Source organism: Heterodontus francisci, chromosome 36, assembly GCF_036365525.1.
Source record: "Heterodontus francisci isolate sHetFra1 chromosome 36, sHetFra1.hap1, whole genome shotgun sequence".
Classification (NCBI taxonomy): domain Eukaryota; kingdom Metazoa; phylum Chordata; class Chondrichthyes; order Heterodontiformes; family Heterodontidae; genus Heterodontus; species Heterodontus francisci.
In genome coordinates, this window is record NC_090406.1 from 38,606,633 (window position 1) to 38,678,721 (window position 72,089).

Sequence of the window (72,089 nt, forward strand, 5' to 3'; positions counted from 1 at the left end):
CTCAGGTCAGTATGGTGGAGATAAGAGCACCAAACAGAAGGGATTATAATGCAAATAAGCTAATGTGAGGTGACAGAGTGGGCACACCACCGCAGTGACACCTATCTTGGAGACGGAAGCTGAAAGATTCAAGCAAAGGTAAAGAAAATAAATAGGATAGCTCTGGTGGGACAGAAAATCATGATAGAAATAACATAGCAGGAAAATGTGACAAAAATAGTTATAACATACACTAGAAGTGTAACTCTTATAGGAAATGCACGCTCTGGACAGAGACTGCTTGAGTTGTGTACCTATCATAACCTCTGCATCACCAACTCGTTCTTTCACACTAAACCCTGTCACCAGGTTTCTTGGAGGCACCCAAGATCACGTCATTGGCACCAGCTGGACCTCATCGTCACAAGGCGAGCCTCTTTAAACAGCGTTCAAACCACACGCAGCTTCCACAGTGCGGACTGCGACACCGACCACTCCCTGGTGTGCAGCAAGGTTAGACTCAAACCAAAGAAGCTGCATCACTCCAAGCAGAAGGGCCACCCGCGCATCAACACGAGCAGAATTTCTTATCCACAGCTGTTATAAAAATTTCTAAATTCACTTGAAAAAGCCCGTCAAAACACTCCCACAGGGGATGCAGAGACCAAGTGGGCCCACATCAGAGACGCCATCTATGAGTCAGCTATGACCACCTATGGCAAATGCATGAAGCGGAATGCAGACTGGTTTCAATCTCACTTTGAAGAGCTGGAACCAGTCATAGCCGCTAAGCGCATTGCACTGCAGAACTACAAGAAAGTCCCCAGCGAGTTAACATCTGTAGCACTTAAAACAGCCAGAAGCGCTGCACAAATGACTACTGGCAACACCTATGCAGTCATATTCAGCTGGCCTCAGACACCGGAAACATCAGAGGAATGTATGATGGCATTAAGAGAGCTTTTGGGCCAACCATCAAGAAGATCGCCCCCCTCAAATCTAATTCAGGGGACACAATCACTGACCAATGCAAGCAAATGGACTGCTGGGTTGAGCACTACCTAGAACTGTACTCCAGGGAGAATGTTGTCACTGAGACCGCCCTCAATGCAGCCCAGCCTCTGCCAGTCATGGAGGAGCTGGACGTACAGCCAACAAAATGGGAACTCAGTGATGCCATTGATTCTCTAGCCAGCGGAAAAGCTCCTGGGAAGGACGGCATTACCCCTGAAATAATTAAGAGTGCTAAGCTTGCTATACTGTCAGCACTCTACGAACTGTTTGGCCTGTGCTGGGATGAGGGAGCAGTACCACAGGACATGCGCGATGCCAATATCATCACCCTCTATAAAAACAGGTGACCGCGGTGACTGCAACAACTACTGTGGAATCTCCCTGCTCAGCATAGTGGGGAAAGTCTTCACTCGAGTCGCTTTAAACAGGCTCCAGAAGCTGGCCGAGCATGTCTACCCTGAGGCACAGTGTGGCTTTTGAGCAGAGAGATCGACCATTGACATGCTGTTCTCCCTTCGTCAGCTACAGGAGAAATGCCGCGAACAACAGATGCCCCTCTACGTTGCTTTTATTGATCTCACCAAAGCCTTTGACCTCGTCAGCAGACGTGGTCTCTTCCACGCTCTGGAAGTGGTTCAAGAGTTCACCTACCTAGTCTCAACTATCACCAGTAACCTGACTCTTGATGCAGAAATCCACAAGCGCATGGGAAAGGCTTCCACTGCTATGTCCAGACTGGCCAAGAGAGTGTGGGAAAATGGTGCACTGACATGGAACACAAAAGTCCGCGTGTATCAAGCCTGTGTCCTCAGTACCTTGCTCTACGGCAGCGAGGCCTGGACAACGTACGTCAGCCAAGAGCGACTTCTCAATTCATTCCATCTTCGCTGTCTCCGGAGAATCCTTGGCATCAGGTGGCAGGACCGTATCTCCAACACAGAAGTCCTTGAGGCGGCCAACATCCCCAGCTAATACACCCTACTGAGTCAGCGGCGATTGAGATGGCTTGGCCATGTGAACGCATGGGAGATGGCAGGATCCCCAAGGACACATTGTACAGCGAGCTCGCCACTGATATCAGACCCACCGGCCGTCCATGTCTCCGCTTTAAAGACGTCTGCAAACGCGACATGAAGTCCTATGGCATTGATCACAAGTCATGGGAGTCAGTTGCCAGCGATCGCCAGAGCTGGCGGGCAGCCATAAAGGCGGGGCTAAAGTGTGGCGAGTCGAAGAGACTTAGCAGTTGGCAGGAAAAAAGACAGAAGCGCAAGGAGAGAGCCAACTGTGAAACAGCCCTGACAACCAATTTTATCTGCAGCACCTGTGCAAGAGTCTGTCACTCTCGTATTGGCCTTTATAGCCACTCCAGGCGCTGCTTCACAAACCACTGACCACCTCCAGGCGCTTACCCATTGTCTCCCAAGACAAGGAGGCCAAAGAAGAAAGAAGAAGACGCTATACACAAGTATTTTTATATATTATACAGATATATAGGTGAAAAACATTTTTAATCAAGTATATGATATTCATTTGCTGCATGGAGTCATGTAAAATATCCCAAAATTATGGCCAAAAGCGCCTGTAAGCATGGACACAAGTAACATTCCTAATATCAGGAGGATAAAGTGGGGCAGTTCAGATAACAAGTAGCCAGAAGAAATACAAAACTATCTGAGTAATCAGAGGTAGACATCGTAGAAGGATCAAAAGTGCTGGCTTCAAATTACAAAGATATGTAACCTGCCTCAGGCACTTTGAATGGACCACTGAGTTTAATCTTCAATGACAAAGATGCTACAAACTCCCGATCTTTCACAAGCTAAGTGCAACTACATCAGTCGTTCACCAAATGTTTGTTATTGTTTTTTTCTGGTCTGTGCCTCAACTAATTTAGGGTGAGGGATGAAACTGGACCTCAATTAAATGCAGGGTAAACGCACCCCCCCACCCCGCCCCTACTCTGTGTGCACTGTGCTTCAGCCCCATTTTTACATCTCCCACATTAGCCATCCTCTTACATCTCTAAGCAAGGTTGTCAATTTGATGCGGAGTTACAGGCGGTTTGTTGCTCCGAGTACCCAAGAACAGGTTTGAGTTTGACCAATTTTAGCTGATTGCGTGTCATTTCTTTTCATCACTCCACCATCGTATGGGCAGCTGCCTGGACCCTAAGCTCTGGAATTCCCTCCCTAAACCTCTCTGCATCTCTCTACTACTTTACGATGCTCCTTAAAACCTACCTCTTTGACTAAGCTTTTGGTCATGTGTCCTAAGATCTCCTTAGATGGTTCGGTGTCGAACCTTGTTAGATAATGCTCCTGTGAAGCACCTTGTGATATTTTATTATGTTTAAGGCACTATATAAATGCAAGTTGTTGTTTGCTGTTGTTGTTAAGGCAGGATCAAACCCATTTCACATCAGATTCTTACAAACAACCAATGGAAGAGACTTTCATTCCATTTGCCTGTCTTAGTTTTGAAGCCGAGTAGAGGGAAGAATCCACTGTAGATAGAAATGCATCAACACGTGGCCCTCCATTGAAGTCAGCACCATTCTCAGCAGTATCAAATGGGTGGAATCTTACCACTCGCATGGAGGTGGCTTTGTTGGTGGTGCCCACTCCGATCAAATGAGATTCCGCACAAGGTGCGTTTCGGCCTCCAGGCAATCTTGTCAGAAGCGGGTGAGCAATGGAAGTGGCTAACTGCCGATAGCAGTGGGTAGCCAATTAGTGCTAATTAACTGGCCACTTGGAGCCAAATTGGGGATGCTTCTGGGATCTTACTGATGGTGAACAGGCCCCATGCTGTGGGTGAAGCCTGGCAGGTCCCTGGAGGCAGCCTCCCGGCAGCAAGCCAGGGTGGGGATTGAGGGCAGGTAGGCCTCCTTTATTCATCCCCCTCTCCCCAACCCCTAGAACTCCTTCTGCGACAGGGCCACAGCTGCGGCTGCAGGCTATCCTGCAGAGGGGGTTCCCCTCCATAATGGTGGGCTGGCAGCTGTGGCCAGAAATAATTTATAAAATGTTCCTACATCTTCAGGGAGCACCTTCTGCCTGGAGCAGCAGGACCCACCTCAGCCACTGAGGTTGCTGGCAGGACAACTCTGCAGGCCCTCCCATTGGCCCAGCCAGGTCCATGTGCCTTAATTGGATGGCGCTCCTAGAGACAGCCTCTTAATTGGCCGTCTCAGGCAAAATCACGCAGGCAGGAGGGCAGGCATCACCAACAGGATCGGGACCCGCTTCGTTAGATGTGGTTCAGTTGGTAGATCTCTTGCCTTTGAATCAGAAAGTTCTAGGTTTAATTGTTACTCCAAGCCTTGAAGACAAAAATCAAGGCTGTCACTCCGGTGCAGTATTGAGGGAGTTCTGCACTGTTGGAGGTCCCTTCTTTTGAATGAGACGTTGAACGAAGGCCCTGTCTGCCCTCTCGGGTGGAAGTAAAAGAAGGCATGGAACTATTTCAAAGAAGAGTAGGGGAGTTATCCCCAGTGTTCTGGCCGGTATTAGCATTACAAATAAAACATTATCTGGTCATTATCACATTGCTGTTTGTGAGAGTTTGCTATGCATAAATTGGCTGCCATGTTTCCTACATTACAACAGTGACAACACTTCAAAAGTACTTAACTGGCTGCAAAGTGCTTTGGAATAAAAACAAGAAATGCTGGAAATAATCAGCAGGTCTGGCAGCATCTGTGGAGAGAGAAGCAGAGTTAACGTTTCAGGTCAGTGACCCTTCTTCAGAACTGGCAAATATTAGAAATGTGAAAGGTTATAAGCAAGTAAAGCAGGGGTGGGGCAAGAGATAATAAAGGAGAAGGTGTAGATAGGACAAGGTCACAGAATAGCTGACCAGAAGGTCATGGAGCAAAGGCAAACAATATGTTAATGGTGTGTTGAAAGACAAAGCGTTAGTACAGATAGGGTGTTAACTGACTGAAAATTGAACAGCCACAAGTACAAACATGAAAAAAACAGTGGGTCAGCAAACTGAACAAACTAAGATGAAATAAAATAAAATAAACACAAAAAATTTTTTTTAAAAGAAAAAACTAACTAAAAATAAAAGTAAAATTGGGGGGCCCGTCATGCTCTGAAATGATTGAACTCAGTGTTCAGTCCGGCTGGCTGTAGTGTGCCTAATCGGTAAATGAGATGCTGTTCCTCGAGCTTGCGTTGATGTTCACTGGAACACTGCAGCAATCCCAGGACAGAGATGTGAGCATGAGAGCAAGGGGAAGTGTTGAAATGGCAAGCAACCGGAAGCACGGGGTCCTGCTTGCAGACTGAGTGGAGGTTTTCCGCAAAGTGGTCACCCAGTCTGCGTTTGGTCTTCCCAATGTAGAGGAGACCACATTGTGAGCAGCGAATACAGTATACTACATTGAAAGAAGTACAAGTAGATCGCTGCTTCACCTGAAAGGAGTGTTTGGGGCCTGGGATAGTGAGGAGAGAGGAGGTAAATGGGCAGGTATTACACTTCCTGCGATTGCAGGGGAAGGTGCGATGGGAAGGATATGAGGTGGTGGGGGTAATGGAGGACTGGACCAGGGTGTTGCAGAGGGAACGATCCCTTCGGAATGCTGACAGGGGAAGGGAGGGGAAGATGCATTTGGTAGTGGCATCACGCTGGAGGTGGCGGAAATGGCGGAGGATGATTCTTTGGATATGGAGGCTGATGGGGTGGAAAGTGAGGACAAAGGGAACCCTGTTGCGGTTCTGGGAGGGAGAGGAAGGGATGAGGGTAGAAGTGTGGGAAATGGACTGGACACAGTTGACGGCCCTTTCAACTACAGTGAGGGGGAGTCCTCGGTTGAGGAAAAAGGAAGACATATCAGAAGCGCTGTAATGGAAGGTAGCATCATCAGAGCAGATGCGTCGGAGATGGAGAAACTCGGAGAATGGAATGGAGTCCTTACAGGAGGCAGGGTGTGAAGAAGTGTAGTCGAGGTAGCTGTTGGGGTCAGTGGGCTTATAATGGATATTAGTAGACAGTCTATCCCCAGAGATGGAGATAGAGAAGTTAAAGGAGGGAATGGAAGTGTCGGAGATGGACCATATAAAGGTGAGAGAAGGGTAGAAATTAGAAGCAAAGTTGATAAAGTTTTTGAGTTCGGGGCGGGAGCAGGAAACCGCACCGATAAAGTCATCAATGTACCGGAAAAAGAGTTGGGGGAGTGGGCCTGAGTAGGACTGGAACAAGGAATGTTCAACATATCCCACAAAGAGACAGGCAAAACTAGGACCCATGCAGGTCCCCATAGCAACACCTTTTAGTTGAAGGAAGTGAGTGAAGTTGAAGGAGAAGTTGTTCAATGTGAGAACAAGTTCAGCCAGGCGGAGGAGGGTGGTGGTGGATGGGGACTGGTTGGGCCTCTGTTCAAGGAAGAAGCGGAGAGCCCTCAAACCGTCCTGGTGGGGATGGAGGTGTAGAGAGATTGGACGTCCATAGTGAAGAGGAGGCGGTTGGGGCCAGGAAACTGGAAATTGTCAAAATGACGTAGGGCGTCAGAAGAGTCACAGATGTAGGTGGGAAGAGACTGGACCAGCGGAGAAAAGATAGAGTCAAGATAGGAAGAGATTAGTTCAGTGGGGCAGGAGCAGGCTGACACAATGGGTCTGCCGGGACAGTCCTGTTTGTGGATTTTGGGAAGGAGGTAGGAGCGGGCTGTCCGGGATTGTGGGACTATGAGGTTGGAAGCTGTGGAGGGAAGATCTCCAGAGGAGATGAGGAGTGCTTTGGGATGACTGGTGATCATGAAAGACACTATATAAGTCCCTCTTTTCCTTTTTTCCTTTGGTTACTGCTTGTGGAGAAACTAAGACTGAAGATTGGCGACTCAGGCACGGAGATCAACACACCCAATTTGCAACACTCCCAACTTTCCCGACACTTATTTTAATGATCTGAAAATCAGGAGTGCCACAAATCAGGCCTACTGCCCTTCATCTCCTTTGATGCCTGCTCCGATCAAATGAGATTCCACACAAGGTGCATTACCTCATGACATTTAGCATTTCTGCCTAATTTGTAGCCATTGATTCTGTTTAATCATTGACCGACTAAGATGCCTCCTTGGTCCATGAAGGAAAATCAAGTCCTCATCAAGTTTGTCCTTTGTTGCCTACAGGGCCAATTCAGGTATGGCGTGTTTTCTCTCGATGAATCTGACTGTTGGTCAAGTCTTGAAATTTGGTCTTATACAAGTCTAACATTCTCCTATTGGAATTGCCAAAAGAAGGCAGTAGTTTGGTGATGTTTGCATTCTTCAGGATACAGCATGATACACTGAAATGTAGAATACGTTTCTATATAAGAACATAAGAAATAAGAGCAGGGATAGACCATACGACCCTTCGAGCCTGCTCTGCCAATCAATATGATCACAACTGATCTTCTGCCTCAACTCCACCTTCCTGCCTGCTCCCCTATCCCTTGACTCTCCAAGGGACCAAAACTCTAACTTGCTATCCCAGCCTTGAGTATACTCAGTGATGCAACATCCACAAACCCTCTGGAGTACAGAATTTCAAAGATTCATAATTTTCTGAGTGAAGTAATTTCTCCTCATCTCAGTCCTAAAAAATCAACTCCTTATTCTGAGACTGTGCCCCCATGTTCTAGATTTCCCAGCCAGGGAAAATAACCTCTCAGTGTCTACTCTGTCAAGTCCCTTCAGAATCTTGTAAATTTCAATGAGATCACCTTTCATTCTTCGAAATTGCAGAGAATATAGGCCCAATTTACTCAGCCTCTCATCATAGGATAACACTCTCATCCCAGGAACCGATCTAGTGAACTTACAATGTATCGCCTCCGAGGCAAATATATCCTTACATAGATATGGAGATCAAAATTGCGCACAGTACTCCAGGTGTGATCTCACCAAAGCCCTATACAATTGTAGCAAGACTTCTTTATTCTTGTGCTCCAGTTCCCTTACAATAAAGGCCAACATGCCATTAGCCTTTCTAATTGATTGCTGTACTTGCATGCTTTCTATGTTTCTCGTATGAGCACAACCAAGTCTCTCTGAACATCAACATTCACGCCTTTTAAAAAATATTATGCTTATCTATTCTTAATACCAAAGTGAATAACCTCACACTCCCCACATTATACACCATCTGCCACCTTGTTGCCCATTCACTTAACCTGTCTATATCTCTTTGCAGCCTTTTTGTCCTCCTCACAGCTTACATTCCCGCCTAGCTTTGTATCTTCAACAAACTTGGATACTTGACTCTCAGTCTCTTTGACTAAGTCATTAATATAAGTTGTAAATAGCGGAGGCTTCAGCACAGATCCTTGTGGCGCTCTACTCGTTACAGCCTGCCAACTTGAAAATGCCTGGTTTATCCCGAGTTTTTGCTTCCTGTCCATGAACCAATCCTCTATCCATGCTGTTACCCCTAACTCCATGAGTCCTTATCTTTCATGTTAACCTTTTGTGTGACATCTTATTGATTGCCTTTTGGAAATCTAAGTATATTACATCTACTGGCTCCCCTTTATTTACCCTACTAGTTATGTCCTCAAAAAACTGTAATAAATTTGCCTTTCCCCTTTGTAAAACCGTGTTGACTCTGTATGATGCCAGTTCCAATTACTGACATCAATTGCTCCAAAATTAGGTTTAGCACAGCTTAGATGCCATTTGACTTTTAGATCCTCATTCTTGCCTTCAACAGCCTCTATCGCCTTCCTCCATCTGCCTTCAGTGATCTTCTCCGGCCATATGTCTGGGTGTGCACCCTGCTTTCCTCAGACCACCTTGTTCCCCATGCTCTCCACTCCATTATTAGCAGTTGTTTCTTCACTCACGATGAACCTCCACTCCCAAAGCTCTCTCCATCAACACCTCCACTTTGTCAGTTTCCTCCCTATTTTATAAAAGCGTCCAGAAGACCCTACTTTTTGCACTTGCTTAAAAACTGTTAATCTCTGATCTTCCTGATGAAAGGTCATCAATCTGAATTGTTGACCGTTATTTTATATGGCCTGTTGAGGTGGAATCGAAGGAGGGGGGGGCACAGAGTATCACGATGGGCGGCGGGTGGGTTGGTGGATGGGGCAGAGGCCCCTTCACGTCCCCGTCGCCAAGTGATCTTCCAGGCGCGAGATAGGCCGACGTCGGCCTTCCCACCCTGACGCCAATTGAGGCCCTTAAGTGGCCAATTAAGGCATCTTTCTGCTGCCGCTGGGATCTTACCCCCTTTACTCCCCCGGAAGCTCCCTTCCTGTGGACTGTATGACCAACACCCCAACCCACCTTCGCCAGGGCCTTCTGGACTGGCCCCAGCAACCCCATCCTCACTTACCCATGGCCCAGGGTTTCAGCGCTGGGCCTCAGTCTGAGGCCTCTACGTTACCGGCTGTGGCCACCGCTCCCGGTGGTGCTGCTGATACTGCTGAGCTGCTGGCTCTCTAATTGGTTGGCAGCTCTTGGAGGCGGAATCCCTGACTTTAAAGGGACAAGGATCCCGGCTCGTGAAACCTAGAGGTAAAAAGACCGGAAGATCACTCTGAGGGGATGTGAAAAGATCGAGGCAGGGATCTCCCCACCTTTTTGGCCTGGAGCTGAGAGCCCTGCCGCCAATGCAAAATCCAGCCCCCTAAACTCTGTTTCTATCTCCACAGATGACAAATTGCTTGATGAATATTTCCATCATTTTCCATTTTTATTTTCTACTCTTCAGTGTCGGCTCTTTAGTTCACTGTCCTGTTAAATACTCTGAAACATCCTTTCTGCATGCCATGAGTTCTATAGAAATTAATAGCTGTTTGCAGCTCCTTGTACACTGCACCAATACAGTACCTTATACCATGAAATGTTATCCCCTGCAGCATATTCAACCCCTGCATCATCCTTTGCAGCACTACAGCAGCATTTCACAGTTTATACCACAGTGAATGAGACTTACTAATGCCATTTAATGCAGACTTTGATGCGTGTTTTTGTTTTTCTGTGTGCAGATTGGCATACAGGTATGTCCTGCACACAAAAAGCAGGACAAGTCCAACCCAGCCAATTACTGCCCCATCAGTCTACTCTCAATCATCAGTAAAGTGATGGAAGGTGTCATCAACAGTGCCATCAAACAGCACTTGCTTAGCAATAACCTGCTCAGTGATACCCAGTTTGGGTTCCGCCAGGGCCACTCAGCTCCTGACCTCATTACAGCCTTGGCACAAACATGGACAAAAGAGCTGAACTCAAGAGGTGAGGTGAGAGTGACTGCCCTTGACATCAAGGCAGCATTTGACTGAGTATGGCATCAAGGATCCCTAGCAAAACTGAAGTCAATGGGAATCAGGGGCAAAACTCTCTGCTGGTTTGACTCATACTTAGCGCAAAGAAAGATGGTTGTGGTTATTGGAGGTCAATCATCTGAGCTCCAGGACATCACTGCAGGAGTTCCTCAGGGTAGTGTCCTCGGCCCAACCATCTTCAGCTGTTTCATCAATGACCTTCCTTCAATCATAAGGTCAGAAGTGAGGATGTTTGCTGATGATTGCACAATGTTCAGCACCATTCGCGACTCCTCAGACACTGAAGCAGTCCGTGTAGAAATGCAGCAAAACCTGGACAATATCCAGGCTTGGGCTGATAAGTGGCAAGTAACATTCAGGCCACACAAGTGCCAGGCAATAACCATCTCCAACAAGAGAGAATCTAACCATTTCCCCTTGACATTCAATGGTAGTACGATCACTGAATCCCCCACTATCTACATCCCAGGGGTTACCATTGACCAGAAACTGAACTGGAGTAGCCATATAAACACCATGGCTACAAGAGCAGGTCAGAGGCTAGGAATCCTGTGGCGAGTAACTCACCTCCTGACTCCCCAAAGCCTGTCCACCATCGACAAGGCACAAGTCAGGAGTGTGATGGAATACTCTCCACTTGCCTGGATGGGTGCAGCTCCAACAACACTCAAGAAGCTCGACACCATCCAGGACAAAGCAGCCCGCTTGATGGGCACCCCATCCACAAACATTCACTCCCTCCACCACCGACGCACAGTGGCAGCAGTGTGTACCAACTACAAGATTCACTGCCAGCAACTCACCAACTCACCAAGGCTCCTTAGACAGCACCTTCCAAACCCACGACCACTACCAACTAGAAGGACAAGGACAGCAAATGCATGGGAACACGACCACTCCAAGCTTCCCTTCAAGTCACACCTGACTTGGAACTATATCGCCGTTCCTTCACATCACTGGGTCAAAATCCTGGAACTCCCTTCCTAACAGCACTGTGGGTGTACCTACCCCAAATGGACTGCAGTGGTTCAAGAAGGCAGCTCACCACCACCTTCTCAAAGGCAGTTAGGGATGGGCAATAAATGCCGGTCTAGCCAGCGATGCCCACATCCCATGAATGAATTTTTAAAAAAGACTGCAAGAGGTTATAGGCCACCAAAGCCCATTTTATCAAGGTAAAGGAATACTTAGCCCTTCACTCTAATCTGGACTGAAAACTTGCTCCCATAGGACAAAAGATGATACTTGAACCCATTGCACTATAACTTAAAAGCGAAGAGTTGAAGAGTGGAATACTTTACAGGTTTGTGACAAATCACAGCTTTTGGCTTTCGTACAATAGACTAATATCTTGGGCTGATTTTTGAGCCCCCATTGGGACTGGAAATGGAAACGGGAAGGGTACAATCCCCGGGACATTTTTATGGAGGCGGGATGGCGGGGGTGGGTGGCAGCAGGGCTACCCGCTGGCATGCGGCGGGTAACCGTCCCGGCTCATTAAGAGCCAATTGAGGCCAATTAAAGGAGGCTGACTGGGATTTTCCAGTCAGCCTCCAGGTTCTCGCAGGTGGTGAGAGCCAGTTTAGATACCCGGAGGTGGCCTCCTGGCAGCATGCTGGCGGGGAGGGCCAGCACTCCAGGCAGGCCTAGAGGCCGACCCTGAATGCCTGGGTGCAGGAGCATCCACAGTCTGCCCTGTAGAGGGGCTCCCCTCCCACAATGGTGGTCTGGCTGCAAGACCCATTTTTTAATTGAAGTTTTAAAAAGTTAGAGAGGGGGTGTCTCCATTTTGAAGCGCCCTCTCCCTTACTTACCCACTGTTGCAGCTTGCTGCTCCTTTCATGCTGGAAAGCCTCTTATTGGCCCTCCAGCTTTGAGAGTCCCCCCGCCACCCATCCTTAATTTGATGGCAAGCCTGTTTCCATGCCAATTAAGGGTGCACACCAAGAAAATCACAATGAATGACTGCTCCCTCCACTCCCCCCCCCCCCCCCCCCCACCACTACCCAGAGTGTGTTCAGCACCTAGAAATTGCTCTGACCCCTGTTTCCCACTCCCGGATGGAAAATCCTGCCCCTTATATCTTTACTGTGCTAATACATTGGCTTTTACATTTAGTAGAAGAAAGGACAGTATTCTAACACATTTTGATATCCACCCCAGGACTGGGTATGAACCTGAATCATAGAACACTGGCCTCTTAATTCTAACAATGAACTCAATCCCTGGGCTGGATTTCGACACAGGTTCCAACATAGGCAGCATGCTTTCTCATCTTAATAGCCAATCCTGTGGGCTGGATTTGGAGACAGGCCTCATATGGACAGTGACCTAATAAATAGTGATGCCCAGTTTCTTCATGAAGTTATTTCATAAAGCTAAAGTGGCTCCATTTTTTCATGGAACTGATTTGGGTTAAGGTGTCTCAGGCGAAGGTAAGATCTCTATCAGTGTAAATATACAGTTATATCCTTTGAATTATCCTTTGAAAATGCTGCTGCTGGTTGGAGGGATGAATCCACTGGGAAGACCACAGTTAAAGATTATCATCGAAATTCATTCTCAGTACAGATTATGGATGGTAATAGGGGAAATATTTAGAATCTGGCAGAAATCTTTGAGCTTCATTGGGTGTGGGCACTAAAGACCATTACCCAAAATAATCTGAATAAAGCATAACTTGCTCCAGACCAGTGCTTCCAATGTCTTCCTTTTTCCTCAGCCGAGGATTTACCTCCACCGTGGTTCCAAGGCCCTCAACGGTATCTGCTTCATTTCCTGCACTCCTGCTCTCACCCCTTCCCCTCCCTCCCAGAACTGTTTATAGGGTTCCTCTTCTCCTCACCTTCCATCCCACCAGCCTCTGTGATCAACAGATCATCCTCTGCCATTTCCTCCACCTCCAGCATGATGCCACCACCAAATGCATCTTCCCCTTCCCTCTCCTTTCAGCATTCTAAAGGGACCATTTCCTCCACGATATCCTCAATCACCTCAACACCCCTCCACTTCCCATGGCACCTGCTCGTGCAAGAGCAAGAGATGCAACACTTGTCCTTTTCCTTCCTCCCTTCCAGGTCCCCGAACACTTGTTTCAGGTGAAACAGTGATTTACTTGTACTTCTTTCAATTTAATAAACTGTATTTGCTGTTCATTATATGATCTCCTCAATATCGGGGAGACCAAATGCAGATTCAGTGACTGCTTTGCAAACACTTTGTTCAGCCTGCAGCTTCCAGTCACCTGCCATTTTAATTCTCTGCCCCACTCCCACTCTGACCTCTCTGCCCTCAGACTCCTACAGTATTTTAATGAAGCTCAACATAAGCTTAAGAAACAGCATCTCATCTTTCAATTAGGCACTTTACAGCCTTCCAGACTCAACACTGAGTTGAACAATTTCAGATCATAACCACTGCCCCCATTTTCCGGATGGTAGCTGTTGGTGATGATTCTGCTATCCTCATTTACACCTTCTCTACATTTAAAATAAAAGCAAAATACTGTGGATGCTGGAAATCTGAAACAAAAACAAGAAATGCTGGAACCACTCAGCAGGTCTGGCAGCATCTGTGGAAAGAGAATCAGAGTTAACGTTTCAGGTCAGTGACCCTTCTTCGGAACTAGCAAATATTAGAAATGTGAAAGGTTATAAGCAAGTGAGGCAGGGGTGGGGCAAGTGATAATAAAGGAGAAGGTGTAGATTGGACAAGGCCACATAGCTGACCAAAAAGTCATGGAGCAAAGGCAAACAATATGTTAATGGTGTGTTGAAAGACAAAGCATTAGTACAGATAGGGTGTTAACGGACTGAAGATTGAACAGCAGCAAGTACAAACATGAAAAAAAACAGTGGGTAAGCAAACTGAACAAACTAAGATGAAATGAAATAAACACAAAAAAAAATTGTAAAAAATGTAAAAAAGAAAAAAAAAGAGAAAAAATAACTAAAAATAAAAGTAAAATGGGGGGCCCGTCATGCTCTGAAATGATTGAACTCAATGTTCAGTCCGTCAGGCTGTAGTGTGCCTAATCATTAAATGAGATGCTGTTCCTCGAGCTTGCGTTGATGTTCATTGGAACACTGCAGCAATCCCAGGACAGAGATGTGAGCATGAGAGCAGGGGGCAGTGTTGAAATGGCAAGCAACCGGAAGCTCAGGGTCCTGCTTGCGGACTGAGCGGAGGTGTTCTGCAAAACGGTCACCCAGTCTGCGTTTGGTCTCCCCAATGTAGAGGAGACCACATTGAGAGCAGCGAATACAGTATACTACATTGAAAGAAGTACAAGTAAATCGCTGCTTCACCTGAAAGGAGTGTTTGGGGCCTGGGATAGTGAGGAGAGAGGAGGTAAATGGGCAGGTATTACACCGCCTGCGATTGCAGGGAAAGGTGCGATGGGACGGGGACGAGGTGGTGGGGGTAATGGTGGAGTGGAGCAGGGTGTCACGGAGGTAACGATCCCTTCGGAATGCTGACAGGGGAAGGGAGGGGAAGATGCGTTTGGTAGTGGCATCACGCTGGAGGTGGCGGAAATGGCGGAGGATGATCCTTTGGCTATGGAAGCTGATGGGGTGGAAAGTGAAAACAAGGGGAACCCTGTCACGGTTCTTTTGTTTCTTTACTTCTCAGTTACCATCTCCTTTGTCCTTGCACCAATCTCCCTTTGTTATTCAATCTCTCCTGCCTTTTACCCTGTCACAGGCCTTTCCTTTTGTTCTTTCTACTCCATGCCCTCTTTCCTTGTCTCTGTACTTGCTAAAAAACATGTTACATTTCTAACTTTTCCCAGTTCTGATGATGTCATTGACCTGAAATATTAACTTTTATTTCTCTCTCCACAGTTGCTGCCTGACTTGCTGAATATTTGCATCATTTTCTGATGAATAAATGCAAGTTCTTGTGTTTGCAATAAACAGGTTTAATACCCGTTTTAAAACTAGTGGAAAGAGTGATATTGTACAGATATATTGGGATCAAAATTCCTTCATTTTGAAGGCATGAAAACAACAGATGGGGCAGGACACCGCTGTGCTGACAGATTTTGGGAAGGGTGCAGGCCGTGTCCACTCCTTTTGAGCAGTACTAGTAAAATTATATGTAAGTGGTTGAGTGACATTATCGGGCTGAAATTCTGTGAATTTCACAAGAGCTGGCCAAGTTACATTGAGCAATCACATACATGAGGTGCCTTTCATTGACGTACGATATAGAGGGCCATAGATTTTTTTTTGTCTAGACTCCATTTTCCACAATTCTTTTTGTCATTCCTTCCACTTGCCTCATGTTTCTTCTTCTACCCATAACATTTGCCAGGTGTTTAATTTTGTTCCGAAGAAGGGTCACTGACCCGAAACGTTAACTCTGCTTCTCTTTCCACAGATGCTGCCAGACCTGCTGAGTGAATCCAGCATTTCTTGTTTTTGTTTTAATTTTACATGATTGGTTCCTGTCTATGTGATGATGGGATTCCCAATGGGGGATTCCCTGAACAGCATATTAATGGAGGAAGAGGTTGGGGACAGTGATGAATTTCACAGGATGGGCTTGAGAAGCAGGCAGAATAACTGAGGGAGGCAAAGCAGATCTGATCTCAGAGGAGGAAGGAAATGTCCATTTCGCAATCACCCTGCTGATAAGAATGTGCAGACCTTCCTTCTCCTTTCATGATCTGTCTCAGAGCCTTTGCTTAAGAAGATTGCGCTTCATCAAGAAGGCACCACTGGAGCTGAGAGCCCTGCTGCAATTAGACCTTCAACAAAGCTACATTATTTGCATCACTCTAACCCTCCCTGTTCACCACCGTTCTCATTTTCTTTGCTACTAGGTCTGTCAGGGATGGTACTGTGGACTCGGTGAGCGTTGATCAGTTTTCTATTCATACAGATGTTGACCAGATGACAAAGGTGTTGTTCAGCTAAGCTGTTTCCATTGATATAAAACAGCCCCTTTCATCACCTGGAAACTCACCCCCAAAGAATGCTTACATGTTTACTTCAAAACTGATACACCCTGTCATGAAGGTACTTCCACTATTAATATTTTTGAGGACTTGTATTTGAAAGAGTGGAAAATACCTGAGAAGATGCCTGGACTTTTTTTTTAAGGATAACTTGGGAATTTGTTTTTAAAAAAAAAGATATTGGAAGTCACATGTCTTAAGCTAAGTAAACAGCCAGAGCCTTATTGTCTATGGAACTGCTTGGACTTAGAGAAGTAACATGTCTGGATTTATGGCTGTCAGGAGTTTTGGTTTCATTTTTGGATATTTGTTGGATCCCATCAGTTACAAAGAGAGACGAAGTCCAACCGTAACTTTTAGAAACTTTATTGCAGTACGTGATTGTTACATTACAAGGATACAAAAAGAACAAAAAGCAAAACAAAAGCACATGCAAAAGAACAAAACAAAAGAACATGTGCTCACTACAGCAAGCCTTTCTTATAGTTATTCAAACTAAACTAGTAACCCCTCCCCCCTTGTTTCTGAGTGGTTTGCAGACTTCTGTTATCAATGCATGATTGGTTCATTCATCCCAGCATTTTATTTTTGCATTTTATTTCAGTAGTTTCACATCCCCCCTCCTTGAACTGTTGGGCTGATTATTAAACAATAGGCTACTATTAAGCTATCTGCAGCTGTCCTGTTAGCTTCTGCTTGTTATTTTTTATAAATTGGCTCCACAGCTAGTTTGTTAGTTGATTAGTTTACTTTTGATCTGTCCCCACAATATTGTTTGGAGTTCAGTTGGGGTTGCAGCCTGCAGACAGAGTGAGAAGTAACAAAGCCATCCTGTTCCACCTCTTTGATAAACCTTGAGAATCCATTGTGAGAGCTGGAAAAACTGATGCAGCATTTCTCCTGAGAAGCTTCTGGAAGACATCTGCTGGAATGAACTGCTTCTGAAAAGATCCCAGTGACAACCGCACGTGTTTAGTGACACCCGTCTACGTGTATCAGGATGCCAGACCAAAAGTCATCTGGAACATTCCATATCTTTTATCCTTTTTCTTCAAGAATTGACAATAACTTGGCCAAAGTTTTTTTTAAGTTGATCGCTGCAGAGCCACTTATTTCATTTTTCTTTATTTTTTCTTTAACCAGTGTGTGTGTGTGCATGTGTGTTAGGATATTTTAGACGGGTAGATATTTATACTTTTATATTTCAAACTGTGTTAATAAGCTTTGCATTTTTATTGAATAAGTCTTGTTTTATAATAAATCAACAATTTTTTGTTCTTTATTTAAGAAATTTATTTGGCAAATTTTTATTCTGAAGCTAATATAAAGTATATAATTGGCTGTAATGGTAACTGGGTAAAACATTTAAATATATGTTGTGACCAATGAAGTAGTGGAACTAGAGAAAGACAGTGCATACCTCCAATCTCGGTCATAGCAACCCACAGTATAAGAACAATAGGTTGGAAAAATTTTGAAGGATATTTTAAAAATATAATTAAAACTCCTGGATGTCTCTTTCGTTTCAGAGCAGTCACCCAAATATTGAAGGGTACAATCCAAAATCTGGTGACCTTATGCCATAGATCTTCACTACATCCAGGGAGAAGACTCGGAGGGCGGAATTCTGGACCGGTAAGTATAAAAAACTTACCTCGGCGATTCGCGGCCTACATCCAGGGAGAAGACTTGGAGGGCGGAGTTCTGGACCGGTAAGTATAAAAAACTTACCTCGGCGATTCGCGGCCTACATCCAGGGAGAAGACTTGGAGGGCGGAGTTCTGGACCGGTAAGTATAAAAAACTTACCTCTGGTAAAAAAAAACTGAAAGAAAAATTTTAAAAAACTGAAAAAGTGACATCACAGGAAAGCTGTGACCTGATTGGCTGGTAGGAAATCTGTACTGAATTTGAAAATAAAACATTGATAAAAATTGATTAGAACCCTAATTAACTAATTAATTAATAAGTAGAGTAACTAAACCGGAGGGAGGAGATTACTATATTTAGTTAGTATTTAATATTTATAGTAGAAATCTAGCACTAGGGACCATATAGTTAATTGTAACATAATTTAGTAAGGATTTAATAAGTATTAATTTTAAATTAATTTATTGATTAGTGCTAGAAATGTTAGTTAGAGGGGTAAAGTGCTTCACCTGTGAGATGTAGGAGGACCGTGACGCTTCCAGCGTTCCGGACATCTACATCTGCAGGAAGTGTACCCAACTGCAGCTCCTCACAGACCGCATGGATCGGTTGGAGCGGCAACTGGATACACTTAGGAGCATGTAGGTGGCAGAGAGCGTCATAGACAGGTGTTTTAGAGAAGTGGTTACACCCAAGGTGCAGGCAGATAGATGGGTGACCACTAGAAGGGGCAGGCAGTCAGTGCAGGAATCCCCTGTGGCTATCCCCCTCTCTAACAAGTATACCGTTTTGGATACTGTTGGGGGGGATGGCCTATCAGGGGAAAACAACAGCAGCAGGCAGAGCAGTGGCACCACTGTTGTTCAGCAGGGAGGGACAAAGCGCAGAAGAGCAATAGTTATAGGGGACTCTGTAGTCAGGGGCACAGATAGGCGCTTCTGTGAACGAGAAAGAGACTCGAGGATGGTATGTTGCCTCCCTGGTGCCAGGGTCAAGGATGTCTCTGAATGGACAGGGGGCATTCTGAAGGGGGAGGGTGAACAGCCAGAGGTTGTGGTACACATCGGTACCAACGACACAGGCAGGAAGAGTGACGAGGTCCTGCAGGGGGAGTTTAGGGAGTTAGGTAGAAAGTTAAAAGACAGGACCTCTAGGGTTGCAATCTCGGGATTACTCCCTGTGCCACGTGCCAGTGAGGTTAGAAATAGGAAGATAGTGCAGCTAAACACGTGGCTGAACAGCTGGTGTAGGAGGGAGGGTTTCAGATATCTGGATCATTGGGATCTCTTCAGGGACAGGTGGGACCTGTACAAGAAGGACGGGTTGCATCTAAACTGGAGGGGCACAAATATCCTGGCTGCGAGGTTTGCTAGTGTCACTCGGGAGGGTTTAAACTAGTGTGGCAGGGGGTGGGAACCAGAGCAGTAGGACAGCAGGCGAAATAACTGAGGGGGAACTAGTAAATAAGGCCAGTAAGACTAAGAGGAAGAGCAGGCAGGGAGATGTTGCTGAGCACAGCGGGACTGGTGGTCTGAAGTGCATTTGTTTCAATGCGAGAAGTATAACAGGTAAGGCAGATGAACTGAGAGCTTGGATTAGTACTTGGAACTATGATGTTGTTGCTATTACAGAGACTTGGTTGAGGGAAGGACAGGATTGGCATTAAATGTTCTGGGATTTAGAAGCTTCAGGCGGGATAGAGGGGGATATAAAAGGGGTGGGGGAGTTGCATTACTGGTTAAGGAGAATATCACAGCTGCACTGTGGGAGGACACCTCAGAGGGGACATGCAGCAAAGCAATATGGGTGGAGCTCAGGAATAGGAAGGGTGCAGTCACGATGTTGGGGGTTTACTACAGGCCTCCCAATAGCCAGCGGGAGGTAGAGGAGCAGATATGTAGACAGATTTTGGAAAGATGTAAAGGTAACAGGGTTGTAGTGGTGGGTGATTTTAACTTCCCCTATATTGACTGGGACACACTTAGTGCTCGGGGCTTGGATGGGGCAGAATTTGTAAGGAGCATCCAGGAGGCTTCTTGAAACAATACGTAGATAGTCCAACTAGGGATGGGGCCGTACTGGACCTGGTATTGGGGAGTGAGCCCGGCCAAGTGGTCGAAGTCTCAGTCGGGGCGCATTTCGGGAACAGTGACCATAATTCTGTAAATTTTAAGGTATTTGTGGATAAGGATAAGAGTAGTCCTCTGGTGAAGGTGCTAAATTGGGGGAAGGCTAATTATAACAATATTAGACAGGAACTGAAGAAGTTAGATTGGGGGAGGCTGTTTGAGGGTAAATCAACATCTGACATGTGGGAGCCTTTCAAACGTCAGTTGATTAGAATCCAGGACCGGCATGTTCCTGTGAGGAAGAAGGATAACTTTGGTAAGTTTTGGGAACCTTGGATAATGAGGGATATTGTGAGCCTGGTCAAAAAGAAAAAGGGCTGGAAGGCTGGGAACAGACGAAGCCCTTGAGGAATATAAAGAAAGTAGGAAGGAACTTAAGCAAGGAGTAAGGAGGGCTAAAAGGGGTCATGAAAAGTCCTTGGCAAACAGGATTAAGGGGAATCCCAAGGATTTTTTATGTACACAAAGAGCAAGAGGGTAACTAGGAAAAGGGTTGGCCCACTCAAGGATAGAAGAGGGAATCTATGTATGGAGCCAGAGGAAATGGGCGAGGTACTAAATGAGTACTTTGCATCAGTAATCACCAAAGAGAAGGACTTGGTGGATGATGCGTCTGGGGAACGGAGTGTAGATAGTCTGGGTCATGTTGTTAACAAAAAGGAGGAGGTGTTGGGCGTTTTGCAAAGCATTAAGGTAGATAAGTCCCCAGGGCCTGATGGGATCTACCCCGTAATACTGAGGGAGGCAAGGGAAGAAATAGCTGGGGCCTTGACAGAAATCTTTGTAGCCTCATTGGCTACAAGTAAGGTCCCAGAGGACTGGAGAATAGCCAATGTTGTTCCTTTTGTTTAAGAAGGGGAGCAAGGATAATCCAGGAAATTATAGGCCATTGAGCCTTCCGTCAGTGGTAGGGAAACTATTAGAGAGGATTATTCAGGACAGGATTTATTCCTATTTGGAAACAAATGAACTTATTAGCGAGAGGCAGCATTTTTTTGTGAAGGGGAGGTCGTGTCTCACTAATTTGATTGAGTTTTTTGAGGAAGTGACGAAGATGATTGATGAAGGAAGGGCAGTGGATGTTATCTATATGACTTCAGTAAAGCCTTTGACAAGGTCCCTCATGGAAGACTGGTACAAAAGGTGAAGTCACACTGGATCAGAGGTGAGCTGGCAAGATGGATACAGAACTGGCTCGGTCATAGAAGACAGAGGGTAGCAGTGGAAGGGTGCTTTTCTGAATGGAGGGCTGTGACTAGTGGTGTTCCGCAGGGATCAGTGCTGGGACCTTTGCTGTTTGTATTATATATAAATGATTCGGAGGAAAATATAGCTGATCTGATTAGTAAGTTTGCGGATGACACTAAGGTTGGTGGAGTTGCGGATAGTGATGAGGATTGTCAGAGGATACAGCAGGATATAGATCGGTTGGAGACTTGGGCGGAAAAATGGCAGATGGAGTTTAATCCGGACAAATGTGAGGTAATGCATTTTGGAAGGTCTAATGCAGGTGGGAGGTATACAGTAAATGGCAGAACCCTTAGGAGTATTGACAGGCAGAGAGATCTGGGCATACAGGTCCACAGGTCACTGAAAGTGGCATCGCAGGTGGATAAGGTAGTCAAGAAGGCATACGGCATGCTTGCCTTCATCAGTCAGGGCATAGAATATAAAAATTGGCAAGTCATGCTGCAGCTGTACAGAACCTTAGTTAGGTCACACTTAGAATATTGTGTGCAATTCTGGTCGCCACACTACCAGAAGGACGTGGTGGCTTTGGAGAGGGTACAGAAGAGGTTTACCAGGATGTTGCCTGGTCTGGAGGGCATTAGCTATGAGGAGAGGTTGGAGAAACTCGGATTGTTTTCACTGGAACGACGGAGGTGGAGGGGCGACATGATAGAGGTTTACAAAGTTATGAGCGGCATGGACAGAGTGGATAGTCAGAAGCTTTTTCCCAGGGTGGAAGAGTCAGTTACTCGGGGACATAGGTTTAAGGTGCGAGGGGCAAAGTTTAGAGGGGATGTGCGAGGCAAGTTCTTTACACAGAGGGTGGTGAGTGCCTGGAACTTGCTGCCTGGGGTTGTGGTGGTAGCAGATACGATAGCAACGTTTAAGAGGATTTCTTGACAAATACATGAATAGGATGGGAATAGAGGGATACGGTCCCCGGAAGTGCAGAAGGTTTTAGTTCAGACAGACATCAAGATCGGTGCAGGCTTGGAGGGCCGAATGGTTCTTGTGCTGTACTGTTCTGTTCTTTGTTCTTTGTTCAAACGGAGGTTCCAGGATTTCCTTGAATGTATAGGCATATAAATAAGGAAATTGTTTTCTTTTCAATAATGAACTGCATAGACAGGTTAAGACATGGGGTTCCAAGAGTATGTTAATATTTGCAGTTACTGAGGGTGTGCCAGTATGAGAGCATGTCAAATATTTGTGGGGAGTCCTCATGAATCTATCAGTTTTTGTAGCGAGGTCTTTAGAAATGTGTCAGTACTTGCAGGCATCACTCGGAACATGACAATATTTTGAGGGGATCTACTACAATGGGTCAATATGTGTATGCAAAAGTTCCACATGGAAAAGAATAAGCTACAGTCCTGTGGGTGGAATAAATCAATTACATCAGACTTTTCAACCCCTTGTTGTGTCCTGTGGCCAATTGCCTGAGTCATTTTAGTTTGTAGTTGGTCAGAAACAATACTGTTTCTAAAGGCAATGACCTTTCAGCATATACATAGCGTAAAGGGTCAAGTAATGTTTAAATAACTTGCTACAAGGGCTTATTTCTCGCAGTACAGCGGACTAGTGACATTTCCATTCCCTGTCATGGTGCAGAATCCTGGGCTCAGCAAGTTGAATGAAAGTCAGGCTTGGTCCATGAGACAATGCCTCAGTGGGACTAGCCAGAATACCAGGCGTCCATCAGCAGAATGCACACATAAATCGAGCAGCCAAATGTGAGCAATGACCTTTTATGGCTGTAACTATAGTTGATGTGATCTTAGATCGCCTGAGATTGTTCACAGCAAGTAGAACATTGGGCCAGCCATCCCAGCTCACAGTACTTGTTCTAACACGCACTGGAAACTGTTACTGGGAGACGAGTTTACCTCAGGGTCAGTAACTACAAGCTGCCTCTTGTTTTATTGCAATCTGTCTGTCAAGAAAACTCTCCAGTTGTAGAAAATGAAACAATAAAAGTTTTAAGAGAATAATTTTCTAAATCATGATTAGGACAGTTCTCCCTTTTAAATATTCTTTTTCAGGGCTATAATTTTAAAACCTGCTCCTCATTTATTTTTAATTTCTACTAATAAATTATCGCCAAGGGAAATTGATTCCAGGGTCTGGATTTGGCTTTTCATTTCTGGAAGGGTGAAACTCCTTATTTTTGAAGCAGTTCATTTCTGTTCACGCATGGGGTCTATCACAGATGCTGAACTCCCCCATTTGATATAGACATTCCAAGCTTTTCAGCAAAATCCAGATGTCCAAATTTTCTTTAAGTTTCTCTGTGCTTCCAAATGTTTCGGAACTTTTAGGAAATTCAGGGATCTCCACTTTCAAAACGGCAGGTCCGACATCTCGCAAAGAGCCAACCCAGACCAAGAATGCGAACAAAAATGAAAAACGATGGAAACACTCAGCAATTCAGGTACAGCATCCGTGGACAGGAAGGGAGTTAACATTTCAGGCATGGTGTCTCTCATGACACCATGAACCAGCAGTCCGAGCTCTGATGAAAAGCAATATACCTGGAACATTAACTTTGCTCGTCCAAATATCATGCCTGACCTGCTGAGTGTTTCCATCATCTTCTGTTTTTATTTCAGATTTCCAGCATCTGCAGTATTTTGTGAGGTTCTTATCTAGCCAAGAATGTGCACAGGGAATCTACTGCTATGACTACATCAGTTCTGTGCTAAAACTGGCATTGGGAGGTCTATATGACCCCCAAGGTCATAAAAATAATATTGAGACACTGGAGAAGCTGCAAAAGTGATGTACAAGTATACCAGAACTGAGAGGTTGTAGCTTTCAGGAATGACTGAAGAGTGTCGGGCTCTATTTTCGAGAAAGTAGAAGGCTGACGGATGACCTAATAGAGGTCTTTAAAATTATGAAGGGGTTTGTTTGGGTAGATGTAGAGAGGATGCTTGTTGGGAAGTCCAAAACTAGGGGTCATAAATATAAGATATAAGTGGGGTGAAGGATGAGTGGACTTGAAGTGTGTAAATGTGCTACAGTTGCAAAAAGAATCATAATAGCAGCATACAAAACCCATATTTTGTATCCCGATATTCTCCTGGTGCTGACTTGTTTTGGGATATGATTGCACAGGCCTTCTGATGGCTTACTTCATGACCTTCCTCATGGGTGAATTAGACTGTGATTGTCGGCAGACTATGTGACATTCAGCCAAATCCAATCCTGTCTTCAACTACCATGCACACACACAAACCTTCCAGTGAGGGAAAGTGAGCAATGATCAAGAGCAAGAACAGTGGAAATTACTTCTAGCTCCCTGGCCCAGGAGCAGCGAGATCTCTTGCACTGCCTTTAACGCCTTCCAGGATAGATGAGTCAACCTCACAGAGACCACAGCTCAAACTGAGGATCATCCTGCTCTATTTCAACCAAGTTTAACATGGCCTTTACCAACTAAATTATCTGGATTCCTGAGAGGAGACTTTCCATGGGAGTGGCTTGAAAAAGTGAGTTCTAAACAATATCTCCTAACAACTTTTTCCCTCACTCCTCCACTAGTGAGGCACTGGGTGGTGTTGGGGGTGATAGTCAAGTGAACACCCACACTTGAACCTGGTGTATCATAGAGTACTAAAACTTTTGTAAGTGAGCTAGGCATGGTGTCAACTGGCTTTAGTTTAGTGGATCTTTCAACATTCAGGTCTGTCAGACATAAGGGCTTGAACATCCCAAAAATTTGAACAGCGAAAAGGTGACAAGTGAAGAACTGAGTCCTATTTTTTGAATAATGGACTATTCAAAGCAAGAACATAAGAACATAAGAAATAGGAGCAGGAGTAGGCCATTCAGCCCCTCAAGCCTGCCCCACTATTCAATAAGATCATGGCTGATCTGTCCCAGGCCTCAACTCCTCTTTTGGGCCTTCTCCGCATACCCCTCGACTCCCCGAGATTTCAAAAATCTATCTACCTCCTCCTTAAATACATCTAGTGACCTAGCCGCCACAACTCTGAGGTAGAGAATTCCAGAGATCCACCACCCTCTGAGAGAAGAAATTCCTTCGCATCTCAGTTTTAAATGTGTGCCCCCTTATTCTGTAACTATGTCCCCTAGTTCGAGATTCCCCCACCCTGTCAAGCCCCCTTAAAATCTTATGTTTCAATCAGATCACCTCTCATTTTTCTAAACCCCAATGAATAAAGGCCTAACCTGTTTAGTTGTTCTTGATAAGACAACCCCTTCATCCCAGGAATCAGCCTAGTGAACCTTTTCTGAACTGTCTCCAATGTTAGTATATCCTTCCTTAAATACGGGGACCAAAAGTGTACGCAGTACTCCAGGTGTGGTCTCACCAACACTTCTCTATTTTTAAACTCTAACCCCCGAGCAATAAAGGCCAAAATTCCATTTGCCTTCCTAATTACTTGCTGCACCTGCATGCTAACTTTTTTTTAGTTTTTAGTGATACAGCACTGAAACAGGCCCTTTGGCCAACCGAGTCTGTGCCGACCATCAACCACCCATCTATACTAACCCGACACTAATTCCATATTCCTACCACATCCCCACCGGTCCTTATATTTCACTACCACCTACCTATACTAGGGGCAATTTATAATGGCCAATTAACCTATCAACCTGCAAGTCTTTGGCATGTGGGAGGAAACCGGAACACCCGGAGGAAACCCACGCAGACACAGGGGGAACTTGCAAACTCCACACAGGCAGTACCCAGAATTGAACCCGGGTCGCTGGAGCTGTGAGGCTGCGGTGCTAACCACTGCGCCACTGTTCCATGTTTAAGAACAACCAGATCCCTCTGTACTGCAGTATTTTGTAGTCTTTCTCCATCTAAATAATAATCTGCCTTTTTAATCTTCCTACCAAAGTGGATGACCTCACACTTTCCCACATTGAACTCCATCTGCCAAGTTTATGCCCACTCACTTAACCTATCTATATCCCTTTGCAGATTCTTTGTGTCCTCATCACAACATGCCTTCCCACCTATTTTTGTATCGTCAGCAAATTTGGATGCACTACACTCTGTCCCTTCCTCCAAGTCATTAATATAGTTAGTATATAGTTGAGGCCCTAGGACTGATCCTTGTGGTACCCCACTAGAAGTGTATGAGTGATGGACAGTGAACAGGGGGAGTCGTTATCACCTGTTGAGAGAAAAGTGCTGATGAAATGCAAGTGACATCTGTCAGGCTAGAGTTCGAAATAAAGTGGCCTTTGTGCATTCTGATTTCATTCAAAGTGACGCTGGAAGCAACCCACACAAAGAAGAATTGTTTCTATTTAATAACTCCATTCAGTCCTGTTTTTTTCCATATTGATGGCACACCCTGCCATAACCTCCTTACGTCAAATGTTGCATTGCGTTTACTCCAAGCTTCAGGTCTTCTAGGCTCTGCCTACCTTCTGTTAAGCTGAAAACGTAAAGGTACTCCAAACAATATATCTTCGTCACTTACTTTTCAATTTTTCCCCTTTTTGTCCCAGAGATCCCAAATCTTGCTAGGGTGCTGTTCCACAAGGGGCAGCAGTTGTCAGTCACCTTCCCTGAATGGCTTTTCCTTATACATGAGCTAGACAGTGTCTGTAGGCTACATAGCTACTGGGAAACACCTTAACCAAGCTTGGACATGTCCTCATCGAACACTAACACCCACACACCTTCACCAGCATTGGGTCTTAATGAGCTGGTTCTTCTCTTTCCTGGATCACTCTTTCGTTCCCTGGGCCATTGTAACCCCATCACTTAGCTCTAAGGTCCAATATGTTTTTACACAGTACTTCATATCACCTTTTGTATTTGGGTAGCATTATGTATGAGAATGTCAGTGAGTCATTAGCTGAGGTTCTGTGGAAAGTCCACTCAGTACATCTTGAATCATGCTTCCATATGCTTCTGTATCTTCCTTCCTTTGCAGCATCCAGCTGTTACTTAAAAGACTCCAATGTTTTTTGCCTACAAACACTTACTCAGAGATCCATTGATAGATAAACTATTCCTTGTGTGAGGAAGAACTTCCTGATCAACCATCCAGTGGGAAGCTGTTCCCCCTTGCCCCACTGTCACAGTTTAGCTTGAAGCAATTTTCCAGATTACCATTTTCTATTTTGAAGTCTCATGGCATCAGGTCAAACATGGGCAAGGTAACCTCCTACTGATTACCACCTACCGCCCTCCCTCTGCTGATGAGTCAGTACTCCTCCATGTTGAGCACTTGGAGGAAGCACTGAGGGTGGCAAGGGCCGAAAATGTACTCTAGGTGGGGGACTTCAATATCCATCACCAAGAGTGGCTCGGTATCACCACTACTGACCGAGCTGGCCGAGTACGAAAGGACATATCTGCTAGACTGGGTCTGTGGCAGGTGGTGGGGGAACCAACACGAGGGAAAAACATATTTGACCTCGTCCTCACCAATCTGCCTGCCACAGATGCTTCTGTCCATGACAGTATTGGTAGGAGTGACCACCGCAAAGTCCTTGCGGAGACGAAGTCCCGCCTTCACATTGAGGATACCGTCCGTCGTGTTGTGTGGCACCATCACCGTGCTAAATGGGATAGATTTCGAACAGATCTAGCAATGCAAAACTGGTCATCCATAAGGCACTGTGGGCCATCAGCAGCAGCAGCAGAATTGTACTCAACCATAATCTGTAACCTCATGGCCCGGCATATCCCCCAACCTACCATTACCATCAAGCCAGGAGACCAACCCTGGTTCAATGAAGAGTGCAGGAGGGCATGCCAGGAGCAGCACCAGGCATATCTCAAAATGAGGTGTCAACCTGGTGAAGCCACAACCTAGGACTACTTGCATGCCAAACTGCATAAGCAGCATGTGATAGACAGAGCTAAGCGATCCCATAACCAACAGATCAAATCTAAGCTCTGCAGTCCTGCCACATCCAGCTGTGAATGGTGGTGGACAATTAAACAACTAATCGGAGGAGGTGTCTCCACAAATATCCCCATCCTTAATAATGGGGGAGCCCGGCACATCTGTGCGAAAGATAAGGCAGAAGCATTTGCAACAATCTTCAGCCAGAAGTGCCGAGTTGATGATCCATCTCGGCCTCTTCCTGAAGTCCCCAGCATTACAGATGCCAGACTTCAGCCAATTCGATTCACTTCGTGTGATATCAAGAAACGACTGAAGGCACTGGATACTGCAAAGGCTATGGGTCCTGACAATATTCCGGCAATAGTATTGAAGACCTGTACTCCAGATCTTGCTGCACCCCTAGCCAAGCTGTTCCAGTACAGCTACAACACTGGCATCTACCCTGCAATGTGGAAAATTGCCCAGGTATGTCCTGTACACAAAAAGCAGGACAAGTCCAACCCGGCAATTACTGCCCCATCAGTCTGCTCTCAATCATCAGCAAAGTGATGGAAGGTATCATCAACTGTGCCATCAAGCAGCACTTGCTTAGCAATAACCTGCTCAGTGATACCCAGTTTGGGTTCCGACAGGGCCATGCAGCTCCTGACCTCATTACAGCCTTGGTTCAAACATGGACAAAAGAGCTGAACTCAAGAGGTGAGGTGAGAGTGACAGCCCTTGACATCAAAGAACCCTAGCAAAACTGGAGCCAATGGGAATCATGGGGAAAACTCTCTGCTAGTTGGAGGCATACCTAGCACAAAGGAAGATGGCTGTGGTTGTTGGAGGTCAATCATCTCAGCTCCAGGACATCATTGCAGGAGTTCCTCAGGCCCAACCATCTTCAGCTGCTTCATCAATGACCTTCCTTCAATCATAAGGTCAGAAGTGGGGATGTTCGCTGATGATTGCACAATGTTCAGTACCACTCGTGGCTCCTCAAATACTGAAGCAGTCTGTGTAGAAATACAGCAAGACCAGGACCATATCCAGGCTTGGGCTGATAAGTGGCAAGTAACATTTGTGCCACACAAGTGCCGGGCAATGGCCAACTCCAACAAAAGAGAATCTAACCATCTCCCTTTGACATTCAATGGCATTACCATCGCTGAATCCTCCACTATCAACATCCTAGGGGCTACCATTGACCAGAACTGAACTGGAGTAGCCATATAAATACTATGGCTACAAGAGCAGGTCAGAGGCTAGGAATCCTGTGGTGAGTAACTCACCTCCTGACTCCCCAAAGCCTGTCCACCATCTACTAGGCACAAGTCACGAGTGTGACGGAATACTCTCCACTTGCCTGGATGGGTGCAGCTGCAACAACACTCAAGAAGCTTGACACCATCCTGGCCAAAGCAGCCCACTTGATTGGCACATCATCTACAAACATTCACTCCCTCCACCACTGTCGCACAGTGGCAGCAGTGTGTACCATCTACAAGATGCACTGCAGCAACGCACCAAGGCCCCTTAGACAGCACCTTCCAAACCCATGACCTCTACCACCTCGAAGGACAAGAGCAGCACATGCATGGGAACACACCACCTGTAAGTGCCCATCCAAGTCACACACCATCCTGACTTGGAACTATATCGCCGTTTCTTCACTGTTGCTGGGTCAAAATCCTGGAACTCCCTTCCTAACAGCACTGTGGGTGTACCTACCCCACATGGACTGCAGCGGTTCAAGAAGGCAGCTCACCACAACCTTCTCAAGGGCACTTAGGGATGGGCAATAAATGCTGGCCTGGCCAGTGACGCCCACATTCCATGAATGAATTTAAAAAAAATTATGTGCCTCTATCATGTCCAACTTCAGTTGTCTCCTACCAGTTCTTACTTAGAATTCCCACTCACTTTCAACAATGTTTACTCTCCTTTGGGCTGGAGCCCATTTGGCTTTGGCCCCTTGTTCCAGGGGATTATTTGTGCTGAAATATTTTGGTGCTGAGGGGATTCGAATCACCAATCCTTTAGCAGAAATCTTAGCACATGAACACTGTAGTAGCCTCCAAAAAGCATAAACTGCAACAGCAATGATAACAATGCCAACATCAAAGCTTTTAGTTCAAATTCGGTTGTTGCAGTACAACTGATGTGGAATACTTTCCTTTTCATTTATATTCAACAAGCCCTGTTATTGACCCACTGAAAGCTGAAGAGATAAATGCATCAACCAATCCAAACAAAAAAATTAAGTTGGTGTTTCCTCATCGCCTGCTACACAGACAGGTCCATTCATGACTGCTTTTATTAAAATACGTACAGGCAGTAAATCTCCTTGCATATATGTCTGAACCATAACCCTGGTCCCACATGACCAATTCACAATATCTTTAGATGCCCCATTACACAATCAATAATCAGGTCCTAAGGTGTGTGGCATCTTCAAGTGGCAGCAACAATGGTAAGAAAAGCTTTGTGAAGTGTTATGATCCCCGTGAAGACCAGCAACAAACAAAATGAATCAAATCCACCGATTGACCCCAATGTAGGAAAACAAACCAGACAAGATTTCACTTTTATAAATTTTACTTTGACAGTCAAACCAAAACCAAAATAAATTAAACTTGAAGCAACAGAGAGATTACGATCTATCAGATACAACAGAGATGGGTCTCACGGTTTCACTGAGCAGTCCACCCAGTATATTTGGCAACAACTACAGTCACACAGTTCTTCACAACTCTGAAGTTCCTCAGGTAGATTTTTAGCTCTATTCTTCAAGGATTTAGCTGCTGTTTTCCGACAGCAGTTTCCTCTCAATCTGAACTCCATGGGTGCAATCGTCACCACAAGGAGCACTTCTCCAGAACCTCCTCAGCTCTGCTCATGACAGTCTTGATGGCGTGGATTACCAGTCTTCCCTTTATCAGAGTCTTTCAGTGACAACCTGTGCACTGTATGGTCAGGTCTGGTTAGTCGGCTACTTTAACGTAACAGAAATAGCTCCTAGATTGAGCATTCACCTTCTTCTACCTGCTGATGCCCCACTCCTGCCTGATCCACCTCATCCTCCTGGTCTGCTTGATCTGGGGAGAGCTCTGTCTGCTTTTATCTTGTTCTAACCAGGGTCAGTTTCCCCGGAAACCTGAAGTTGTTTATCCAGCTTCTGTTTCAGTTCTAGTTTCTGTTTCAATTCTAGTTTCCCTCTCAGTTAAGGTCTAAATAAAAAACAAGCTTTGCAACCATGGATTCCATCACAAAAGAAAAATTCACCACTTAAAACCTATTATGCATAATAATGAATTTAATCGGTATTTTAATCTCAGACTTTAAGTGATTAAAATTAATGACTCAAATTCCACATTCATGGATGGATCCATTGGAAGGCTTTGATTCATTCATAGTGGCAAATTGTGACTGTGCAATAGCGTAACATGGTTTTACATCTCTCCTGATTTTGATTTCACTGGACCACAGCTTTGGGGCAGTTGCCTGCCAACACTAGGGTACTTCAGACACATTTAATGAATTGATTGACGCTCCCTTCATCCACTGCCTTTGATGTGGCTCAGTTCTGTAGGTTTCCACAGTGATCAGGGTCCAATGGAAATAGGTTGGTGAGCTGCTATCACTCATTTCACACGATTACACATTGTCACAATATACCCCTTTGTCTTTTATATGTAATGCAGTGATAGAGGTAGATACTTTTTCTCTAATTTGTGCAGATATCCTGTCCATTATAGAACCCACCTGAATATTATTTAATTGATTTTAGTAGAAGGAAAATGAGGCAGGTTCTATAAAAGATACACCTGACCTTATTGCTAAAGATGAAAATCTACCCCCATAGTGTTTATTACTAGTTACCAACCGTTGATAGTTCAAAATCAGGCTCCTCCAATGGTTATGGCAAAAAGGGCTGATTTCTGAATCATCTAGATCTAGAGGGTTTCAGGTTCAAACCCTGGTCTACGTTAAGTTTACTGATCTCAGCTGGGCCAGTCATATGAAGCAATGGGCTAGAGAACAACTATGCTATAGAAGGGAAAATAAGTCAGAATGTCAGTTCTTTATAGCTGCACAGTGATCCCTGTTGGAAATGTGTGTGTGTGCTGGGTGAGGGAACGCTGAAGCTCAGCTGTGTTATCTTGTTAAAGTCAGGTGGACTGCTACACACTCGGCTGAGATGAACACATGAATAATGGCGACTTGCCTGTGACATCAAGGGATGACCAATGTCCAACAACGGTTGAACTGTTCACCACACTGATGCATAACCACCAATGCTCATCAGTGTTGTTCCAGTATATTGCAAGTAGAAATTCATAGAGCCATTTGAAGGCACTTCCTTGGAGGGAGATGACCTGTTTTAGCTTAACCTGTATCTGATGTGACCTTTTGACTGATTGGGTAGCACCCTGTGGAGATTTCTTCAGGTGGAAAGGTCCTCCCAGAGTTCAGGACCCAATCTTTCTTACATCAAAAAGATAGAAAAGAGTCGTATTTTAGTGTCTTAGTGAAGTATGCATTTTCCATTCAGTGCCTGAGTCAACTGTTTATCTTTTCCAAAGTTTTTGCACGGAATAGGTAAATAATGATGAACAAGTAAATGCTATGCACACTATATTTTTTAAACAGATTTTCAAAGTTAGTTCTTATACCTTTTCACTGACCAAGAGACCTCTTCCTCAGCTCTCTTTATTGGGAAGACTTCTTAAAGGGGCAGGACACCAAGGGAGCAAAACGAGGTAGATTAATAGGAACTGATTAGGTGAGACCAGGCTTGGAGTTTTTAAGTTGTTCAAGGAAGGGATGATTATGGGAAGCAAAGTGTTTCACAATTTCTGATTTCCTAGGAAAGAATGAATTAAGATGGTGCAACGAGTCTTGATTTTGACAGTGCAGATGCAGGAAGGAAGAAGGGCATAATTTAATTTTTTTTTAATTTAGAGATACAGCACTGAAACAGGCCCTTCGGCCCACCGAGTCTGTGCCGACCAACAACCACCCATTTATACTAATCCTACACTAAGTCCATATTCCTACCACATCCCCACCTACCTACACTAGGGGCAATTTATAATGGCCAATTAACCTATCAACCTGCAAGTCTTTGGCATGTGGGAGGAAACCGGAGCACCCGGAGGAAACCCACGCAGACACAGGGAGAACTTGCAAACTCCACACAGGCAGTACCCAGAATTGAACCCGGGTCGCTGGAGCTGTGAGGCTGCGGTGCTAACCACTGCGCCACTGTGCCGCCCTTATGTGGAACAGTAAATGGTGAGCTTGGAGATGGGGCACTTTGCGATTTTTCTGGCTCTTACTGTGGGAAGCCCCCAGGTTCCACTGCCAGCTTCTCATGCAGCTGAGATGAAAAGTCTCAAAAAGTAACTGCTTCAATGTGGAGAAATTGTAATTGAGGCAATAATCATGTGAGTTAGGAAGGGAGCATCGAAATGAGGGGACGGAGTTGTTGGGTGGAATGACTGAAATAATCATTCGACACCTCAGGTCTGTAGTTCAATCGCCAAGTTGTCTTTATTTTTTTTTACACCAGGGGGGAGATAACCTCTGCTAATCAAGCCATGAGGCTTCTCCACTGAGACAAAGAACCATGCGATATTTATACCTCGCATTACATCATGATGCATCATTTCAAACTTATCCAATCACATTTAAAAACACGTACACAGTGGTTTTCAACTTCTCCAATCACAGCCAAGGTACATACATTTGGGCTCCGCCCATACTACTGATTGTTATCAACTCTACTGCAAACTTCTTCGTTTAAACAGCTCTGAACTTACGATGTTTAAATGTCCCCCTTCAGTCCCCCCTTTTGGTACTTGGCGTAAGCCCAAGTTAACCAATTATTAACACTCGGCTCTACAATTTCCCCCTGTCCTATGCCTGCTCGCCCCGTGTCCCCTGTCCCACTGTGGTTATCAGTCACTTGGTTTGGGGGACTCGGCGCTGCCCTTCACATAATCACTAAGTTCCCAGACAGTAACCTCTGCTGCTCTTGTAACATAATCCTTACCTTTCGCTTATTTGCTCGTCTTTTATACGTTCTACATGTGGTAGCTGCCCATGGCAACGCTAGAACAAGCTGTATCCCGACTAATACATGGGATATTATCCAAATCCATGGGTGGATGTTCACGTTCATTCCCCAGTTCCATAGTTGGTCATACCATGTTTGTACTTGCAAGTCAGTTTCTATATTGGATCCTATATCCGTGAGCTCTTGCCTTATTACGTGACATTGTTTTATTACCCTTTGTATGTCCTGCCTGAGGTTCTGCAAGCTTTAGGGTAAGTCGGGAATCAGTGCTCCTCTGGGTTCCTCATACTGGTTTAGGTCTTCCCCAAGCTGGTCTGTGACATTGATGGTAGCCTGATCTCTTGGTTTTACATATACCATTCGGGCATAGCCGATGGTGACAAGGACCTGTGGCTTAAAGCAAAAGTTTGGCATGCTGATGTTACAGGTGAGGCCTGCATATTGGTACTTGACTTCGGTGGTGGTGATACAATACTGTCCTTGACCCCTATATGCTGAACGGGTGCTGTGGTGGTCTCCATGCGATATTTCCAGCATGCAGCCTTCGGTTTTGTTGTAGCAACATTCGTCCTTTGTACCTGTACCCACGGGATGTGGACATATGGTGATACTCCCCTTTCGGCGGCACCCACTCAATGATACTCCCATTACCGTTCCATTCTTCCGGAGAGCATACGCGTTGAAGGGGTAATATCTGAGGTACTTGTCGCCACGGATCAGGCCAATGTTTTCGACCCGAAACTGCGGATCTGGGTGCGTGTTGTGCATGACCACCGGGATCATAAGTACCATCCCCACCACCTGCATGACCTCCACCATGCACTCTTGGACCATCGGGTAGACCCTAGTCATTCCTTTGAGGGTACAGGCATCTATTAAACCCAGACCTTGGGCTAAATTATGGAGGTGTAAGTTATTAACCCAGTCTGGTGCCTCTCCTTGGTGTATCTGTGCCAAACTGTGCCGTAATTGACCCGTCACCCATTGACCATAGGCATGGCACAATTCCCATTTGACCCCATCCTTAGCGTTCTGGTATTCCCTATCGTTTAATTGATTAATTGTATGCGCATGGCTTTCCATAACTCCTATTGCCTGGAGAAAACATGTAGCTGCCTGCTGTCCGACTATAGTCCCGTCCTGAGCAGCCTGGTTACTGCTCCGCATCAGTCCCTGTAATACCCGCGTTAATCGTTCCATCTCTGCTTGTACCATCTGTATGTTGAGGGTATTTATCAGGGAAGTCCCTGTGTTTACCCCGGTTGTTATATCATTGACTATGCCTCTCTTATTGCGATGGAACGCTACATGTCCTCTGAAGCATGTGGCACCAGTTGCATCAGCTGCTTGTTTTATCATAACATTCATCAGGTTACTGTACAACCATACTAAATGCATATAATTCTTACAATAATCGGGCAACCGTAACATGGTAAGGTTAACTATGACTGATACAGTTTCATGTCTTACATTATCATACAATTGTTCACCTTCTGTAAATAATACCAGTCCATTTTCTGGTCCTGCAGTTAAGGCAGGGCAAGGGAGATCAATTACTTGTGACTGCTGAGTTGGAGGTCCCTTGGAGGATGAGACTAGGGAGTTAATTGTGGGGAACACAGAAATGGCAGAGACACTAAATCAGTATTTTGCCTCAGTTTTCACAGTGGAGGACACTAGTGCCATCCCAATAGTAACAAGTAATGCAGAGGTTATAGAAAGGGTGGAACTTAGAAAAATCATCATCACGAGGGAAAAAGTACTGAGCAAACTATTGGGAGTGAATGCAAACAAGTCCCCAGGGCCTGATGGCCAACATCCTCGGGTCTTAAAGGAAGTGGCAGTGGAGATAGTGGATCCATTGGTTATAATATTCCAAAATTCCCTGGATGTGGGAAAGGTTCCAGTGGATTGGAAAAATGCTAATATAACACCTTTATTTTAAAAAAGGGAGGGAGGCAGAAAGTAGGAAACTATAGACCAGTTAGTTTAACACCTGTCGTTGGGAAATTGTTAGAATCCATTATGAAGGAAGCAATAACAGGACATTTAGAAAGTCAAAACGCAATCCATCAGAGTCAGCATGGTTTTATAAAGGGTAAACTGTGTTTGACTAATTTGTTAGAGTTTTTTGAAGATGTAACAAGTAAAGTGGATAATGGGGATCCTGTAGATGTAGTATATCTGGACTTCCAGAAGGCATTTGATAAGTTGCCGCACGAAAGGTTAACACACAAGATGAGATCACATGGGGTTAGGAGCAATTTATTGGCATGGATAGAGGATTGGCTAACCAACAGAAAACGGAGAGTCGGGATAAATGGGTCCTTTTCTGGTTGGCAAGATGTAACGAGTGGGGTGCCACATGGTTCAGTCCTCGGGCCCCAACTATTTACAACCTAAATTAATGACTTGGATGCAGGGATAGAAGGTACTATAGCCAAATTTGCAGATGACACTAAAATAGGTGGGATAGTAAGTTGCAATAAACAAATAAGAAATTTATAAATGGATATAGATAGTTTAGGTGAATGGGCCAAAATTTGGCAGATGGAGTTTAACATGGATAAGTGTGAGGTTATCCATTTTGGACAGAAGAGATAGACAAATTATTATCTAAATGGAGAGAAACTTCAGAGTGCTTCAGTGCAGAGGGATCTGGGTGTCCTCGTGCATGATTAACAGAAAACTAGTATGCTAGTGCAGCAGGTTCTAAGGAAGGCAAATGGAATTTTGACATTTATTGTTAAAGGAATGGAGTATAAAAGTAGAGAAGTGTTGCTGCAACTTTACAAGGCATTAGTGAGAACGCACCTGGAGTATTGCATACAGTTTTTGTCCCCTTACTTGAGGAGGGATGTAGTTGCATTGGAGGCAGCTCAGAGGAGGTTTTTTTTTATTCATTCAAAGGATGTGGGCATCGCTGGCCAGGCCAGCATTTATTGCCGATCCCTAATTGCCCTTGGGATGGTGGTGGTGAACTGCCTTCTTGAACCACTGCAGTCCATGTGGGGTAGGTACACCCACAGTGCTGTTAGAAAGGGAGTTCCAGGATTTTGACCCAGCAACAGTGAAGGAACGGCAATATAGTTCCAAGTCAGGATGGTGTGTGACTTGGAGGGGAACTTGCAGAGGTCATTTCCCATGCATTTGCTGCCCTTGTCCTTCTAGTTGGTAGAGGTCGCGGGTTTGGGAGGTGCTGTCTAAGGAGCCTTAGGGCATTGCTGCAGTGCATCTTGTAGATGGTACACATCACTGCCACTGTGCATCGGTGGTGGAGGGAGTGAATGTTTGTAGATGGGATGTCAATCAAGCGGGCTGCTTTGTCCTGGATGGTGTCAAACTTCTTGAGTGTTGTTGGAGCTGCACCCATCCAGGCAAGTGGAGAGTATCCCATCACACTCCTGACTTGTGCCTTGTAGATGGTGGACAGGCTTTGGGGAGTAAGGAGGTGAGTAACTCGCCGCAGGATTCCTAGCTTCTGACCTGCTCTTGTAGCCACGGTATTTATATGGCTACACCAGTTCAGTTTCTGGTCAATGGCAGCCCCCAGGATGTTGATAGTGGGGGATTCAGCGGTGGTACTGCCATTGAATGTCAAGGGAACATGGTTAGATTCTCTCTTGTTGGAGATGATCATTGCCTGGCACTTGTGTGGCGCAAATGTTACTTGCCACTTATCAGCCCAAGCCTGGATATTGTTCAGGTCTTGCTGCATTTCTACACAGACTGCTTCAGTATCTGAGGAGTCACGAATGGTGCTGAACATTGTGCAATCATCAGCGAACATTCCCAGTTCTGACCTTATGATTGAAGGAAGGTCATTGATGAAGCAGCTGAAGATGGTTGGGCCGAGGACACTACCCTGAGGAACTCCTGCAGTGATGTCCTGGAGCTCAGATGATTGACCTCCAACAACCACAACCATCTTCCTTTGCGCTAGGATTTTCCCCCTGATTCCCATTGACCTCAGTTTTGCTAGGGCTCCTTGATGCCATACTCGGTCAAATGCTGCCTTGATGTCAAGGGCAGTTACTCTCACCTCACCTCTTGAGTTCAGCTCTTTTGTCCATATTTGAACCAAGGCTGTAATGACGTCAGGAGCTGAGTGGCCATGGCGGAACCCAAACTGAGCCTCACTGAGCAGGTTATTGGTTCACTAGATTGATTCCAAAGATGAGGGGTTTGTCTTATGAAGAGAGTTTGAGCAGTTTAGACCTTTACTCTCCAGAGTTTAGAAGAATGAGAGGAGATCTAATTGAGGTATATAAGATGATTAAGGGGATCAATATAGTAGACGTAGAGAGGATGTTTCATCTGGTGGGGCAATCTAGAACAAGAGGTCATAGTTTTAGGATAAGAAGTAGCAGATTTTAGACAGAGATGAGGAGAAATTACTTCTCTCAAAGGGTCGTGAGTCTGTGGAATTCATTACCACAGAGTGGGGTGGATGTTGGGGCATTGAGTAAATTTAAGGAGGAGATAGGCATATTTTCTGATTAGTAATGGGTTGAAGGGTTGTCAAGAACGGGCAGGAAAGTGGAGTTGAGGCCCAAGATGAGATCAGCCATGATCGTATTGAATGGCGGAGCACGGTCGAGGGGCTGAATTGCCTACTCCTGCTCCTAGTTCTTATGTTCTTATGAGTTGGTAGTTCAGATGTGGGGGTGACCATGGTGGTTGGTGCTTCTTGCCCGATTACCCTCATGGACTGTGTTAGGTGCTGTCCCTTTCTATCTTTCCCATGGCAATAGAGCCAATAGCCCAATTCATCATTGTGTGGTTTCACACATGTTGATCGGTTTCTACAATCTTTATCATCACAATGCCATACAGGAAACTTGATTTGGGGCTTTGGCCAGACACCAAAGATCCTGAAGATAGGAGTGGCGGCTGGCGGACCTGGGTGGAAGCTGATCCGGAGGGGGAACTGAAAACAAAAGTGCGGGGCTCGAGGCCCTCACTTACCTGAAGACAGGAGCGGTGGCTGGTGGACCTGGGTGGAAGTTGATCCGGAGCGGGAGCTGAAAAAGAGCGCGGGGCTCGAGGCCCTCACTTACCTGAAGACAGGAGCAGCGGCGAGCTCTCTCTCTCTGTGCCAGCATGCGCTGCAACTCGAAAGAGGAACAAAAGACTTACAGTGACATCACAGGAAATCTGCAAGGTGATTGGTTGGGTAAGTAACAGCTGTTAGTGTACTCAAATAGCTTAAAAAAATAAGGGGAATTTTTTTTTGTTGAAAAAAAGCCTCAAGTGATAAGATGAGTACTACTAAAGTGTTTTTTTAATTTAATGTAATTTATTAAGGACTTAGATTGTAGTGGGTAGTGTTTGGAGTAGAATTAGTATTTTTTAATTAAGGGAGTAACTAATTAATCTAAAGGTAAGTCATGGCAGGAGAGCTCAGCCCCGTGATATGCTCCTCCTGCACTATGTGGGAATGCAATAGTTATAGGGGATTCAATTGTAAGGGGAATAGATAGGCGTTTCTGTGGCCGCAAAAGCGACTCCAGGATGGTATGTTGCCTCCCTGGTGCTCGGGTCAAGGATGCCTCAGAGCGGTTACAGGACATTCTGAAGGGGGAGGGTGAACATCCAGTGGTCGTGGTACACATTGGTACAAACGACATAGGTGAAAAAAAGGATGAGGTGCTAAAAGCAGAATATAGGGTGTTAGGAAGTAAGTTGAAAAGTAGGACTTCAAAGGTAGTGATCTCAGGATTACTGCCAGTGCCACGTGCTAGTCAGAGTAGAAATAGCGGGATATATCGGATGACAACGCGGCTGAAGAGATGGTGTGAGGGGGAGGGTTTTAGATTCCTGGGGCATTGGGACCGGTTCTGGGGGAGGTGGGACCAGTACAAACTGGACGGGTTACACCTGGGCAGGACCGGGACTGATGTCCAAGGGGGAGTATTTGCTAGAGTGGTTGGGGAGGGTTTAAACTAAAATGGCAGGGGGATGGGAACCTTTGCAAGGAGTCAGAGGAGGGGGGATCAAAAACAAGAACAAAAAACAGTATGGGGAATAAGAAAAGTGATAGGCTGAGAAATCAAGGGCCAGAATCAAACAGGGCCATGGTGAATATTAGTGGGAAGGGAACAAGTAATGTTAAAAAGACAAGCTTTAAGGCTTTGTGCCCTAATGCGTGGAGCATTCGCAATAAAGTGGATGAATTAATCGTGCAAATAGATGTAAACGGGTATGATACAGTCAGGATCACGGAGACATGGTTGCAAGGTGACCAGGGATGGGAAATGAACATCCAGGGATATTCAGTATTTAGGAAGGACAGACAAAAAGCAAAAGGCAGTGGAGTTGCATTGCTGGTTAAAGAGGAAATTAACACAATAGTGAGGAAAGATATTAGCTCTGATAATGTGGAATCTGTATGGGCAGAGCTGAGAAAAACTAAGGGGAAAAAAACGTTAGTGGGGGTTGTATATAGACCCCCAAACTGTCATGGTGATGTTGGGAATGGCATTAAACAGGAAACTAGAGATGCATGTGATAAAGGAACATCTGTAATTATGGGTGACTTTAATCTGCATATAGATTGGGCAAATCAAATTAGTCACAAAACCGTAGATGAGGAATTCTTGGAGTGTATATGGGATGGTTTTCTGGACCAATACGTTGAGGAACCAACTAGAGAACAGGCCATCCTAGACTGGGAATTGTATAATGAGAAAGGAATAATTGACAATCTAGTGGTGCGAGACCCCTTGGGGACGAGCGACCATAATGTGATAGAATTCTTCATCAAGATGGAGAGTGACGTAGTTGATTCTGAGACTAGGGTCCTGAATCTGAGTAAAGTAAACTACGAAGGTATGAGGCGCGAGTTGGCCATGACGGATTGGGAAATGTGGATAGGCAATGGCAAACATTTAAAGAGCGCATGGATGAACTGCAACAATTGTTTATCCCTGTCTGGCGCAAAAGAAAAACGGGAAAGGTAGCCAAACCACGGCTTACAAGGGAAATTAGAGATAGCATTAGATCCAAGGAAGAGGCATATAAATTTGCCAGAAAAAACAACAGACCTGAGGATTGGGAGCAGTTTAGAATTCAGCAAAGGATGACCAAGGGATTGATTAAGAAGGGAAAAATAGAGTACGACAGCAAGATTGCGGGGAACATAAAAACTGACTGTATAAGTTTCTATAAGTATGTGAAGAGAAAAAGATTGGTGAAAACAAATGTACGTCTCTTACAGTCAGAAACAGGGGAACTTATTATGGGGAAAAAAGAAATGGCTGACCAACTAAATGCATATTTTGGTTCTGTCTTCACAAAGGAGGACACAAATAGCCTAGCAGAAATGTTGGGGATCACAGGACTTAGTGAGATAGAGGAACTGAAGGAAATTAGTATTAGTAGAGAAATAGTATTGGGGAAATTGATGGGATTGAAGGCCCATAAATCCCCAGGGCCTGATGGTATGCATCCCAAAGTACTTAAGGAAGCGACCCTAGAAATAGTGGATGCATTGGTGGTCATCTTCCAAGATTCTATAGATTCTGGAACAGTTCCTACAGATTGGAGGGTAGCTAATATAACCCCACTATTTAAAAAGGGAGGTAGAGAGAAAGCAGGGAATTATGGACCAGTCTGCCTGACATTGGTAGTGGGGAAAATTCTACAGTCCATTATCAAAGATTTTATAGCAGAGCACTTAGAAGAGAACAGTGGTAGAATTGGGCAGAGTCAGCATGGATTTACAAAAGGGAAATCATGCTTGACAAATCTACTAGAATTCTTCAAGGATGTAACTTGTAGAGTTGATGAGGGGGAACCAGTGGATGTGGTTTATTTGGACTTTCAGAAGGCTTTCGACAAAGTCCCACATAAGAGATTAGCATGTAAAATTAAAGCGCATGGGATTGGGGGTAGTGTATTGCGATGGATAGAAAATTGGTTGGCAGACAGGAAACAAAAAGTAAGGAGATAAATGGGTCTATTTCCGAATGGCAGGCAGTGACTAGTGGGGTACTGCAGGGATCGGTGCTAGGACCCCAGCTATTCACAATATATATCAACGATTTAGATGAGGGAACTAAATGTAATATCTCCAAATTTGCAGATGACACAAAACTGGGTGGGAGGGTGAGTTGTGAGGAGGATGCAGAGAGGCTTCAGGGTGATTTGGACAAGTTGAGTGAGTGGGCTAATGCATGGCAGATGCAGTATAATGTGGATAAGTGTGAGGTTATCCACTTTGGTAGCAAAAACAGGAAGGCAGATTATTATCTGAATGGCTATAAACTGAGAGAAAGGAATATGCAGCGAGACCTGGGTGTTCTCGTACACCAGTTGCTGAAGGTAAGCATGCAGCTGCAACAGGCAGCAAAAAAGATGAATGGTATGTTGGCGCAGTCAGAGGTCGTGGTTCACATTAGTACGAATGACATAGGTAGAAAGAGGGATGAGGTCCTGCAACAAGAATTTAGGGAGCTAGGCAGCAGATTAAAAAGCAGGACCTCAAAGGTTGTAATCTCTGGATTACACCCGGTGCTACGTGCTAGTGAGTATAGGAATAAGAATATAGAGCAGATGAATGTGTGGCTGAGGAGATGGTGCAGGCTTTAGTTTCCTGAACCACTGGGTCCCTTTCTGGCAAAGGTGGCACCTGTACAATTTGGACGGGTTGCACCTGAACCGGAATGGGACCAACATCCTTGCTGGGAGGTTTGCTAGTGCTGTTGGGGGGAGTTTAAACTAATTTGGCAGGGGAATGGGATACAGAGTGGAGGTACAGTAGGGGGTGATGCACAGTCAAATATAGAAGAGAAACTGAGTCAGTCTGGAAGGCAGAGCAAATATAGACCTGTTAAGGCACAAGTGAAAAATGCAAGACTAAATTGCATTTATTTTAATGCAAAGAGTCTTACTCATAAGGCAGCTGAATTAACGGCATTGATTAGCACATGGGATTATGATATTATTGCCATCACAGAGACATGGTTGAGGGAGGGGCAGGACTGGCAACTCAGTATTCCAGGGTATAGAATCTTCAGGCGTGACAGGGGAGGGGATAAAAGAGGAGGTGGCATTGCACTGTTGATCAAGGAGTCAATTACTGCAGTAAGGAGGGATGATATCTTCGAAGGTTCCTCAAATGAGGCCATATGGGTTGAACTTAAAAACAAAAAGGGGGAAATCACTTGCCTGGGCATGTACTACAGGCCTCCAAACAGTCATGGAGAGATAGAGGAGCAGATATGTCGGCAAATCTCAGAGAGGTGTAAAAATAATAGGGTAATAATAGTAGGGGATTTCAACTTACCTAATATCAACTGGGATAGTCTTAATGCAAAAGGTTTAAAGGGTGCGGAATTCTTAAAATGCATACAGGAGAGCTTTTTGAGCCTGTACGTAGAAGCATAGAATATAAGAGCAGGGAGGTCATGATGGAACTGTATAAAACACTAGTTAGGCCACAGCTGGAGTACTGTGTACAGTTCTGGTCACCACACTATAGGAAGGATGTGATTGCACTGGAGAGGGTGCAGAGAAGCTTCACCAGGATGTTGCCTGGGCTGGAACATTTCAGCTATGAAGAGAGACTGAAAAGGCTAGGGTTGTTTTCCTTAGAGCAGAGAAGGCTGAGGGGGGACATGATTGAGGTATACAAAATTATGAGGGGGATTGATGGCTTAGATAGGAAGAGACTTTTTCCCTTAGCGGAGGGGTAAATAACCAGGGGGCATCGATTTAAGGTAAGGGGAAGGAGGTTTCGAGGGGATTTGAGGAAAAAAATTTTCACCCAGAGGGTGGTTGGAATCTGGAACGCACTGCCTGAAGGGATGATGGAGGCAGAAACCCTCACAACATTTAAGAAGTATTTAGATGAGCACTTAAAATGCCATAACATACAAGGCTACGGGCCAAGTGCTGGAAAATGGTATTAGAATAGTTAGGTGCGTGGTGGCTAGCACAGACACGATGGGCCGAAGGGCCTGTTTCTGTGCTGCATAACTCTATGGCTCTCTGGTGGCTTCCTTTGGGCATTCGATACATACCCATTGTCCACTATCACGTATACATTGGTCCACATTGAATATCTAGGCCATCCACTTTTCTCTAGCCTCTGGTATTGGCCATGTATCTCTACCAGTGGGATGATGTCATCCGGATGCCCTCCCCTGAACCAGTCTCCGTTACAGCACTTCGTGTTATACAGTCTGTCATCCCCCTTCAACGTGTTGACGACCACAGCCGCAGCAGTTGTCATGAGCGATAGATGCCAAAGTTTCATGTCGTTACCTATATGATCAGGGTAAAACACATTGCTGGTCGTCACCAGTGGTTGGTTTAGTTTAAAATTCTCCTGTTACTGATTCCTTTGTTAGCTCCTGGGAGTCGTGGTAAGACTTTGTCAGGGTTAGTTCATAGGTTCGTGTTATTTCTGAACCGTATTATCTGGGTTACTAGGCTTGAGGCCCATTATCCTAAAAGTATGAATTTTCAATATATTTCTTCAACTGAGACCAATGTTTGCACCTGCCTTTACCCTTCATGTCTACGCACGCGCATGTATCACTTGTCATGATCACCTCGTAAGGTCCAATCCATCGTGGGGCAAAACCTGTCCTTCCTGGCACCAGCTGGATGAATACGTGCTCCCCAACCTTTGGTATCGGCTCTACTGATCCCTTATTCTGAGCTTCCTGTTCCTTTACCTCTTGTCGTCACTCCCATAACTGATTGTCTAACAGTCGCACATAGTTCCGAATACAGTCTCATATTGGCCCTAGTTCTTCACTACCTGTCGATATTCCCTCTGGCAGGCACCTGGCGCACCAGGTCATAAGTTCGTAGGGGGTTAGTCCAGTTGTCCGGTTTGGCGTTGCTCGTAAACGCGTGAGTATACATGGGAGGACGTCCACCCATCCCCGTCTCGTCTCTGTAATGGCTTTCCCTCGAGTGGTTTTGCGGGTTTTTTTCTTCCATTCCACCATCCCCGAGCTCTGAGGGTGGTATGGTACGTGGAATCGTTGTTGGATGCCAATAAGTTGCAGGGTTCCTTCATGATCTTCCCCATGAAGTGGTTGCCCTGATCAGAGTCTATCTGGAGAGACTCCACGGCTGTTGGGTTATGAGCCCGTGAAATCTATCTGCAAGTTTTCCCATGGGTCCTTTGGTCGCGACTGATGAGCCATTCTAACCTTTATGGGATTTCCTGGGTTATGTTGTCCGCATATTATGCATCTTTGACAGTATTTTGCCACGTCTCATCCCATTCCGCTCCACCACCAGTCTTTGCTTAACCTGCTAATCATACTATCGCGCCCCTCATGGTCGGGCCTCTGTGATATCCTTAACAATTCCGAATGGATGCAGTCAGGGGCTACTACAAACAAATCCTTTCTCCATATTCCATCTCCCCCCTTTACTGCACCTGTCCTAGTCCAATGTTGCTGCTCCACTGTGCTGGCGTCCGCCTGCAGCTGTTCAATGTTTATTTCTCAGAGTCCTATTGTCGCTGCGGCTACCGACCGAGGCTCTTCCGTGCCAGCCGCTTGTTTTGCTGCTTCGTCAGCCAGCATATTACCTCTCTGATGCTCATCTTCCACTTTCCGGTGAGCCTTTATTTTTATTACTGCTGTCTCCGCAGGCTCCCATGCTGCTTCTACCAGGTCCCTGACTATGTTCTCTTGCTTTATGTGGCATCCCCCTGAGGTCACATATCCTCTCCTATTCCAGGCAGTCATATAATTGTGTACCACTCCAAATGCATACATACTATCTGTATAAATGTTGGTCCCTTTCCCCTTTAACAGTTTCAGAGCCTTTGAAGGGCTACTAACTCTGCAACTTGTGCTGATAACACCCCTTCTAATCCTCCCTTATCTATGGTTTTACCATCTTTATTATGGCCCATCCAGTGTGGGGTTCCCCGTTTCTGTACCTCCGTGATCCATCTGCATAGAAGGTGCAATCAGGGTTCTCGAGGGGCTCATTCAATATGGTTCCGTGGGTCTCACTATCAATGGCCGCTTGACACCCGTGTTCCTTTCCTTCAGACAACATACCGTCAGCTGGGTTTACCCTACTATCCCTTACTATTTGTACTGATAGGTCCTTGGGTATCAAGACTGCCTCCCATGCAGCCCTTCTATTATCGTGACCTCCTGGTATTTAACAAGTCCACTAATGTGTGTTGGTGTGTAACACTATCTGTCCTGACATCATTACTGGCTCACAGGCTCTCACTGCCCAGGCGGCACAATCGAGAGCGGCCACACACCGGGCCATTCCACTAACCACTAGTGTCTGCTGGGTCGAATAGTATGCTACCGGCCTCATGTCACCCCCAAATTCCTGTGTAACCACGACGTTATAAAAGTTGCCGACTAAACTGCAAAGCATGTGGAAAGGTCAGGAAAAATTGGGCAGTCTCAGGGTTTGGGCAGGTATCAGGGCAATCTTCAATTCCATGTATGCCTTTTCCTGTTCGGGTCGCCAGTCTACCTTCTCTGTAGCTGGTTTACCCCCCACCTTGACTAACTTCTGGATGGGTTCTGCAGTAGCCACAAAGATTGGTATAAAATTCCTGTCTTTCTCACGCCTCTGACCATAAGTGGCCTTGGCATATTGCTAATAGCGGTTTTCCTATCTTCCGGTAACATCCTACATCCCTAGCTTATCTCATGTCCCAAGTAGGGACTGTCCTACCTGTGCCTTAACAGGGTTTATTTTAAAGCCTGCCTGTTCTAGAGCCTGGAGGGTGCAGAATAGTACCCCCATATGTCCGTCCGCACTCTTAGACGCGATTAAGATGTCATCTACATACTGCAGGAGGATGCTTCCTTATGGAGTAAGGTCCAGATCCTCTAGGATCAGATTCATTACTCTGTGAAATATATTGGGGCTGTTGTGGAATGCCTGTGGGATCCTGGTCCAGGTATACTGTCAATCCCCTATGGTGAAGGCAAACTTATCCTGGGCTTCACATGCCAATGTTATTGACCAGAACCCGTTGGCTATATCTAAGACAGTAAATATTTTACGTATGGGTTTGAGGCCGTTGAATATAGTTGATGCGCTGGCCATTATTGGATGTTCTCGCGGGGTGACCTTATTAAGTGCAGTATAATCGATAGTTAGGCGGTATGATCCATCTGGTTTTCGGATCGGCCATACAGGGGAATTGGTGGTGGATGTGGCTTCTTTCAGCACTCCCTACCTTACCAATTCCAGCACTATTCCCTGGACCACTATCTTTGGCTCGGGTTTTATAGGGTATTGTCGGTGTGCGGTGTTTGCGGGGCCCGGTACCATGACCGGGTTCATCCTTACCAACCCACGGTCCTGTTTTGTGTCCGCCCACACTCCACTAATGGCATTACACAGTATTCCCCATTTCCCCTCTTTGGACCAGTCTCTCCGTAGTTGTTTTACACTTCCTACTTTAGTCACATGTTGAGCCATTGCCCTTGTCCCTGTTACTTGTTGCTTGTGTCCTTTTGGGTCTATCCAGATCAATTGCATCTTCTTTGAGTCAATTAACAGATTCAATTCGCTTAAAATAACTACTCCCAGAATGGTCACTTCGGGGTTGTTACCCACCTGTAACTGGACAGGTATTAACATGACGCCCACCTCTAGTAATTGTGTCTGGCTTTTATACACTCGAATCTGCTTCCCACCAATCACCTGGATAATGATAGAATTGGTGAGTGGGAGTTCTAGGTTGGTTATGGACACTGAAGCCCCCATATCTACCAACATATCACATTGCCGGCTCCCTAACAATGCAGTTATATATATACGGGGATCAGGTTCCTTCCCGGGGGCCGATGCTACCTATTGCTTTTGGTTCTGTGCCAGTGTTTTTATGATTTCAATCAGCTGGCTGTTGTTCATATCGTCCATGTTGGATATCTGTTCATTTGGGCGGGAGTATATTGCCCCTAAGGTTGCCCCCTAGGTCCTCTACCCTCACTCCCTCCCCTTTTCGACCAGCAGTCCCTGTCTTTGTGGCCGGGCTTATAACAATTGTGGCATCGACGCCGGCCGCACCCTTTCAGGGCATGGCATTCGCTGAGCCGGTGTCCAGGTTTTTTACAATTGAAGCATACCTCGACCCTTTCTACTACCCCTACTGTCTCCTCAGCGGCTTCCACCGCAGCTCCCTTAGCCTTTTGTTGGTTGTCTACATCTGTTTCCCATAGTACTAATGCATTGTAAGTTTGCATTGTGACCAGTCCGGTTTTTAGTGTGGGTTGGTGGGCACTACTCAGTCCCTCTCTGTACATCTTTTGGAATGCTAAATCGTCTCTAGTCGGGTTTTGCACACCTGAGTGAGTTTGGTAACTAGCCCATTTTCGTTCTCTGTAGTCGTGTGCGGACTCGCCTTTGTTCTGGGTTATCCCTATTATCAATCCCCAATTTACTGGTACCCGTCCCATTACTTGGGTTATCTTGTCCGAAAAAGCCATCATAATCTTCATCTTGTTGGGCGGCAGTGGGCGCAATTACATCACACCAGGTCCCATCCTGGTATATGCCAGGTAATTCCCACCATTTGGCCTTCGACATTTTGGCCCTCACTAACCCAGCCACTAACCCTCCCTGTTGTGGATTTAGATTAGATTAGATTAGAGATACAGCACTGAAACAGGCCCTTCGGCCCACCGAGTCTGTGCTGACCATCAACCACCCATTTATACTAATCCTACACTAATCCCATATTCCTATCAAACATCCCCACCTGTCCCTATATTTCCCTACCACCTACCTATACTAGTGACAATTTTTATAATGGCCAATTTACCTACCAACCTGCAAGTCTTTTGGCTTGTGGGAGGAAACTGGAGCACCCGGAGAAAACCCACACAGACACAGGGAGAACTTGCAAACTCCACACAGGCAGTACCCAGAATCGAACCCGGGTCCCTGGAGCTGTGAGGCTGCAGTGCTAACCACTGTGCCACTGTGCTGCCCCAAGGTTATGACACATGCGCATTTCTCTCATTTTCTGCCAAAACATCCCATTATTCTGTCAGGGTTTCAGGTCGGGCAACATTTGTAACAGTTTTAATTTATCACTGGGCGTAAATGATACAGACATCATCTTAATTTGATCCGCTACCGCGGGCGGGTGAGGCAGACCGACTACTGCTGCTGTGCCTGGTATGAATTTTACTTTAATAGGGGCCATAAGCTCTCGTGTTTCTGGTTCTTCTAGTCTCTTACCATCAGTTGGGGTTTCATAAGGGGGTGGCATGGACGGGGATGGTCAACCCCTGTTTCCCCAATGGTCCCTGTCCGGGCCGTATTGTCCGGCCTCCCAGTCTAATGCCCCCCAGTCCATGTCATCGTCAGTTGTATCTGGTGCAGTTGGCTTAACGGGCGCCAGCCGTCGCTTCCCTCCCTCACGTTTCCCTTTATTATTATTCACTTGTTGGCATAATCTCCGATATGCGTATATTATCAATATGAATGCTTTCTCTTCCTTTTGTTTCCTTTCTGCGTTCCACCACGCATTTTGTTCTGCTGGTTGATCGTTTGGTTTCCAACCTTGCCTAATCATCTTTGCAATAACTTTCTGATTTTTATCACCTAGGTACCTTACTAGGGACCTCTCCGGTCCCCAATCGAGCTCTATGTTTTCTTTTTTACCCGCAGCCATCCTGAAACCTATTGGGTTCGTTGTTGTCAGCAGTACGTCCCTTTTACACTTCCTCTGGGGGCAGGACTGTTACTTGCCACTAATACCAGACATGTATTATATACTATTACTCTGTACAACCATGAATGTTTCGCCCAATACCTTTAACTGGTTGACGTTGGACCAGATCAGCAGATTCGGAAACTTGGGTGGCAGACACAGAATGGCTTCTACCATGTCCTAACTTAGTGTGCTAATTTAAATGTACTCACAAGGTGACTCAGCTTTCTCTGATCCGTATCCCCCGTCTGTCTGTATTCTGCCGACTATGCCAATTGTAGGGCGGAATGACTGAAATAATCATTCGACACCTCAGGTCTGTAGTTCAATCGCCAAGCTGTCTTTATTTCTTTTTTACACACCGGCGGGGAGATAACCTCTGCTAGTCAAGCCATGAGGCTTCTCCACCGAGACAAAGAACCATGCGATATTTATACCTCGCATTACATCATGATGCATCATTTCAAACTTATCCAATCACATTTAAAAACACATACACAGTGGTTTTCAACTTCTTCAATCACAGCCAAGTCACATACACCTGGGCTCCGCCCATACTACTGATTGTTATCAACTCTACTGCTAACTTCTTTGTTTTAAACAACTCTGAACTTATGATGCTTAAATATCCCCCTTCAGAGTCCATCAATGAGCTAATCATGCCTGGCCTCTGGAATGAGTAGGCTTGATAGACCTATTCTTCTTGCAAGCTTTTTGATTGTCTTATTCAACACCATCCATTGAGGAACAGTGATGATGACCTAGTATCTGCTTGCAATCCAAACCAAATCAATTTTCAAATTAACCCACAAAAGGAAAGATGAAACATTTAATGTAATGATTCTTCTTCTTGGATAAAATATTTATTAGTTGCAAATTAATATTGTACCTTCTGATATCATTACAGTAGTTCATTGTAGAGATAAAATATATTATTAATCACTTTATTATTCAGCCTACAGGGTAATAATCTGACTTAATCAGCAAACTGCAAATAGAAAATGGATTAAAGACTTGTATTGATAGAGTGCTTTATCATGTAGCTTAGAAATATCCCAAAGTGCTTTACATTTAATTACTTTGAAGTGCAGTGACTCTTGCTATGTAAGCAAGCTCAACAGCCATCATCAACAACACTTTCACTCAAAAAAGAAGGAGATGGTGACATTGAAGTGTGTGATGTTGATCAGGACAGTAGGAGATTCCTGTTCTTCTTCAAATACAGCTAAGAAATCTATATTGGCCACCCAGACATACTGATGATTGGATATTAGTTTAGCATCTCATCTGAAGGATATATGAATGGTTATCTTTTTTTTATTCATTCATGGGATGTGGGCAACACTGGCCAGGCCAGCATTTATTGCCCATCCCTAAGTGCCCTTGAGAAGGTGGTGGTGAGCTGCCTTCTTGAACCACTGCAGTCCATTTAGGGTAGGTATACCCACAGTGCTGTTAGGAAGGGAGTTCCAGGATTTTGACCCAGCAACAGTGAAGGAACGGCGATATAGTTCCAAGTCAGGGTGGTGTCTGACTTGGAGGGGAACTTGCAGGTGGTGGTGTTCCCATGTATTTGCTGCCCTCGTCCTTCTAGTTGGTAGAGGTCGTGGGTTTGGAAGGAGCTGTCGAAGGAGACTTGGTGCATTGCTACAGTGCATCTTGTAGATGGTACACACTGCAAATCTAGCTATGTCGGATCATTTATGAGCCTTCAATACCCCATCCAGATCCAGCAAAGAATCTTTTTTTCAGCCATGTGATGCTCAGTTAAGGGTTGAAATTCCTCTAATCAATATTTCTAGTGCATTGGTTGACTTGTAAATGTCAAATCCCTGTGCGTGCAATTTTAATACAATTAATGGTTCAATTAAGTTGTTAAAACGGTGCACATTGGAATTTAATTCAGACATTAATGCCACTCCGAGATTGGTCAAGGGACTTTGCAGATTGGAATGGGCTTTTCAGTTTCAGGAGGAAGCTCACAAGTAACATCTGAAAGCTGTTTTGCGTCTGTAAAAGATTGTGATGTATGATGTGTGGTGCCTGTGGACATTGGTATATCTATTTCATACTTCATACATATTTAAGATAACTGGTAAATAACTAGAGCAGAGATGAGGGGCAATTATTATACGCAGTTGCTATTTAATGATCTGTAAGAGTGGTGGAAGAAGATTCAATTATAACTTTAAATAGGTAATTGAATATAGACTTGAAAAGGAAAAATTCGTAGGGGTATAGGGACAGGCCAAGAAATTGGGACTAATTGGATAGTTTTTTCAAAGAGCTGATGCAAGTATGATGGGCTGAATGGCCTTTATCCCCATTGTATGATTCTATGATATGGACTATTTAATTATTCAATATATCTGATTTAATTGAACCAAATTTGCTAATTTTAGTCTTGCATGAGTATGCTCTTGCCTACTGTGGCTCTGGTAAGTTCTTATTCAACATTGCCTGGCGTGGAGTGATGTGGCATTGGGGGTAGCGAGAGGGGTTGCTAACAGAAGTTCTGTGTAAGAAATTCGGAAGACACTCTGATAAAATCAGTTGAAAAATTCACAGGTTACTGAACAACTACAAATTAATTCAAGACTTTTATCTCAGAGGGACTCTAATTTGTGAAATAAATTATGTGGTACAATGAAGGGTTAGTCAGTGTGGAGTTATTTATAAATGAGATGGACAAGTTTCTGAACTAGGGTGAAGGAAGAGGGCAACCTGCTTCCTCAATGGTAGACATTTGACAAAGAAGCAGATTATTCGTCAGTCAGATCTTGAAGCACAAAGTTCAATCTTTATCGCCTCTAATCCAAAGAAATTTCCTGCTTGTATTTATTTTTTATTTTGATCTTTTATATTTTAAACTTGCATTCTTCTGGGTCAAAAGCATCCTTTTGCTGGAGATTTGGACCAATAGCTGAATCTTTACTGCTTTAAACATGTACTTGCTACTGTCAACTGGAAACAGCTGATATCAATGCTACATTAGATCTGTGTCTGCTTTGATGCTAACACTAGGGTGCCTGAAATGGGAGAAGTTCCATGACCCAGCATTAATATCCCTCAGCTTCAGGAGCACAAATTCATGAAAAATGTGAAAACCAAACTGGTTTTGATGGTGTTTGAGGTTTCTGCTGTTTCATTCCTTTACATTTTTCACCCTCAATTTGCACACAGCGAGGTCCCATAAACAACACCTCAATGAATGAGCAAATATCTGGTGTAGGTTGAAGGATAGATGTTAGAGTTATGGTGGTCACTGTACCGCCAGCAGCCTGTGGGAAGATTTTTGTGGAGCACTGTCAAAATCATTTTAAAATCTTACCTGAAATATGTTCCCAGACCAGTCTGGTCAGTTAGTGAGGATGCTCTCATTCAGTTCTAATGCGCAGTGAGCATTCTGCCGATTTGTACTTGAAATCGGAGTCCTGCAGAGGAACCTGATTTACATATTATTCTAAGGCCCCACTTGCTTCAGGCAGGAAAACTGACTGCCCATTTAGAGGCCCACTTGAAAAATCAAGTCAATGTTCCTGGGGGGGAGAATGGGCAATTTTTCTTTATTCTGTTGCTTTCCCTATTTTCAGCATGAGCAGGGTGGAAGGCAGACTAAAGTCATCCCCTTTATGTCCACCTATGCAGGCAGCAGGGCATTGGTTTTAAAACTTCATCTGAAGGACAGGACCTCTGACAATGAAGCATTCCCTCACTATTACATTGAAGTAAGCTTGACCCCATAACCTTTACTTCAGAGGTGACAAGACTACCACCGAGCCAGGACCTGACATACATGGACTAGATGAAGGAAAGAAAGAAAGACTTGCATTTATATAGTGCCTTTTATGACCTCAGGACATCCCAAAGCAATTTACGACCAATGAAGTACTTTTGACACTGTTGTAAAAAACATGGCAGCCAATTTGTAACAGCAAGTTCCCACACACAGCAATTAGTGATGACCAGATGTGTTTTTAGTGCTGTTGATTGAGGGATAAATATTGTCCACAACACCTGGGATAACTCCCTTGCTCTTCTTCAAAATGGTGCCATGGGATCTTATACATCCACCTGAGAGGGCAGGTGAGGCCTTAGTTTAACATCTCATCTGAAAGATGGCACGTCCAACAGTGCAGCACTCTTTCAGTACTGTACTGGTCTGTCAGCCTAGACTTTTGTGCTTAAGTCTCTGGAATAGTGAAATTGCTGTTTTTTACATTATACATATACACACATACATATGAGGAAATCATCAGATGGAGAGAAAAACAGGAGTAAGGAGGAGAGTGAGAAACAGGGCAGAAAAGATAGAAATAGCACGAGAGACAGACAGAAGGAATGAGACTGAATAAGAAAGAGAGATAAAGCAAGAGACAGAGTGAAAGGAACTGATAGGAGTTCCTTTACAAGCCTCTAATTGACAAAATCTACCCCAGATGGACATTTATTCTTCAGAGAAACAGGAAACCCCTTAGATGAAGATTTTGTGGGATCATCAGCAACATCTGAGAAATATTTTTTAATGGATAGTAACAATGCAGCTCCAAAATGTCTCTGTGCCTCACACCTACACATATTTCACAAGCATAACAGAACCAGCTTGTGTTCTCAAAACTGCAAAGTTATGCATTGTAAATGATCTTCCCAAGCAGATCATACTCATTGAGAATCAACCATTTATAGTTACCAGATATGAAATCATTGACTAGAAATGTCTCTGAGCCAATGTATTTTTACTGCATTTCTGTAAAAGCTGGGATTCCTGCTTCTTTTTAATCTTTAAAAGCACAGAATTTTTAAATCTCAAGGACCTGATGATTTCCATCCCAGAGTATTAAAATTAATTGGTGAGGAAATTACAGAAGCATTAGTCATAATCTTTCAAAGCTTTCTTGTTGCTGGAATTGTGCTGTTCAACTGGAAAATTACTAATGTCACTCCATTATTTAAGAATGGTGGGAGAGAGAAGCAATGAAACTACAGGCTTGTCAATTTAAAGTCAGTTGTTGGGGAAGCTACTAAAATAGAACAATAAAGGGAGAGTAACCGAGCAAATGTGAGCTGATCTAATAGAGTCACCTTGGCCTAATCCGGTGATTTTTTAGGAGTTCGTTATTAAGGTAGATAAAGGACTGTCTATGGATGTTATTTACATGGACTTCGAGCAGCCATCCAATAAGGTTCCACACAAGAGATTAGAAAAACTGAGATAGCACATAATTGGAGGTAGCCTTGTGACTTGAATTGGATGTTGGTTGGGAGGTAGGAGACTGGGGGCGGGGTTTCCATTCTGGGATCAGGACCCTGACGTCATGGTCGCTTCTGGGTCCCGACCCTGCACTGCGTCAGCAATGCACATGCGTTGCAATTTTCATATGGAAATAAGCTAATTGGCCTAGAGTCACATTCGCTGCCGACTTAGCAGCGATTGTCGTGGGAAGGAGGTGGGACATAACGGGCCCGATTTAAAGGGCTTGTGGCAGCCATTGCTGAGGTTGGTGTTCCCCAAAGGATGGAAGGAGGAGCAGAGCAGAGAGAAATGAGAATGGAGACCACCTCAACCCCGTGCCAGGGCAGCCCCTGGTTTTTCTGACACCTCACCGGAGGTGCTGCTGGAGGCGGTGACTGAGAGCAGAAACGTCCTGTTCCCTGCCGGTGGCAACAGAAAGGCTGCAAGGCTCAGCAAGAGGGCCTGGTTGGAGCTGGCTCATGAGGTCAGCAACAGAGGAGTGGTGAGGAGGAACTGGGTGCAGTGTCAGAAGTGTTTCAATGACCTTGTGAGGTCTGGAATGGTGAATCCAAAATGACCACCTCCTGGTCAACAATCACCAGAGAACAAAAGCGAGGGGCATCCTGAGGGCACATAGAGTTCTCTTGACCATGGGAGAGATGTATGCTCAGCAACTTTGATGACCCATAAGCAAAGGTCAGGACCCTAGTGCTGGTGGTCAAGAGGCTGGAGTGAAGATTGCTGCAGCGTATGTGACTGAAAGCTGTGAGTGATGAGCAAGAAAGGTATTGTCCTAACTGCATCTTTCTTCAGCTTGCAGGTCAAAAGGGAGTTGAATGCCAGGGAGAATGGCCAGGGCACCTGGATGGTGAGGTGCCACAGCTCGCATCACTGATGCACTTTGAGGAGCTGGCCCTTGATTTGGCCAGAGCGTCAAGTCACAGAGACGCTGGGGACAGAGAAGCAGGGTTCTGCCATATACAGGGTGTAAACACTCAACATCTCCTTGTTCAAGGATGCATGACAATGCTCACCATGCAACAACCTGTCAAAGCATGAGCTGACATTTCATTGTTTTTAGCAGTGCAAGCAACTGTTGACTGTTCCAATCTCTCATCACCAACTTCTCTCATGCCTCCACAGGGCCAGCTGTAGAGAGGCAGGAGCCCACACCGCAACAACAAGGTCCCGAGGAATCAGAGGAGTAAGACACATCAGAGACTGCACGGTTACAGCTGTCTTGTGCACCGTCCACCAGTGCAGGTATTCGCATCTTCAAAGGCTGCTGCACTGGCTTCACTGCATGGGCAGCCTCTGTCACAGGGGCATGACTCTACAGATGCTTCAACCATTGGAGGGTCCTCATGTGTTATTAGAGTGTGTGGCACAGGGTGAAACGCAAAACACATCAGAGCTGGAGGATACGGGGGAGGCAGAGTCGGCTACGGCCAGTCCCCCTCAGAGAATGTAGGACAGGTTCAGCCCCTGCTCAGCAGGGTGGAGATGCAGAGCCTTGGCGGCTCTACCTGGGGAACCAGCATGAGATGTGCGCCCACACGTCAGAGTTACCTGAGGCACTGCGGAGTCATGGGATGAGAATAGAGTAGGCCATTCATCGCATGTGCTTCACAAAGTCTCAGTGCTTTTAGTGCATGAGCTCCTTCATTAAGAGAGTGACCAACCTCATGGAGAGCCATATACGTAATCACTCAGAGTGGATTCAGGAACAGTGCACTGACATGCACTGATTGCATCCCATGGTTTGTAGCATTGGCTGGTCAGTGGCGCAAATGGCGCAGTGACGCATGGAGTGGATGCCAGCTGTGCGCCAGCTGGTGGATCCCTCAGGCGATCAAGGGCAAAATGAAAGGGCTGAGGTGGCAACAGATGGTGATGAGGGGGCCAACCCCTCAAGGGCTCCGTAATCATCATCTTCCCCCATGGCCCCTCCAATGGACGAAACATCTGTAGAGTCATACCCTGTGACAGAGGCTACCCTTGCAGTGAAGCCAGTGCAGCAGCCTTTGGAGGTGCCCCATCACCCCACCTCTCCCACCACCGCCACCCCCCCCGGCATCACCACATCGAGACTGACCTCTGTCTGGGCAAGAGATGCACAGACTATCGGTAACCAGCGCTGTGCCTCCACCTCATCTTCAGCCACGGGGGTGTACCTCATAAGAGTGGTGTGAGTGCAGGCCGCTTCATCGGTCATCAGTCATGCCACTTTGCGGATCACTTGTGTGTCTTTGATGGAAATAATGTCACACTGTACTATGATAAAGCACTGTATATGTTGTTCCACTGAGGCAGACTTGTGTGTCTTCATTTCATCATGGCGATGGCTGCCGTGAACCCTCGTGTAACCCTCAATGAAGGTACAGATGTCAGTGACCATCTCCCTGGGCAGGCACAGCCTTTTATGGCACTGACGGTCTGGCATATCCAGGTAACTTCTCCATTGAGGGTAGATACTGTGCTAAGGGTCTCGTCTTTATTGTTTTTGTGTCCTGCGTTCCTGAAGCCTGCACTCCTGTTGCCCAAGGCTGTGCCTCTGCTCTTGGAGATGCTGCTCCTTATTGATATTCAGCCCAATCTTGGAGTTGCTTAATCCCATGTCCTCTTATGTCCTTCTTTCCTTTCCCACTGGAATGAACAGTCTTCCTAAGCACGTCGTCTCATGAACCGTGAGGTCTGTAAGCAGAGAGGAACATCACACCACTCCCCCCCACCCCTCCCCCCCCCAAATGTCCTTATCAACAGTGAGGAGAGATGAGGAGAGATAATTCTACTGATTCTGTGGAACTGTCTGCCTGTGTTGAGGACCTGTTCTAAGCCTTGACACATTGAGGGAGACTCTTGCTGCTGTCCAGCTGCTCTACTGAGTGACTTCCCACTTTGTCTGCACTTCCTCCTCCTCCCTGTCGAAGTTTGGACCCTTTTTTGGATCCCATGCCTCTGAACGAAAATTTAAGACTGACCCTCAACAAGCTGGTTAAGTGGCTTAACAGGTCATTTAGCAATGTCGGGTAATTTGGCTCTTCCCATTCTCAGCTGAGCCTTTTAAACTTGGAGCGTGCTGATTCAGCATCGGGAAACCAGCACTCCGACACGAGGTGTGGCTTTAAGCGACCATCTACCCCTGATCCTGCTCTCTCATACAATCAAAAATCCCACCCAGACAGTGGGGATAAAGGGCAGGTACTCTGATTGGTGGAATGTGATAAATTATATTTGCCATTCTGGGACTTCAATTTTTCACCACTTTTATTAATGACTTGGATGAAGGAATAGAGAGCTGTGTCTCCAAGTTTCTGGATGATACTATGTTAGGAGGGACATTATGTACAGATGGAAGCAGCAGGTTGCAAAGGGAAATAGACAGATTGTGAGTGGGCAAAATTATGGCAGATAGGGTTCAATGTAGGCAAGTGTGAGGCCATCCATTTTGGACCAAAGAAAGATAAATCAGAGCATTTTCTGAACAGTAAGGAACTAGGAACTGTAGAGAAGCAAAGAGATTTGTGAGTCCAAGTACACAAATCATTAAAAGGTAGTAGACGGGTACAAAATGTAATTAAAAAGTCTGATGGAATATTGGTCTTATCTCAAAGGGGCTGGAAAACAAAGGGTAAGAATCAATGCTTCAGTTGTACAGAGCCTTTGTCAGACTCCTTTCGGGAGTACTGGGTTCAGTTTTGAGCATTGCACCTCAGGAAGGATATATTAGCCTCGGAGGGGGTGCAGTACAAATTTACCAGGACTTAGAGGGTTAAATTATGAGGAAGTGCTGCATGAACTTGGCTTATATTCCCTTGAGAATAGAAGATTGAGGCATGATCTGATCGAGGTGGTTAAAACATTGAAAGTAGATATAGAGAAACTAATTTTGCTGGCAGGGAAGTCCAAAACAAGGAGTCATAACCTTAAAATCAGAGCTAGTCCATTTAGGAGTGAAATCAGGAAGCACTTCTTCACGCAGAGGGTAGTAGAAACCTGGACTTCTCTTCCCCGAAAGGCTCTGGGTGCTGGGACAATTTGAGCTTTCAAGACTGAAAATGATATGGAGCAAGGTTGGGTAAATTAGAATTGAAGTGCAGATCAACCATGATCTAATAGAATGGCGAAGCAGTTTAAAGGGGCTGAATGGTCTATTCCTGTTCCTATGTAAATATAATATGAACTGATTCAACTGCTCTTTTCACAAATTGGTTTCTTCCCTCATCTCCTGAGGGTGCTGACTCTTGCTAAGATGCCCTCCCACAGATGCTGGCAACCCTCTAAGTTCCTCATCCAAGCAGACTATGCCACCATGGAGGATATTACAGCTCAGGCTTGTGGATCTCAATATCTGTACTTTCCGAAAATCAAAATACGACAGATGCTGGAAAGCTCAAATGACAATAGGCAGTGCTGGAAACACTCTGCAGGTCAGACAGCAGCTTTGGACAGGAGGTGAAGGTTTAGGTTAATGTTTCATGTCGAGGATCCTTTCTCAGAAGCACGATGAAGAATTATAGGCCTGAAATGCTAACGTAACCTTTTTCTTTTCTGCACAGATGTCACTTGAGCTGCTGAATGTTTCCAACATATTTTGTTTTTATTTTACACTTTCCAGCAGATGGGCTGAGAATGGGAGGTGGGGGTTTGGGGGGTGGCGGAGTGGGGGGTATGGGGAGTGGATGCATTGAGGAGGAACCCTGACTGATTTTTATTTTCCAATTCGAGGGTGTGACATCAAACAAACCTCTGTTCGGAAGGTTGGGCTGAAATACGCATCAGGACGAAACAAAGGTGAAACAGGGTCATGCTGGCCTGTACATGAGGGGGTTAATCAAACTCGGATGTGCCTATATGAAATATACAAGGGACATAATAGATGTCCAACAGTGCGTGAGAATGCTAGTTTTCATTCCCTGCTCGGAGGTTTGTGTGTCTGTACATGTGTATGTGCACGCTAGCAGCTGCTAATTTCTTTCCCTAAAAGCTGCGCCATTCTTGCTGGCCTTCCAAACTTCTGGGCCCTTTAGGGTAATGGGAATCTGTTAAACAGATAGTTGATCTCTTGTGATTTGAGCTCCCCGCTGTTCTGCTATGCTTTTTACTTGTTGTTTCCATCTGTCGTTGAGTATCTGACATCTGTGCCACCAAAATCAGAAAGAAAGTGATGCAGAGAACTCACACAATCACCAGCTGAAGTCTATGTATAGGTCTGAGTAGCACATCTCTTGAACGGCATTTTCACTGTCCCTTCCTCTCTTTCATTCTGCTTTTCTCCCATTTCTTTCCCATTCCCTCTCTCGTTTTCTATCTCATTCCCTCATGCTCTCATTCTCTTCCATCAGCCTCCTCCTCTCACCCGTGGAATCTCTCTGTCCCAGTGTCTCAAATATTTTATTTAGTTCTCTCTTACTGCCTAATTCTCTCATTTTCTGTCTTATCTTTCTATTTTTCTCCTTCCCTGTTTCTTTTATCATCTATGACTTCCTCGTTTGTCTCTGTCCCCTCTTTTATTCTCTCCTCTGCCCTTTTTCTCTCCCCATCACTGTTTTTCTCTGCTACTCTCCTCTCATTTTTGCATTCTTTTCTTTTCTCTCCCTCTCTGACTCTCAGTTCCATCCATTTTTCTCTCTCCCTCACTTGTTCTACACAATTCCTTTTCCTTACAGTGTTGTCATACAATAATCATACGTTACAAATGACCTACAAAAAAAGTAACAGGAAATGTTGTTAAACTGGTAGGCTAGAGTTCGGAAGCACTGGAGCCTGCTGTGAAAAATCTTGAGATTTAGAAGTGTCATTAAATAGGGAACGAGACAGATCTGATCAATTCGAGCTGTGTTAAAAAGAAGGCGCCAACTACTCATCTCCATGTTATTCAGCGGCTGTGACAGGATGTCAGTGCACGTATTCACTACACAGTTAACAGGTTGCAAGATGACTTTCGTCATGACTGTGATAGATATGTTACCCACAGACACCTGCCTCTGGTTGCATAATGCCAGAATTTTAAATGGATTTTAACTCTTGTCTGTGCTTGTGCCTAACTCTTATGTGCTGATTTGTACCAGAGAACAGCCATACTTAGATAATAAAAGAAATATTCTATGAATGCTGGAAATCTGAAATAAAAACTGAAAGTGCTGTTAATACTCAGCAAGTTTGGCAGCATCTGTGGAGAGAGAAACAGAGTTGACATTTCGAGTTGGATATGATTTCTTCAGAACGGAAGAAAGGTAGAAATGTGATGAGTTTTACGCCATTGAGAGGGGGGAGGAGGAGGAAGAACAAAAGGGACGGTCTCTGATAGAGGGCGGGAGAGATTAAATGACAAAGATGTCATTGAACTAAAGGCAAAGGGAGTGGTAATAGTTGTAGTAAAAGACAAAGCATTTGTCCAGAGAGGGTGTTAGTGGCAGAATAACGAACAGCTCTGCCCGAAAGCAAAAACATGAAAAACGAATTTAAGTCCAGCACATGGTAAAAAAGATCAGTTAATTTCCCCAGTAAAATGAAAGTTAATTTATCAAGTATTTTTTTAAAAATCTGTGAAATGGCAATGATTTCAAAATGAGGTTCTTGGTCTAAAATTATTGAACTCAAATGTTGACTCCAGAAGGCTGTAAAGTGCCTAATCAGAAGATGAGATACTGTTTCTTTGAGGTGAACTGCAGCAGGCTGAGAACAGAACCATACTCACCTGTTTAATAAGCCAAATGTGATGTGCACCTCCACAGGTCCAGAATGTGACGTTGTGAGGTGGTTTCCCGCAAGGGTAACGTCCTTTCACTGACAATAATACATGGCTGTAAGCTGGTGCTGGACTAATTTGATAGGCAGCTGCTAATGGCCAACAATACAGACCTTCAGCCATATAGATTGGTTAAAGATGTGAAGTCCTGGTCATGATTTGGAACTAACTGCACATCCACAGTTCTTTCTTTGTTCCTGCTGGGCCTCTCTGACTTCCACCCAGAAGTGTAAAAGAAACAAATTCTAAATAATAGGAGTCATCACATGTTGCAGATCAGCTTCAAGTAGAATGATGCAGCAATATAAATGGAGTATTGACTTAAAAGGGGTAATATCAAATGGCAGATTGCAGACAATGGATCACTATGTACCTGTTTTCAAATCCTGCTGCTATTATCATCGTTCTGCACTGTGCCACTGCCTGATGCCTCTGGGGCCAGGGAAATTATAGAGCAGTCACTGCCTTCAACAGGGGAATAAAATGGGCAACAAATAGCATCTTTAAACTTTCATCATTACTGAAGGAATGCCAATTTAGCAGCACAGGCACAGAGGTTAAAACATGGAATTATAGAATGTATGTGTGGAATAAACAGAGAGATAGAAGCCAAGAAAAAGGGAGAGAGAAAGAGGAAAAATGAAAAAGAGAGCAGGCTAGGATGAGGTGGAGAGAGAGGGAAATAGGGAGAGAAAGAGCCAGAAAGGGGCAAAAATGCAGAAAAACAATAACAGAAAGAGAAATATAAAAAAGGGAGAAAAAGCAGAATAAGACCATGTGAAACAGGGGGGATAATGGAGGACGGCACCAAGTCTGTTCCATTTAGCAAACTTTCCGTTTCAGGTATTAGCAGTTCAGACACACAGTTTGAAAATCAAGTATAATTTGAGTACTAATGGAAGAGAATGCAGAGTGAAGACGGCTGATTGGTGACCAATCAATCCCAATAATCAGGGACAAGAGTACTAATCATTCACTCAAATCCTGCCTGCACCCATGCATGCAATTAACCAATTGTCAGCCATTCAAGTACATAATGTCAGCTAATGTCCTTTCTCACTTCCTTGTGCCTCTTTACTCTCCCGCGATCTGTTGAATGGAAAATGCCAGAAAGCACCCCCCAAATGATTGTGTACAGCATCAAGTTTGGTACACCAGTAAATAAATGGTAAGGTAATTAAAAGTTTAACCCTTTTGGTTTATATGGGACTCTATGGAGAAGGCAGCCATTTCACAGATTTTGTTCAACACTTTGATAAATTAGCTTTCATTTTACTGAAGAAATTAATCGATTTTGCACTCCCAGCAGGGACCTGTGCTCAAATGGAGTGATGTCAGAGCATCAATGTTACAGCATTGTTGCCTTATTTTTGCCCCTTACTTCTGTCATGCAGGTCCCGACCTGCAAAGAATGAGGCACATTGGTTTTGTCGTATGAACATTGATTTTTAACTGTTGCTGGAGTGAGGAAATGACTTGTTAAACAGATCAGCCCTGGCTGGAAAAAAACATTTACATACTAACAGACATAAATGCCAAAGACTTGCAGGTTGATAGGTAAATTGGCCATTAGCAATTGCCCCTAGTATAGGTAGGTGGTAGGGAAATATAGGGACAGGTGGGGATGTGGTAGGAATATGGAATTAGTGTAGGATTAGTATAAATGGGTGGTTGATGGTCGGCACAGACTCGGTGGGCCGAAGGGCCTGTTTCAGTGCTGTATCTCTAAAACTAAAACTAAAACATCAAAGGTGAGGAAGCGCATTCCAGGGCCTGCTAAGGAGGATACAATCCACAAGGGCCAGGACTAGTTAGACCCGCTGGTCACATGATGCTGTTCCAGGGTTTTCTTTTGAACTGACCACAGAGAGTTTGAACTCAGAAAGTCTGTTTGCTCCTGAACTGAGAAGATCTCCCCTGTCTGCTCCCATCTCTTTCTCACAAGCCTCTGAATCCACTGAAGACACATGAACCCCAAGAGAGAAAAGTCTCCTACAGTGAACAAGATTTAAGAAGAATACTGGGCCCCAACGAAAAGCAAGTCCTACCTACAATCAAGGATTCCACAGTGAGCTTGAAGAACCGTAACAAAAACTCTTCAGATATTGCCTCAAATTTTTCCACTTTATTTTTCTTCTGCTCTTTTCTGTCTCTATTTGTATGTGTGTATCGTGTATGCATGCTAGCTTGGGCATGTCGTGTATCCAGAGGTGTCAACCGAATTAGAGTTTAAGTTCAAGTTTAATAAATATCAACTTTTCTTCTTTATACCTAAGAAAACCTGTTGTGCTGGTTTCTTTGCCTTATAATTGGAAAGCGGTGAACAAGAATTCACCACAGGGGAGCTGAAACATGGTGTGTTTAAAATAAAATCCTGTCACGGTAAGACCAGGTGAAGGCTGAGAGGGACCACGAGACACCCTCCTCACCAGGTCATAACACTTCCTTAAAACATGCTCTTAGGTTCCACTCAATTATTTGTTTTAAACTGTTCATTTTATTTCCATACCTAAAACAATGACACTCCACTTCCGAGTGGATGTGAGCCCACAACACAAAATTGACATTAATTGGACCCCTACTTTGAAAGGACACAGGATATTTGGGAATAAGGCACACTAATGCAATGAAAGGGGTGGACTTTTGAGGGACATTACTTAGTGCAGAGTAGAAGGAGCTTTATACTTTTCCTCATTGTTTCCCTCTTTCTGTAAGAAAAATAGCTAATCTATACCAAATATACAAGCATATTCGCAAATGTTGTTTCTCCTTTCAACCACATGAGGAACTTTCTATCAATTGCATCATTAGAGCAGGATTGTGCTTATCTGTTCTTCCAAAATGCACTTGGGCCTGGACTAAAGGTCCATGTGTACTTATATCATCAATAAGATAGATCATGTTTGTCTCCACATCTTTTCATCATCTGTCAGAGATGCTGCCTGTTGCTTAAAATCTAGCATCTTATGTATTTCTTTTCTGATTGTATATCATGGCAAATGGAAAGTGCAAAGTATTTACGATGCAGTGGAGCGATAAATAATCACTTTTACCAGCAAATCAAATGATAACTATAACTAGCTTTTATGAAGGTGCCAAAACTGATCCTTCAATCCTATAGCAGGTTACATAAGTGCTCAGCCTATTTCCCAATGTAGGACCCAGGATGTTAGTGCTTTCATTTTGTTCCATTCATTGTTCTCAACCAAAAATGGGCATTCTGCGCCTTTCCTATCTGTTTAAAGTGCTAATAAACATTGACCAGCACTGTAGTCACCTAGTGATTCTCAGTTAACCATTTAAGAACCATTTGCAACCCATTAAAATTATCATTATCCATTCATGTGCTAACTCATGCAAATTAACAATTTTACAACTGAAACTATTCTCTGTGAACAATAAGGAGCTGCCACTAAAGGGATAACTGCAATATAACTGCCCAACCAATTGCAATAACCTAGTATTGGATACGCTGTCATTTGGGAAAGAAGATTTTGATTGGTTTAAGTCAGGTTGGCAACTTTTTTTGCCTGAAAAGTCATTTTTTTAAAAATTGCCTAAAATAAAAACTATTGGGAGCCACAAGATTAAAAAAAAATGAAGAATGGAGTAAAGGCATAAGCATACCTCAAGAGGAAAAATTTGTTTATCGAGAATCTAAGGAACATTATGCACTTTTTTAATGCCGTAAAAATCCGTTTTCTGTAACTTCTCTCTGATGCTTATAATAATGGCTGCAGTTACTACTAAATTTCATGTAATTTCAATCTTGTATATAGGTCGGGCAAAAATCCAGTTCCTCCATCTCAGGAATAGGTCAAAAACCACTATTTTTGTTTTCAAAGTTGAATCTTGATGCTACCCAAATCATAGATTTGTCTTCGACTTTATCAACTTTTTCCTGGAGAATCTAACAATGCACTGTCTTTCACTTCTAAGTGGATTTTTTTCAGCAAAGGTTTGGAGCTTTGCTAACTTGCTGCAGTGAGCTTAACTGCACTATTATTTGAACATGTTGCATATTAAAATTTTAAAATTCATTAAGATATAAGGTCTGTGAAAGGCACTATTCTGGATTACAGTTAAACCAGACCTTGGATTAATTAATGCAATGATGACATGAACTGGTAGAAAGTCTTCCTTTAGCTGCTGGGCTGGATTGAATTGCACAAGCGGGTAATAAGTCCTCTAAAATGCTGTTCATTTTTCTGTTTCAAAACGCAGTTGTAAAATCGCCTAATAGGAGCAGAAACAGTGATCACTAAATGTTACTGCACCATTACAAATTGGTCATATAAACACCATTAAACGGGAGCCTCAAATGAGATGTCAAAGAGCCGAATGGGGCTTCAGAGCCGTAGGGTGCCGACTCTTGGTTTAAGTGAATGATCATCACAGCAGCTTTCAACTGTGTCTGAAATGACCACAATCACTAATTACAATCACTTCCTGCCTCTCACCCTAGTCCATCTCAGTTTCATAGAACCATAGAACAGTTCAGCACAAAAAGAGGGTATTCGGCCTATTGAGTTTGTGTCAGCTCTTTCAAAGAACAATCCAGTTAGTCCACTCTCCCGCTCTTTCCTCATATCTCTGAATTTTTTTTCTCCATGAAGTATTTATCCAATTTCCTTTAGTACGCTACTATTCAATCTGTATCCATCACCCTATCAGGCAACGCATTCCAAATGCTAACCATTTGTGGCATAAACAAGGTTTTCCTTGTGTTACCTGTAATTTTTTTGTCAACTGTTTTGATTGAATCTGCACTCTCTGGTTATTGGCCCTTCAGCCATTGGAAACAGCCTTTCTTTATTTACTATTTTTAAACTGTTCATTATTGTAAACACCTCTAACAAATTGCCTCTTAGCCTTGAAGCAAAAGCTAAATACTGCAGATGCCGGAAGTCTGAAATAAAAGCAGAAAATACTGCAAATGATCAGCAGGTCTGGCAGCATCTGTGTAGAGAGAAACAGAGTTAACGTTTCAGGTCGCTGACGTTCTGATGAAAAGTCATTGATGTTAATTGTATATTAATTGGAGGCAGGTGTTGGACAGTAACTGGGAGTTCACTTGTGCTCCTTTAAATCAACACTGACTTAAACTGTGGTTGTGGGGTTAAGAGGTGCTTGCTTGTAATGTGTAACTGTTAATAAATGCTTATGGAAGTGTGTAAAGATTGGGTCCAGTTATATCCTTTGTCAGCTGGCTTTCTGGAATATAGCAGTTGACCTGATACATCAGGCTGGATTTTGTTGTCCCACTGCTGGGAGCAGCGGCGGGTGCAGAAAATGGTGGCCAGCCCACACAGGAGCCGCACTGCCATGCCCCCATGATTATGCAGCGAGTGGCCACTTAACATATCGATGGCAGCTGCCTCCCCTCCCCCCCCAATTCACCTGGTGGGGGCAACATTGGCGACGCTATTCACGTGTCACCTGATGCCCGAGCAGGTGCTGGTACCACTTTTAAAAGACTGCCAGCCCTGCAAACAGTTGAAAATAATGCAGAGTTGACTGGTCCCCCCTTCCCATATCCACAAAATATTGCAGAGTTATCATTTCCCCCTTATCCTAACACACAATGCAGAGTTGACCTCTTCCCCCCTTTTCCCCCCACTCCGCCCCATTGATACTCAGAATGCAGCAGAGACCCCTTCCCCTCCTTGGTGGCGCAAGCTTCCCCTGGACGGGAAAGCAAAGGCGTGTGATTGCCGCATGCCATGTTGAAGATCGGGAACGAATGGGAAGATTGCAGTGGATGACATGGTCGTCTATGCAGATAGGTATTTTAAATATTTATAGCAGGGTCCCGTTGCAGAGCAGCGGAGGGACCGCCACAGAGCTTCCCTGCCACTGGGAAGATTGGGCCCGGCAATCCCAGTGTCACGTTCCGTTGCAGCCGATGCTGCTTTAATTTTCCGGGCAATCCCCCCCCAACCACGAAACCTGACGTCAGGCTGAGAACATAATCTAGCCCATTAACTCTGTTTCTCTCTCCACAGATGATGCCAGACCTGCTGAGTATTTCCAACATTTCCTGTTTTTATTTCTCCTCTTAACCTTCTCTGCTTTAAGGAGAACAACCCCAGCTTCTCCAGTCTATCCACATAACTGTAATTCCTCATCCCTAGAACCATTCCAGTAAATCTCTTCTTTACCCTCTCCAAAGCCTTCATGACCTTCCTGAAATATGGTGTCCAGAATTGGACACAATACTCCAGCTGGTGTTTTATATAGGTTTAGCATAACGCCCTGGCTTTTGTACTCTATGCCTTTATTTATAATGCCCAGAATCCCATATGTTTTATTAACTGCTTTGTTAATCTGTCCTGCCACCTTCAAAGATTTGTGCACAAATGCAGCCAAGTCTCAGTCTTCTTACACCCCCTTGAAGATTGTACCATTTAGCTTGCATTGCCTCTCCGCATTCTTCCTACTAAGATGTACTACGAAAGTGGGTTTTTTTAAAGAATTTTAGATTGAAGTGGGTAGAACAAGGCCCCTAGTATAATTAGTATTTTTTAATTCAGGGAGTAACTAATTAACCTCAGGGTAAGTCATGGCAGGAGAGCTCAGCCCCGTGATATGCTCCTCCTGCGCTATGTGGGAAATCAGGGACGCTTCCAGTGTCCCCGACGACCATGTGTGCAGGAAGTGTATCCATCTGCAGCTACCGATTACCCGCATTATGGAGCTGGAGCTGCAGGTGGATTCACTGTGGAGCATCCGCGATGCTGAGGACGTCGTGGATAGCACGTTTAGTGAGGTGGTCACATTACAGGTAATGGCTGCACAGGCAGAAAAGAGATGGGTGACCACCAGACGGAGTAGTCGGTGCAGGCAAGTAGTGCAGGAGTCCCCTGTGGCCATCCCCCTCTCAAACAGAGACATCGCTTTGGATACTACTGGGGGGGGATGATCTCCCAGGGGAAAGCAGCAACAGCCAAGTTTGTGGCACCACGTAGGGCTCTTCTGTACAGCAGGGGAGGAAAAAGGTTGGAAGAGCTATAGTGATAGGGGATTCTATCGTAAGGGGTGCTGATAGGCGTTTCTGTGGCAGCAACTGAGACTCCAGAATGGTATGTTGCCTCCCTGGTGCTAGGGTCAAGAATGTCTCGGAGCGGCTGCAGGACATTCTGAAAGGGGAGGGTGAGCAGCCAGAGGCCGTGGTCCATATTGGTACTAACGACATAGGCAGGAAAAGAGATGAGGTCCTGCAAAGTGAATATAGGGAGTTAGGCAGAAGGTTAAAAAGCAGGACCTCTAGGGTTGTAATCTCAGGATTACTCCCTGTGCCACGTGCTAGTGAGGGTAGGAATAGGAGGATTAAGCAAATAAATGCGTGGCTGAAGAGCTGGGTGTAGGCGGGAGGGCTTCAGCTACTTGGATCATTGGGATCTCTTCTGGTGCAGAGGTGACCTGTACAAGAAGGACGGGTTGCATCTAAACTGGAGGGGGACCAATATCCTTGCAGGGATGTTTGCTAGCATTACTCGGGAGGGTTTAAACTAGTCTTGCAGGGGGGTGGGACCCAAAGTAGTAGTCTCTCAGATGAGATAGTTGAGGCAAATGTAGAGGTTAAAGTAAGCAAGTCCAGTAGGCAGGGATGGGCAGGACTGGCAGCTCAGTGTTCCGGGGTACCGATCTTTCCGGCGTGACAGAGGTGGAGGTAAGAGAGGAGGGGGAGTTGCACTATTGATTAGGGAGGACATCACGGCAGTACTTAGAGAGGATATCCCGGGGGGGAATATCCAGCGAGGCCATATGGGTAGAACTTAGAAATAAGAAAGGGGTGATCACTTTGATGGGATTATACTATAGGCCCCCCAATAGTCAGAGGGAAGTGGAAGAGCATATATGTAGGGAAATCACAGATAGGTGTAGGAATTATAGGGTTGTAATAGTAAGTGATTTTAACTTCCCAAATATTGACTGGGACAGCCTTAGTGCTACGGGATCAGATGGGGAAGAATTTGTTAAGTGTGTCCAGATAGTTTTCTGAAGCGGTATGTGGATAACCTTACTAGAGAAGGAGCTACACTCGACCTCCTCTTAGGAAATGAGGATGGGCAGGTGGTTGAAGTGTCAGTGGGGGAGCACTTTGGGACCAGTGACCATAACTCTATTAGCTGCAAGATAGTTATGGAAAAGGATAAGACTGGTCCTCAGGTTGAAGTCCTAAATTGGGGGAAGGCTAATTTCAATGGCATCAGACAGGAACTCTCAAAAGTTGAATGGGAGAGGCTGTTTACAGGTAAATGGATGGCTGGCAAGTGGGAGGCTTTTAAAAGTGAGAAAGGGAGAGTTCAGGGCCGGAATGTTCCTGTTAGATGGAAGGGCAAGGCTGGCAAGTTTAGGGAACCTTGGTTGACGATGGATATTAAGGGTCTGGTCAGGACAAAGAAGGAGGCATATGTCAGGTATAGGCAGCTGGGGTTGAGCGAGTCCCTCGAGGAGTATAGGGGATGTAGGACTACACTTAAGAAGGAAATTAGGAGGGTAAAAAGGGGCCATGAGATTTCCCTGGCAGATAAGATAAAGGAGAATCCTAAAAGATTCCATAAGTATATTAAGAGTAAAAGGGTAGCTAGGGAGAGAGTAGGTCCCCTTAAGGATCAGTGTGGCAATCTATATGTGGAGCCACAGGAAATGGGCGAGGTCTTAAATGAATATTTCTCGTCCGTATTTACCGTGGAGAAGGTCATGGAAGCTAGTGAGTTCAAGGGAGGGAACACCGATATCCTGGAGCATATCAACATTACAAAGGAGGAGGTGTTGGAGGTTTTGAAGCGCATTAAGGTGGATAAATCCCCAGGGCCTGACCAGGTGTATCCTAGGATGCTATGGGAAGCAAGGGAGGAGATTGCTGGGGCCCTGGCAGAGATTTTTGTATCATCGTTAGCCACAGGTGAGGTACCGAAGACTGGAGGATAGCTAATGTTATGCCTTTATTTAAGAAGGGCAGCAGGGATAAGCCAGGGAACTACAAGCCGGTGAGCCTTACATCAGTGGTGGGAAAGTTATTGGAAGGGATTCTGGGAGACAGGATTTATATGCATCTGGAAAAATATGGTCTGATTAGGGATAGTCAGCATGGCTTTGTGCGCAGGAAATCATGTCTCACGAATTTGATTGCGTTTTTCGAGGAGGTGACCAAGAGGATTGACGAGGCAGGGCGATGGACGTTATCTACATGGACTTTAGCAAGGCCTTTGACAAGATCCCGCATGGTAGGCTGGTCCAGAAGGTTCGAAGACATGGGATCCAGGGTGAACTAGCAAATTGGATACAAAATTGGCTTGGTGATAGGAGGCAGAGGGTGGTAGTGGAGGGTTTTTTTTCAAATTGGAGGCCGGTGACCAGTGGTGTGGCGCAGGGATCAGTGCTGGGCCCTCTGTTGTTTGTCATATATATTAATGACTTGGATGTGAATGTAAGGGGCATGATTAGTAAGCTTGCAGATGACACCAAAATTGATGGTATAGTGGATAGTGAAGAAGGTTGTCTAAGGTTACAACAGGATATCGATCAACTGGGAAAGTGGGCAAGGGATTGGCAAATGGAATTTAATGCAGACAAGTGTGAAGTGATACATTTTGGGAAGTTAAACCAGGGAAGGACATCTGCAGTGAATGGCAGGGCCCTGGGGAGTCATGTTTAGCAGAGAGACCTTGGGGTGCAATTACATAGTTCCCTGAAAGTGGCAACACAGGTAGACAGGGTGGTGAAGAAGGCGTATGGCATGCTTGCCTTCATCGGCCAAGGCATTGAGTACAAGAGTTGGGACGACATGTTACAGTTGTACATAATGTTGGTTTGGCCGCATTTGGATTCTGTGTGCAGTTCTGGTCGCCGCACTACAGGAAAGATGTGATTAAGCGAGAGAGGATGCAGAAAAGATTCACAAGGATGTTGCCTGGTTTGGAGGGCTTGAGTTATAAAGAGAGATTAGATAGGCTGGGTCTGTTTTTCCTAGAGTGGTAGAGGTATATAAAATTATGAGAGGCATAGATAGGGTAGATAACCAGAGTCTGTTTTCCATGGTAGGGATGACTAAAACTAGAGGGCATAGATTTAAGGTGAGAGGGAGGAGGTTTAAAGGGGATCAAAGGGGTATATTTTTCACACAAAGAATAGTGGGTATCTGGAATGAGCTGCCTGAGGAGATGGTGGAGGCAGGAACAGTAGCGACATTTAAGAGGCATCTGGATAGGTAGTTGAATGAGCAAGGCATAGAGGGATATGGAATTAATGCAGGCAGATGGG